Genomic DNA, 58,552 nt, shown 5'->3' with positions numbered 1-58,552 from the left:
AAAAGCGTCAGCACATGAGGAAGTGTAAAAATGAAAAAAATGCTCAGTATACAAAGGCAGAGCCAGGGCAAAGCGAGACAGAAAATAGAACAGGAGTATTCAGGTAAGGCTGAACCTTGTGGTCTCCCAATGCATTCTGGGAGTTAGAGTTCCTCTCCTCAGAGTGTGCACAAGACAATTGCTATTGCAAAAATGTATTTGAGGCATAATAGGGAGTGTCTGTTTCATCAGATTCGATTTCCTTGTCCCAAGACCAGGTAGTTATAAAGCTCTGCATTGGCAAGGCCACAGGAGTGGATGAGATTCGCCCAGAATTGCTGAAGGCCCTGATCCTGAGGGCGATCTTGGTTCAAGAACAGTGCCATTGGATTGGTAAACTGAGATAGTGGTGCTGATGTTTACAAAAGGGGACCAGAGTGTATGTGCCAATTAACTTCTCAGCCTCCTTGGGAAATCTATGCCAAGGCTCTGGAAAGAAAAATCCATTAAGTAGTCTAACCTCAGATTCATGAAGAACAATGTGGATTTTGTCCTGGAATCATAGCTCAACTCTTCATCCTCTTGCAGTTGCTTCAGGGAGTATGGGAATATGATAGGCCTATCCATGTGTGTTTTATGCATTTGCAGAAAGCAAATGACTGTGTTTCTCAATATATTTTGTGGGAGATGCTCTGGGAGTCTGGAGTGCCAGGGTTGTTGCTGTGAGCCATTCGTTCTTTGTACTCTCAGAGTTTGAGCTGTGTTCATTCTCAGCAATAAGTGTGGCTTGTTCAGTTTGGGCATTGGACTTTGTCAGAGTTGTAGCTTGTCTCTACTCCTCTTCCTGATTTTCATGGCCTGAGTGGCGAGGCGCAGTCTGGGGCTGGAGGGCTTCCACTGGGGGTTTGAGAGCTTTCAACTCTGCTTTTTTACTGAATGATGTCTTTTGGCTTCCTTGTATGGAGACCTCTAGCATGCACTTGAATGGTTTGCAGCCGAGGGTGAACGAGTCTATATGCGGACCAGCACATCCAAGTCTGAGGCATGCTGCTTTCAGATAGGGGGTGAAAACCTACCTCACAAGCACCTTGTTCACAAGCAATGGGAAGCGGGTTTGTGAGAGCCACCATAGTTTAGGTGCAGCAGCTGCAGTAATGTAGTTGCTGTACCCGAACAATGTGGTAAAAATGGAGCTGAGCCATGAAGCAAAACTCTCAATTTAATGCTAGGGCATAGTCCCTGGGATTGTGTGAGGAACTCAGCATTTCGAAGCACAACCAGCTTGGAGGTGGCCCTGAGATATGGCCTGCATATGAATCCCCCAGAAGAAGATGGTGAGAGTTGGATTGAGAGGTGGAAGTTGTGGGGGACAGATGCCTGGGCTTCTTTGCTTGCCCAGTTGTCATTGTGACCCTAAAATGGATTAATTGGAAAATATGATGATGATTACGATGATGCTGAAAAGACAATAATGCCATTATTATCATTTTAGAAAGACCTATTGTAATTTCCTTGAAGGGGATAGCACTGTAGCATTCATACTTTTATATGTGTAATACTGACCCACAAGAATGACCAAACATGATTAGACTGGTCATCACCAGATGGGCCTAAGGATGGCCACTGCTTAAGAATCTAAGTATACAGATATGCTATCAACAGTTCTGGGTTGCGGTGGGTCCGGAGACCAGCCGGAATCACTGGGTGCAAGGTGGGGACACACCCTGGAGACAGCGCCAGGCCTTTGCGGGGCGACACACACTCATAAATTCACTCACAATTATGTACACTTCTGAGTAGCCAATCCTACCAACGTTTGTTTTTGGACCGTGGGAGGAAATCGGTGCATCCGGAGGAAACCCACACAGACACGGGGAGAACACTGCTATCAACATAACTGACATAAACATTTTGGTGATAGCTAACACCTGAAAAAAAATGGTCATCATGTTAGGTCCACTTCTGGGAATTTTGTGGACTCTGCTTGCAAGTACACGTAGCAGCTAGCTGCAGTGTTGCATTCGTTCCCAAATTAAAACATATACTAATATCATTAATAAAAATAAATATGTGGCTTTATTTGCCACACTTTTTGCCACACTTAGGCTAGCCTCAGGAAATTTTCTGTTGAAGAACCATCTGTGTAATGCTCTGTAATGCATTTATGACTCTAAGAGGACTGTGTCTGATCTTTATCAGCTGAAAACCTTGTTGTTTCTAGCTTTAATAGCTAAGCATTTTCTTGTTTTTAGAAATGTGGCACTCAAATAAGATTTAAAAGGCAAGATAATTAAGTTTTATCAAAAATGTATTAATCAATATGTTTTATTGTCTTCAACACTAGTCTTAAAGATGAAAACTCTTAAAAACAAGCCACTTTTCAAACTCTGGTGTGTGTTGGCAGCATATGTTTGCTGTGTAAGATTAGTACTTGTTTTTCGAGTCATAATTGCAGGAAGCCGTAGCAAGTGTTAATGTATTCATTGCACAGAAGTCATGCAAAGGTAGGAGATATTTAAAAGTTACATGTAAAAGACTTTTTGTAAGGTTTTAAAACTGCCAACTTGATCAACACACCTTAATTTGATCTATTCATTCATTCATTCATTATCTGTAAGCGCTTATCCAATTCAGGGTCGCGGTGGGTCCAGAGCCTACCTGGAACCATTGGGCACAAGGCGGGAATACACCCTGGAGGGGGTGCCAGTCCTTCACAGGGCAACACAGACACACACACATGCACTCACACCTACGGACACTTTTGAGTCGCCAATCCACCTACCAACGTGTGTTTTTGGACTGTGGGAGGAAACCGGAGCACCCGGAGGAAACCCACGCAGACACAGGGAGAACACACCACACTCCTCACAGACAGTTACCCGGAGGAAACCCACGCAGACACAGGGAGAACACACCACACTCCTCACAGACAGTCACCCGGAGGAAACCCACGCAGACACAGGGAGAACACACCACACTCCTCACAGACAGTCACCCGAAGCGGGAATAGAACCTATTTTCAGTCAATTCACATCTACAAGTCTGGGGTATATTTGTGTTTGATTTTTCAAACTGTGATGATGTCTGATTTGCATGTCTGTAAATGAATGTCTGAATAGGAGTGTTTGCACACAAAAGAATAAATTATTGAAAATGTAACATTCAGTGCTTTATTACTTGCAAGAAGTGCAGTGATAAGACAGGGGTTACTCATCCACGTATTCGTAACAGTTTAAAGTCTGCTGGCAATAACATTCTTAGGCCCCTATATTATCTTAAACTCTATTAAATTGTCAAAATCATCAAGCTGTATATATCTGATATAAGAATAATGCAATTTACTAAAAACGTATTTACTCGTCCCCAAGCCACACATATTCAAAATGTCTTTGTGTATTAACCTGCTTTTGTTTTGGTTGAATATCACTAAACATTAAAAAATATTTCCAGCAATTCAAATAAAAAAGATTTGTCATTATTAGAAAGGTCACCATTAATGGTATCATCAAATATTATTGTTGCAATTAAAGTGCTGTCACCATAGTGCATGCTTGCAATACTATAGCTGTGTGGTCACTGAGTCGTCTTGCTCCACCTCACGGTGGGCATGGTCTAGTGTTTGTTCATCACAAGGTCCGACTAATCCCTGAAACACATCCTCATTTGAGTCTAGCAGACGAGAACTGGAGACAGAGAAACTGGAAGCACAGTGTGGGGAATTGGGCGGAGCTAGAGACCCTAAAGTCAACAGAATGTCCGCCCCATTGGTACTCTGTCTGTTTCTTGTGCTAGGAATGCCACAGTCGGGGGTGGTGGGAATATCTGCATGGTTGAGGCTGGTCTCGTTGCGGGTGACTGGACCATCGCCACGAGGGATACCCAGGTCATGCCAGGCTCCTGGTGGGTGGAGCAGTCCATCTGAGATAGTGTAAGTGGCAGAAGAAATACCGGCAGGCTGGGGGAGGTGACTGCCCATGCGGGAAAACAGCAGCCCCAGTCTTTTGAAGGAGTTCTTCTTAGAACCAGAAAAACTTGAATACCTACTCCATGTTCTTGAAAGTGCAGGCCCGACTGCACTCACTGAGGAAGTGGAAGAGCTGGGTGAGGGGTTTGTCCTCAGCCCATTGATCTTTGGTCTGTCTTCGCTGTTCAGTGTACTTATTGCTGTCGTTGATGTGGGAAACTCCATTCCAGAGAGGGAATGAAAGAGAGCAGAGACTCCAAAAGGAGAACTTGCAGACTGGCCCAATTTACATTTCTTGGCTCTGTTGCTATCACCGGCACCATGGCAGTGATTATTAGAAGCATCGCCATCATCGCTGGCCTCATCTCGAAGTGTAGCCTCACTACTCGAAGAATAAGTACGTCTTGGTGGTTTTCGGTTCCCTAGAAGGTCCAAAACTTCATAACGAAAACTAGAGATGTCCTGCTTCAGCTCCTGCATAAGACAACAGTGATTTCATTCAGCATATTACACAGTTTTAATTAAACACATTACAATCTCTTACGATGTGTTTTCTAGGTTCTGCAGTTTGTTCCTGTCCATGTTTTTGTTCTAGCCATTCTAGCCGTTATCCATTCTGTGCTTCAGGTTGGTGTCCTTTTCGTCCACATTCTAATTCCTGTTGCAGTTATTAATTTCCCACATAACAATCATAACACACACCTCATTCTGTTACGACTCAACTCTAGACTGGCTCATAACAAATCTAAGTAATTAAACAACTTTTAGGTACATTTAATAACAATTAGTTAGAAAATCATGCAATTAATCAGGATGTTCTGGACCAGCTGAAGACCATCATGCTCAATGCCAAGCACCATCTAGAGCAGAGGTCACGAATAGGTGGACACTAAGGTTGCTGTGGCTTGTTTATGATCTGATCAGCAACCGGCAATCTTTCACAATAATGGCTACTCATAGAGCCCAGCCCAGGAGTACCCAAACCATCCACTGTACCACTAGCTCTTCACAGGGGTCATCAGGTAGGCACCTCTTTTCATCTGTGTTTCTCTGAATTTAACCCCACAACACCTCCTTCAGAAGGCTCAACAGTGAAGTCTGGCATCCCAGACCCACCCCCTTCTAAGCCAGCTTTACAGTCCTATGTTACCCTTTACCATCAACCACCATAAATCCTCACTGGACTCCCTGGTGACTAAGGCTGTACCCATCCCCACTGGCACTGTTAATGCATGCTCAGTGCCACCAGTTCCATGTGATCTTTAAGCGCTACATCACCAACCACCACAACAGCACCGCTACAATTCATTTCCCCAACTAGTCTGTGCTCTCCTTATCCACAACCACTGACTACACCTTTCAGCTGTTTCTGAGAACTCCTTCACAGCTGCCCTTAGTTTCTGGCCCCTGATGCCGAACTGCACAAGCAGGGATATGGACGACTTGGCTATAAATCTCCTAACACCTATCTCCATCTGTCTTACATGTGCCTGCCACCTGCATTCCCTCACCTCAGCCGCCAAGTCTGCGTACATCAGCTTCTTCCTTATGAATCTCTATAATGAAGTGGGAATTGTTTACATTGGTTTAATCTTCCAACGTATTCAATATCTAAAAGTCACTGGGTACTACATATGTTAGTTACGAAAAAGTAATGTATTAAAATCAAGTATGAACATTCAGGAGGAGATAAAACACTGACTGAAGGCAAAAGAAAAAGTAAACTATATCTCATTCACACAGCATTTGGCTTTAACCACACACACTTGCTTGGGGCAGACAAACCTGCTTGTGTTTTTAAGAGACACACCCCAAAGCGGCCAGCAGATGGCAAAGGAAGTGCTTCGCTTGGCTGCAGAATCTCACAGACAAATCGCATGCATTTCTGCCTATCACACAAGAGGCTACTCAGCCAATCTGTGCATTATGATGAGCGCTGCGAGGGACACACACAGGGCAGGCCTCCCAACACCTCCGGCTGGTTCAGAGCTTTTAGCACAGGGGACGTGATAAAAGCTCTTTTGGGCCATTTTCGGGACAAGGTAAAAACAGAAACTTTAATAAGAAGAGAACGGTTACCGGTTGAAACATCCTCATAATGCTGAACATAGATACAGTTTATGGATAAAGTCCCGTCTTTCAACAGTAAGATCCAATCAGATTACTGGTTATGGAAAATCAGTAAAGTCAAATGCCACTACAAAGGTCATTTGGGACTTGAAATTTATTGTATTTAGAGTATTAGTTATTTATATTTATTTATACATTTTGTTGAAATATGTTGAAATGTAATTGAAAGTGTATTTTGATTTGACATTCAGTTGTTAACTACATAAGATTCTGCTATAACTCTAAGGCAGTTTTAATGTACAGGATATGGCACTGATCATAATCCAAGTTATACAGTATTTTCCGGACTTTGGCTTGGAAACATTTTCTGTAACTGGACCTTAATCAATTTTAATTAATTACCCCTTATCTAGAGTGTATCGTCCAAACCTAGAAGACTGAGGAGCTGTGAAACTGCACTCTCTGGAGTGATGTAGCAACATTCAATACTTCTGTGACTACCTGAACTGACATTTGTGATACCTAAACTAATTAACTATAGCAGAGTATAGCAATTGTTAATTTTAATATAGAGTTTCCTAATTCATTTAGTAAAATGTGACTTTAAGTTGTTAGATGTGGTGAATGTTCCTAAATTTCCAGAAGCTCCTACAAATTGTATAATTATGAATCGCTTTTTGAAAGTTTTTACCTTGAAATTTTCTTCTGTCAGTCCTTCGTTTGACTTTGCACTGCGGATCATAGCTGCTACATACCTCTTCACTAGATTACGAATCACCTCCTGAGAAAAAGAAAGATGAGATAAGAGTTCATTTATAGGCTTATTATTATCTGTAAATTGACTTGTTATTTTGGATTGCAAATTAAAATAGGGACAGTCTGTAGTAAACAAATTATTTCTAATGTTTGTTCTTGTAAATTCAACAATTTGTATCCTTAGTTCCCAAATGATTAGAAAGCAGAATGGAAATTTGATGTAACACCATCTGTGCCAAATTTTCTGAACTATGTTGTAAGCAAATTTAGGAAATGCAGCCAAGTTTTATCAAATTCTAATCACAATATATCATTTTTTAGACGCTCAAATTATTCGGGCCTGCCCTAGTGTAATGTGTCTTTAAACATTTTTTCTACATACCTGATAGTGTTTATTCTGAATAATCCTGTCAGCATGCTTTTCCTGAAAATAAAAAGAAAGAGAATTTGAATTACACAGGATACTCACTATAGAGACATTTATAATGGGTAAATTTTTTAATCAACATTTTTTGGGTTATTTATTAATGCCTATAAAATCTATTTTCTTTCACCTCTTGGGTACGCAATGGACCTCAATAAAGTCTCTCAGGGAAATTATTGCAGACTTTCATATCAGTGAACATAGAAAATCAAAGGCTTGTCCAGACAACTTCTATACCAGTCTCTGGAGAGTATGAAACAGCTGCATCTTTCTGAATTGTTGCATGCATAGCGACATCGGAGATTAATACAAAGTGCCAGACTGTATATTAGTTGGATGTCACCATATACTGGTTGATACTTATACTTGCTGTATGAAAAAGGGACCTATGAGAGACATGAAGAGTGGCAATATAAACCTTCAGAACTGGATCACAACTGAGCAAATGCTATCTGTGTAATGGTCATTCTCAGCACTTCAGTGACACTGGCACAGTTGTGACATGTTAATGTGTGATTGGGTGTGTGAGTTTTTAGCACAAAAAGCAATGGATTTTGTGTTTGGTAGATTATTTCTTTGTTGTAACAATGAAGCTCCAGGGACCTGGAGGTTGTGGGTTCAAGTCCTGCTCCGGGTGACTGTCTGTGAGGGTTTCCTCCCACAGTCCAAAAACACACATTGGTAGGTGGACTGGTGACTCAAAAAGTGCCCATACGTGTGAGTTTGTGTCACCCTGTGAAGGACTGGCGCCCCCTCTAGGGTGTGTTTCTGTCTTGTGCCCAGTGATTCCAGGTAGGCTCTGGACCCACTGTGACCCTAGACTGGACAAGAGGTTACAGATAATGAATGAAAGAATGTAACAATGCTTCTTGGCAATAAATCTGATGTCGTTGGAAGGCCTGTTAATATCCCTTTTAAATGGTGCCACATTTGTAAGGAACATTTGTGGGAGGAGCAGTAGAGCTGAGTATGTAGGTTGCGCCCATGAAAAATTTGCCAAATCCTCTCTGCCAGTGCCAAACAGCTAATTCTGCCATTGACTCGTTTGGTGTTTGGTGACTGAATGATTCATTTAACAAAAAGGAGCCTCAGTAGCGTGTGGAAGAACCATACACAGCCACAACAGCCTGGCACCTCCTCCTCACGCTGGTCACCAGCCTGGTGATACACGGCTGTGGGATGGCATCCCATTCTTCAACCAGCATTTGTATCAAGCCAGCCAAAGTGGTTGTGTTGGTCACTCTGGCACCAACAGCACGCCCAAACTGATCCCACAAGTGTTCAATGGGGTTGAAGTCAGGACTATTGGCAGGCCATTCCATCCTCTTCACTCCCAAGTTCTGGAGGAATTTTTGGTGGGCCAGCCTAGAAGAGGCATTTTCGCTTACCGACTGACCCCTAATGTTGAAACGAGCATGCGCGAGTTGGAACTGTTAGTTCAGCCGTATTTCCCGGAGAGAACTGAAGGTGGTGCAACTACACCGTCTGTTATTAGATCAGTCATTATTTTATAGTCCAGTTTGTGAACTAAATATGGAACCATTCGGTGGAGACAAAATTCCGTGGACAAATCCTCTTTTTGGGACAAGAAAAAATGCGTCCAGCCAAAAACGCCAGAGGTTTTGCTGTCTGCAGGCTTTCCCCTGTCCCATTTCTTGCCATAAGCCCTGTATTCTTTATTGTAGTGTTCACTTTTATGATGTTGTTGACAGCTGAGCAGAAGGCGCTAGGGTTGAAGTGTTCAAGGGGTCTGAGAGTTAAGAGCAGAATTGGGACATGCTCACGCCGCTTCAGTGCTGTAGATCCTCCGTCCACGTCCAATTTGTAAACAACATAGGGTTGACCAGACGTCCTCTTTTACCCGGACATGTCCTCTATTTTACACTTAAAAAAATGTCCGGGCGGAATTTCACAAACGTCCGGGATTTTGTTTTTCTAGAGCTTAGATGGAATTTCGAGAAGTGAGTGAGAAGGGGGCGTGGTGAAGTAGCCTAAAATCTTCTGATTGGACGGTCTGACTGTAGAGCTACCGTTATTGGTCGATAACCTTCTCTGTAAACATTTAATTGGTCAGTCTGCACGTCAGTAGTCCTTGTTTACGTCAGGCAAAGCTCATGTACCCACCCTCATCTCGAGCAGCTATGCTGAAACGTAAATGTAAGTTCTCGGATGAATTAAAAAAGAAATTCCCATGTTTTGTGTAGCAAGTAAAGGTGTAAAGGACCTAAAAGCACACATAGGTTCAGCTTAGACGTGTCCTCTTTTTCACCATCTCAGATCTGGTCACCCTAAAATTACATATGTACAGCTTTTTGTTTAACTTTACATGAAAACAGGCACAATTTCCAAGATTAATAAAGCCAGAACACACAAATATCCAGTTCCCAGCGATGCCCTGTTCCTTTATCAAGTATAAATTACTTGGTTGGTAAAATGTTAAGGTACTTGGTTTTAGAAATGTTATAAAATGTTTAAAAAAATGTTAAAATGTTATTTTGTTGGTTTCTTGTAAACGAGTTGCTTCAAAGTCATCTCAACACAGTGCTTCAGTTTTGTAGCTAGCTTTGAATGAACAGAAAATAACAGGCTTTCCGTGATCATACACACACTGTCAGCAACTGACAAACTAAACTCTTTTTATAGCATGTTATTATTTTTTTATTGTAAATAAAGGCATTGACATGAAGCACCAAAGCTTCTCCAGACCTTCCAATGTCAAGGGGATGTATTTTGGGCATTTCCTGTTTTTGAAATGCCAGAAACACCTCTGTGAAATTGACTATGTAGTTAATGTCTGTCCAGCTAAACTAGGCTTGTCTAGCTTCTCTTTGCTCTTGTTTTCAAAATCATTGTTTTATTTGTAAATTATACTTTTTTAATTTTATGAGAAAGGGATATTGCTATATCGATAAAATCAAGGATGGCGCAGCAGGTAGTGTCGCTCTCACACAGCTCCAGGGGCCTGGAGGTTGTGGGTTCAATTCCCGCTCCGGGTGACTGTCTGTGAGGAGTTGGTGTGTTCTCCCCGTGTCCGCGTGGGTTTCCTCCGGGTGCTCCGGTTTCCTCCCACAGTCCAAAAACACACGTTGCAGGTGGATTGGCGACTCGAAAGTGTCCGTAGGTGTGAGTGTGTGAGTGAATGTGTGTGTGTCTGTGTTGCCCTGTGAAGGACTGGCGTCCCCTCCAGGGTGTATTCCCGCCTTGCGCCCAATGATTCCAGGTAGGCTCTGGACCCCCCGCGACCCTAAATTGGATAAGCGCTTACAGATAATGGATGGATGGATATTGATATAGCCTATAATTCTAAGGCAGTTTTAATGTACAGGATTATGGCATTGACCACAATGCAAGTTATACATTATGTTCTGGACCTTGGATCGGGAAAAGTTCTCTAACTGGACCGTAACGAATTTTAATTACTTACCCCTGACCTAGACCCTCGTAGCTTTTTTAAAAAGTAAACCAAGTAATATTCTAGCCCTTTGTGAAATTCACAGGTAGCAGCCCCACTCCCAACACATGGTGAAATACTAGGCCCATTTGCCCCTTTACTAAGGTCTCAAAATTCTAAATAATAAATACAAAAGGTTATTATTTTTTAACATGGTATCATCCCAGCAATCCAGTACATTTTTCTCTCTTCTTTTTCACAGTGCCCCCCTCCCCACCTCTCTCACTCACACCCATGCACATATACACACACCCACACGCATGCAGTCAGCACAATGCTGAGATCATATCTCTAGAGTTATATAAAGCTGCCTACATGTAAACCTAAAAGCAGAACGGCTATCTAACGGTCTCAGCCAGGATCTGATAAAAGCTGTGAAAAAAAAGAAAGAACGCTCTCAGCTGAAATTGATATGCAACAGAGTCTTGCTGATATCCAGCACAGGATTTTGGACACTGCATAAGTGGTCACCTTTCAAATATAAGATGTAAAAATGAATGAATGCTTAATTTAGTCATTAGAAACTATGTTTTGAAATGGGTCTACATGTTATTTATGGATTTAATGCAACACGGGAAAATGGTAACAATAAATATTCCACATCAATATCCCTGAGAGCAAGGAGACGGCGGACCACTGTTGTTCCACTGAGGGCTAAGTTGGACGTCCACTAGTGTTTTACACAGCGTTTTCTGGGCGGACCGCTGCTGATTAAACAGAATTTTACACAAAATGCCACATTTTAGCACTTTTCCATTCACAGTCCAATTTACATTTTTTTTTCTTCATTAGGTTCTTTTCTTATTAAATATTAAATTGTTAGTAAATAATTTAAATCCAACACAGTGTCAACATTTTTAGGATAATCACTTTATATCAGGCTTATGCTCATTATTATATCACTCATAGTTATCATAGGTAATATTTGTATTAGTTTGTTTTCCAGAATAAAAGTCTCTGTGAATGTAAAACCTGTTTGAGGAGATTATAAATGAGTTATATCCTGTACAGGACAGTGATCTGAGGGGTCCGATGGTGGACCAGCGGTGGTCTACAGTCAGTGTTGTGCCAGCCTTTTTTCTGCCATATATGGACCGATATATGCTCGCTGTCTGGGATGGTGCACATTTAAACCAAAAAAGTTCTAAGTGTGCATGAGGATAATCCAACAAAACATCTTAATCTCATTATTAAATACTGACATTTGATTAAAAATTCAGGGTGCTATGGAAGCACACTGCTATCAGCTAAAGCAAAAAAGTCACCTGTTTTTTCTTCTCCATATTTATAGTACACAAGGATATTTACTTGGTAATTGCCTTGAAATGTTGATTAATATTGTCAATAAAAACATATAAGCCATTTTCATTAACAGAATTCAATATTTTGAGAAAGCCAGTATTTAAAATAAAAAAAAAATTGCAGTACACCATGAGATACTAAGCCACCATTGATTCAACAGAATAAGTCAATATCTTGAGAAAATTATTAATTATTTTAAGGAAATTTATCCACTGCTGCCAGAAGAAGAGAAGGAAAAGAAAAAAAGATAGCTGCTACTTGGCAGGACTAGGCTTCCGTATGTGTCCAATGGGAACATGGCTCATTGTTTTCTTAAGAACCACTTGGCTCATGGCAAAACAGTATAACCAACTCTGGAGCCTGAAGCCTCGTAATTCTGAAACGTATGTTTGCTTACTGTTAAATCCTTAAGGTTCTCATGCTTCTCGTCATGTGGAGCTTCGCCTCTCCTGCAGAGCCATCTGTGCATCCAGAGGCAGAGGTACCAGGCTGACTTTGGGCTTGGGACGATGTTGAATGGTGGAGGAAGTGTGCCACCCTCATCAAAATAACTCATCCACAGCTTGGTCCTGGCAAACTTCCATTCTATGTCTGCATGGTCCTAAAGCACACACACAATACAATTGATATTAGACCAAAATTAGGAAAACATACGCCCCAAGAACAGCAATGTGTATTATCTGGACTTGCTCCAAGAACAGTTAGATAACACCCTGCTTTGGCCAAAACCAACAACAATGACCAACATGAACAAAAACAAATCCCAATATAATGTGAACCGGATCTAACACTCAATAATTCAAAATACTGATAATTGAGTCATTTGCATAGCCTTGAATATAATTATCTAACACAGTTTTCAAACATTTACATTATTTTCATTATTATTCATTATAGCAGACTTTCTTACACAGAGACACCTTCAGTAGCAGCTAAAAGCTTTTTATTAATGGTGTATTCAAATCTATATGGAGTCAGGTTTGTATTCGTGTTGTGTGCAGTATTCCGTTTTCTATCCTTTTCTGTAATTCCTCTATAAGAGTTTTTATAATTAAATCCTCTACTTTATCAGCAGATAACATATTGGGTGCCAAAACCATATATAATGTCAAACAATTCCATTTTAAGTAGCACCTAATATGCTGCTGTTGGAGGGAGTGATGCTCTGTACAATATTTTCCTGGGATATCAGAGCATGCGTTATGTACATATCAAAGGCATATCAAAGGTAACTTTTTGAAACAGGTCAGCAATACTCACAGCTATAAGCTGGTAAGAGTTGTTCATCATGGCAATGAGCATATTGAGGAGCACTACCAGTGAAATGACGTTGTAGGTGCCGAACATGGTGGCTCCAACAAACTCTGTGAACTCATGCCTTGCCTTCACATTGGTGACATAAAGATTCAGCAGGCCAAATACGGACCAAAACAGGGACTGAAGGGTCTCAAACAACCTGAGAAACAGATATAGAGAGTGAAGAGATTAACCCCTGGGTATACACAGCGGACATTTGAGCTCAGCAGAAATGCCTTATGCCTGAGAATCTAACTATTACCGTTTTTTTTTTCTTGTTACAGAAATTGCTTTCCAAAGGCCCTTCAAATTTAGACCAGATGGACATTTAATTAACAAATTAAGCCTATTTGCACATCTTATAACAAGTGAATAATAACTAGAAAGCAGTCACTTTCAACACATCATTTTAAAAAAATATATAAGTCTTTGTTGTAACATTCATTAAAAAAATACTCCAATTATATTCAATAAAGACACCCATTCTTTCTTGTTTGAAAAATGCAATTGCTGAAAGCTTCTTAAGTAAAGTGAGTACATCCCATACATTTCTACAGAGAACAGAACACATTGGCAAAACTGGTTTTTAAGAAAAACAGACTCCCAGTGAAGTGATGCAATATTCTCTCACACTTATGGTAAGACTTAATAAAAAACCTGCAATCTTTGGAATTCTAAATGGGAACCATTTTACTGATCCACATTTATATGATACATAGCAAATCGCTGCTCTCCATGTTTCATCATGTTTCCATCGCAGAATTCCAGACATTTTCCTTTCGTAATCTGGACGATAATCAAAATAATCATGGTGTGTCCTTCAAATATAAGTTCATTAATATTTTTGAGATGTTCTTATCTTATGTAACATACAGTAACAAGTACTTACTATAATAAACATGGCTTAATATACTATAACTTACAGTATAACTTACTATAATAAACAGGGCTCTGAATGAACATTCACCAGCACTCAGCCTGCTATAGAAGAGGTGTGTGTTTGTGTGTGTGTGTGTGTATGCTTAGAATAGGTTATGAATCACAAGTAGTAAAAGAGGTAATAGAAACAAGAAGTTGGTCAGAAATAGAAAACAAGTAGTTTAATATCTGTCTTCAGAAGAATACTCCAGCATTTTCCAACCTAATCTCTGTCTACTGCACTTGTATCCGAGGGTCTATCACTGCTACCTGAACACCTGCTCACCAGCTCCCATTATAAATGTGTTTCAAACACAGGCTGGAGAGGATGATGAGGGCCATTATGTTACATTATAGACTACGGTAATCTCATTATTACCCCAAATGTCATCATTTTGTCTGTTCTTTGTCCTGTCTTGCTCCACTGTATTACAGAGAAGGATGGATGGGTCCTCCTTTTGAGTACTTTGGTCCTCTCAGGGTTCCTTCTTTCTCTACTTTGCTTTGCAACTTTAGCCTCAGCTTGCTTATTGGGACAGGACTTGGAATTCTGTGAAGCTGCTTTGCAACAAACTTAAAAATATATTTAAAAATCTTGGTGTGTATGTGTAGCAGTCAGTTATTGATACAACACATACAGTGGGGCAATTTTCCAGTGTGATTTCCTGGATTTTTTTTTTCATTTTGTCTCTCATAATTGAAGTGTATCTATGATGAAAATTACAGACTTCTTTTATCTTAAGAAGGAGAACTTGCACAATCAGTGGCTGACTAAATACCCTTTTGCCCCACTGTACATGCACATATACAGGTGCATCTCAGTAAATTAGCTCATCATCAAAAAGTTAATTTATTTCAGTAATTAAAAAATTAAAGTCATATTATATAGATTTATTACAAACAGTGATCTATTTGAAGCATATATTTATTTTTCTTTTTAATGATTATGGCTTACAGTCAATAAAAACCCAAATGTACTTATCTCCGAAAATTAGAATTTAATACAAAAATCTGGGCCTACTGAAAAATATGTACAGTATATGCACTCAAAACTTGGTCGGGGCTCCTTTTGCATTAATTACTGTATCAGTGTGGCGTGACATGGAGGCGATCAACCTGTGGCACTGCTGAGGTGTTATGGAAGCCCAGGTTGCTTTGATAGTGGCCTTCAGCTTGTCTACATTGTTAGGTCTGGTGTCTCTCATCTTCCTCTTGACAATACCCCACAGATTCTCTATGGGGTTCAGGTCAGGTGAGTTTGCTGGCCAATCAAACACAGTGAGACTGTGGTTATTAAACCAGGTATTGGTATTTTGGGCATGAAATGCCCTAAACATTCCTGGTAGACGGCTGCACTGACTTTGGACTTGATATAACACAGTGGACCAACACCAGTAGATGACATGGCTCCACAAACCATCACTGACTGTGGAAACTTCACACTAGACCTTGAGCAGCTTGGACTGTGAGCCTTTACACACTTCCTCCAGACTCTGGGACCTTGATCCCCAAATAAAATGAAAATTTACTTTCATCTGAAAACAAGACTTTGGACACTGAGCAACAGTCCAGTCCTTTTTCTCCTCGACCCAGGTGAGACGCTTTTAGCATTGTCTCTGGGTCATAAGAAGCATGACTCAACTTTCCATTAATATGCTTGGACACAGGCAGGAAGGTGTAAATGTCTGCCTTCTGGACGTCTGTGAAGTCAAGGTGTTTTGTGTTGATTATTCAAATTTTCTGAGATAATGACATTTGGGTTTTCGTTGGCTGTGAGCCATAATCATCAACATTAAAAGAAATAAACGCTTGAAATAGATCACTCTGTTTGTCATGAATCTATATGAGTTAAATTAAATTGCTGAAATTAAATTCTAATTTATTGAGATGCACCTATATATGCCCCTGACTCAACCTCATGATTATACTGGTAATTAATAAATTACCTACAACTGTGGGGAACTGCAGTTCTTTCAGGTTTGCTTACATTCAGAAGCTCTGTTTTTTTAGGTGGAATGATATGTTTGAGGAGAAAAACGTGGCTGAACTTATACATCTCTGTAAGTTTTTATTAAATGTTTGAATTACCACAGAAACTCTTTTATAACTCAAGTTGTTTAGTTTTGCAGCATTGCCTTTAAATTAAAAACTATTATCTATTACATCTTTAGATTTAGGCTATATTTAGGCTATTTCAGTGCCAACTGGTGGAAAATCACCAGGCTATACCATTTAACCTCATGTTAACACATGTACACTCACGTGGAGAAGGCATTGTTCTGTTTCTCACAGCGAATCCCCTTGCAGTGGTTAGGCTCATCGACAGCCTGTGTCTCGTAATAGAAGTATAGCTGATTGAGGCCATTGGCAAAGGCCAGCAGTACCAGGCAGTAAATGAAGAGGAACTTGAGGATGTCCAGCAGCATGCGCCCCAGTGAGATCTGCAGTGGGCCAAGGTGAGAGTTGGCGGTGAAGAGGGAAATGAGGCGCAGGGAACTGAAGATGTTGGCAATGGCAAATAGAGCCTCGGCCATCAACGTTGGGTGCCACATCTCCCATTCCTCACGTGGACGTGAACTGTTATACTTTTAAGGAGATGCAGAAACCAATGTAAAAATCAGGTACCAAAATCATTTTCACAAATGTTACTTTCTAGTCACAAGAAAACATTAATAAGCCCATTCACTAAGGGCCACTAGGGTTTCCAAAGATTGACACCTATATTTATAAATCGTATAAATCTCACCATTGACCAGAATGTGTCTTTGGCAGAATAGTAATGAATTTCTTACAATTTTTCACACATTCACAGTAATGAAAATTCACACTATCTTTGCTTGCTTCTTTTGCCCTTCTTTTCATTATTCAGTGAAAAGGGAGTGAAATGGTTGTTCTGTGTGAAGCCTGAGTTATTTTATCATTCTTTTCATGTGTTTTAATGTGGCTAATAGAAGTAGTGATTAATTTAGCAGTGTACATTTCCCAAAATTCATGATTACATTTTTTATTCATCCAGGATGAATATGATAAACAATACAGACATTTATAGACACTTATTACAGCACAGGCTTATTCCAACAGTTGTTATAACATTTAATGGGATACTGTTGGAATAAGCCTTATGAAGGTTTATGTGGGTTTATGCCAATTGTCATGAAGTATTACCCCTAGCACTATTGTTCACTAATATGTGTGTTCACTACAACAGATGAGTTAAACACAGAGGCTCAGTTTCCCCAACTGGATTAACAAAGTAACAGTTCTTGTTCTTCATAATCTCATAATTTCTCCTAATCATAGTGTATTTTTATGTGTCACCCAAACAGGTTGCAGCATGCAAGAGACTTGTGTGGGCTGGAAACCTTGTCATGTATGCTGACTCACACAGCTGCAGATGGTCATGTAATCATTATGTGTGTGTGTGAATTTGTATTCATATTGAGAACATACTACTAAATGACAAATCAATGTTTTAACACTTACCTTGACATAAGCAACAATCTTAAGAGAAATAGTAGCTAAGTAAAGAGAGTTCATCGCAAAGTCCATTAGATTCCACCAGTCATGAATATATTCAGTGAAACCTCCGTCCCACATCTCTTTAATTTCAGCCCAAATAAACCCTGCAAATATAACACATAGATACACATGCGTTTATGCAACAAGAACAAAACAAATAATTATCCTATATGTATTTTACTATACATTATTTGTATAAGCTTTTTAAAAGGTGGTATATTTCCACTGATCGATGGAGTTTTAATAAACCACTTCTATAACAGATTGTCTCAGGAATTTAGACAGATGACCTACAAAACATGCCTACAGTACAGTACAAAAGACAGAGGTAGCATTTCGTTTATTACATTTTCCATCGAAATGCCCATTATTCATTTCCTGAAGATGGAAAACCTACCTGTATAAGGATGGGAAAAGTCAAAGGAAAATAGATGAGGAAAAACATGACCTCGAAAATCTAAATAATATTAAAAGTCTGTGGGGATTTAATTGGCATACATTCTGGAAAATAACAATGATACAATGATATAACAAATATCTAATCAAAATTAAAAACAAAAAACAAAGGATCAGAACCTGTAATATAGAAAAAGACTGTATATTAAAGGAACACTATGTAAGATATGGGTTTTTGGCTCCTGGGGCGCCCCCCTAGTGTAAATAATGTTTACAGCACTGTTATAAATGCAATGGGGAAGCATTGGTTTCCTGCCCTCTTCCAAAAGCTACATAGTGCAGTTTCTACAGTGCTGAGCCTAGAATAGCAAAAACAGCTGCTTTTTTCTCTATTTCATGTCAATGAAGCATCACAGTAACTTTGAAGATGTAATTTAAAGGTAAACATATTATGTAGTGTTCCTTTAAATAATGAAAATCCTGAGATTTTATAATTCTCTATTTAAAAAATCCTTTTTTCTAAAAAGTGAAATCAGTGAATATATATATATATACAGAGAGAGAGAGAGAGAGAGAGAAAGAGAGAGGGACAGAGAGAGAGAGAGAGAGAGAGAGATGCTTTGAAATGTCATTTTTTTAAACATTATATTTGCAAATACTGTTAAATTCAATTCATCTAATAAAAGAAAAGCCATAGCATGCTGGAACATGATAAAAAAGGACAAAAACACACATTTACCTAGCACCCAGGGCAGTATCATCCACTCCACTACTGTAGGTGGTGGACCCTGCATGTGGAGGTTGGTGCGCGCAATGTGCTGGGAAGCTAGGAGTAGGAAGAAGAGGAAGGTGAGGTAAGAGGCAGTGTGGCAGATGAATTTGATGAAGGGCTTCTTAATGAAGAACCCCAGTGAGCTTCTGGGAGCCAGCAGGTAGATGATCGAAAACACAGGGAAGAGAAGGCCGATGATGATGCACATAACAAGTTTGACCGCCCAGTGCCGACGCCGCCATCCTGGAAAGCCATCATACCAGAGAGTTGCCAAAAGCTGCTGACAGTTTGGCTGAGCCACAAACTGCAACAGGAGAGAAAGAGAGAAAGATACAGATAGTTCAATGTTTCATTTGTTTGTGTTCCTTAACTGAAGAGTGTAGGAGGCTATTTAAGGATTGTACAGAATGTACAAGATGCATCTAAAATGGTTGGAAATAGATACATTTGAACTAGTCTTCATTTGTTGACATTCAATCCTATCTTTTAAGATTTCACAAACAAGAGCCTATTGAATTATAGTGAGTTTAATATGGCAGCACAATTTAAAAATGACTAAATCAAACACATTTTTTTAAATCCTAAGTTAAACATTAATTGTATTTGGTGTGTTGACAAAGTAGAACAGCCAGTGACTTAAAAGCCTTTTGTAAACTAGGAAGCACGCAACGTCATGGCTCAATGTGAGGGTAAATTTACCCACTGCTAGAAAGACTACAAAAGATAAATCTGACCTAAATACTTATATCAATGTATAAATAATAACAGTGCTGAGGAATCTGACAATAGGCTTCTGGCTGGCTAGGAACTCATGCTGTAAATCCTGAAATGCTATGAGCTTATTGTGAAGAAATAATCTCTCACCAGTGACTCAGGGATATTTTATTCTACAAGAATTGGGAACAAAAGATTTGACAGCGTAATCACGTTCAAATGCTAAAACAGGAGAAACCTGTGACAGCATGTTTTGATTTTACTAGAGATGACCCAAATATATGTAGTTCCATATCTAAGCTGCTAAAAAAATAATAAAATGAAGCTATGGAATAAAGATAAACGCTTTAAAAAGTTTCTAAATCCACTGGCATGTCTAGAAAGCACTGTTCTATCAAATATACATATAAATCGTGTTTTGTTATCAACCTCTTTCCAGAGGAAATCAAATACTGTGTGTTCATGTGCTAATATAAATATTAGCACAAATTTTAAAGTGTGTGCAGATGATACAGGTCTACGGCAGTTTTCAAGCATAGACACCCCCCAATCCCTTCTCTTTCCATCTCACTATACTGTGTTCCTCATTCTCCGTTTTCCATGCAAGAACTCTGCTAGCTCAATCTCATTTTGCACAGTTCAGGTTGGATGTGATTTAAATGCTAATTCATTTAGTCTTTGCTGCTTTTTTGGCTGCTCTCGTTACAGCAAGGCAATCCTGTAGTACTCTGAAACCGCTCCAAATAACAGATCACAACTACTACAGGTTGTATATGTCTCAAGAAATGATCCACTGACTCCATTATCCTCTGGTTCCAGCTTGATTGAGTCTACAAAACATAGGAGTGGGCTATTTGTTTTAGCCCAAATGGTATAGGGTGGTTTCCCCAGACAGGGATTAAGCCTAGTTCTGGATTACACCGCATTTTGAATTGGGAATTTTCATTGAAAGGAAGACATAGTCTAGGTCTAGGCTTAATCCCTGTCTGGGATACCACCCCTATTTCAACATTATTGTAGAATGATTACTTAAGCATCAAGCAATAAATACAAAACCATATTATGCTATAACTTTCTATGGGGTTTCACTAGCGTGGCATATTTCATGTTTAAACCTATTATTGTAAAGAAAATTGGGGTTAAAAAGGTATAAAATAAGAACAACTGGAACCCAAATCTCTTGAAATATTAAACACAAGTAGCTGTATTTTTATTTCTCTAATTACTTTATTTATTGATTGTTTTTAAAAACAATTACCAGTGTGCACCATGTTGAATAGCAACCTGAAATTTAAGTGAGGGTTTAACCTATTTTTAAAATTCTGTATAGTTGTAAAGGTGTAAGAAATGCAACAGATTGTGACACACAAACTGACACAAAAAAAATGCAGCTTTCACATTTCATAAACATCTCAAAATCACTGATCTTTCTAAACTGAACCTACAGAAATCACAGAAACATTGCACACCAGTACCTAGTACCTGGCATCAGATTGGACTCTGAAGAACTCAGAAAGTGCTATCCATCACACTTCTTATGATGCTGCTACTTTAGTTCTCCATCTGTTATCTTCTGCTTTTGTATTATTATTATTATTATACCTAGAAATCTTCACACACATATCTACAGCTCGTGTTCTAATTGCTCTTCATACTTCAAACTTCACTGATGTTTTTTAATATCTGCTCATAGAATGAAATCTTGTTTTTATGTTTATTTTAATGTACAAGCAGTGCGGGGTTACATGACTCATTCAGCTCGGCTTTACAGTGATAAACCAACTCTGTTGGTTCTACAAACATAACCATTACAGTCTTAAGTGATTTTAAAAATAGGGAACATCTCACACACAGCATCTACTTTGACAGAAATGTTAAAGAGCGTTGTCTGCCTGCGGTTCAGTGAATGCATACTGGGCCTACGCATCACTTCCTTATTTTCATTATTATCACTGGCTAGATTTGTCACTGGCTGTTACCTGAATCACTTGTTTTTCTCTGAATATCTGAACATTCTGAGTCATAAAAATCAAACATTTGTAAAAACATTTACTTTTTGTACCGTAATATGTTATTTTTAAAGAACTTTCAATGTAAATATCCAAATGAGGCTTGTTATCTGCCATTCTTACCAACACAGAGAGCCCATTTTTACAACTACTGCTCAGTGCTATTGCTGGCTGCTATAACCAGTGCTACTCTGTGAGCTAAAGGAGGCTACTTTCAACACCACACATTGGCCACAGAGGTTGGCAAATTCCCTGCTGTAATTCCTGCCATCTCCTGTGACTGCTGACTAATGGAGCCTGTTTTCATCGTTGCTCCTTGCTGGCTAGCTGCCCGCTCTCACTGCTGCTATCTCTGATCTTCCAACTGAGATCTCATTTTCACTGCCACTCTTCGGTGGACAGCTGCCTGATATTACTGCTGCTAACTGCAGTTCTTGTTGATTGAAGGAGCCCATTTTGACTGCCGTTGCTCAGTGGCTAGCTACCTGCTATAACCACTGATATCTGCTGCCAAGCGTGCTGAAGGAGTCTGAGTCACCAGGCATTTTTAGCACTGTTTATGGGTGCTTACTTGCTCGATACCTGGTACCCCCTGTTTTTTGTGCTTTTTTGTTTTGTTTTGTTTTTGTGTGTGTGTGTGAGGGGTGTGGTAGTGAAGGGGTATTTGGGCTGTTAGCCAAATGTATTATGGTTAGATCTGATGGCTAAATACTGGCCCATTTCTTTTCTCACACTACCAGAACACCAATAGCATCAGTTGTGCGTGCACACACACACAATACCATACTACTGCAGTGTGCACACAAAAACACACACAGATTGGCAGGCAGCCATCCCAACACCTCAAGGGCAATTCAGCCATAGATGCTGAGGAAGAAGACAGTGCTGTTCCTTCCCATCCCATGGCCCCAATATTCCTGCTAGTCATGGGAAAGGAACCATCAACTTTGCAGACCAAAGGGCTATCTGTTTGGTAAAATACACATACACCGTGTGATGTTATACACTCCTTTTATATTGGATCATTTTTATGTCCAGTAGACAGTCTGCTCTATTTTTCAGTCTTGTTTGTGGGTGCCGTTTGGTGATGGAGCATACAATTCAGCTTAAGTATTGTTTAATTTAAATGACCCTTGCTATTCTTGCCAAGTCAGATGAATAAATGACGAGGAAAGAAAATGCTGTAAAAGCATACAGCAATACAGTGAATACAGCTCCCACGCAGTAGTTCATGAGCAGCTAGGGATAAGAGGCATCCAGTTGTGGTCAGAATTCATTTCCTTCCTATTTTACAATATAGAATTACTGTGTTTTTGTCCCAAATTTTGTCTGATCTTTGGTGTCATAAATGTCAACTTCCTATGCTCTTTATTCGAATGTCCTTTAATTGTATTTTCTTCTCGGAATGCATCCTTTCTTCTTTGCTTCCACATCTACTGCTTTACCCAAAATAACAGAACATGTTAATATTGTATGAGGAAATTACATGCGCGTGTACCACCTAACTCCATGTGACAAGTTAAGTGGGGCAGGGGCAGTGTTCAGAGGAAGCTATTACATTTGAATGATGAACACACACATTGTATTTTAATCTGGGTGGAAAGAGCATCTCTATGTACACAAAGTCAGAGGAGGACAATAGATAACACCACAACTAACCTTTTAGAAATGCCGTTTCATGTGTTTGACAAAACATGTTTTAGCTGCCTCAAACGTATTATTGAGTCCAGAGGGATTCCTGCCAAGGTTTTATAGACTATTTTATATTCTTTATATAGTCCATAACATCTATATGATTCCTTCATGGCAACTGACAAACATTAGAGAAACAAAGCCTTAGGGCCCACTTACAGATTAAACAAATATAATATAATGATATCTCATTGCAATACCTGTTAATGTCAGGGATATATAAGATATTAAGTGAAAAGTCTGTTCTTAGAACAAATCATTGTTAGTTCAGATGTAATGAATACCAAAAACTTTAAGCACTTTTAAATACCTTGCCAGGATTCATATTGTAAAACATTTGTGTCAGGTAATGCTTATAATTGTTTCTGACATTAAGATCTCTCACTAAATATTTTCCAAAGTGGCAAATAGAGGTTAGAACATATTTGTTGCTGCTGCCTGATGCCTGTAACTTATAGCTAACCACTGATTTTTAAATGTTGGCTTGCCACATGAACTACCAACAAGTAGCAAAGGGAAAGTTAATATAAGGCGTACCAGCATGTCAGACCAAAACAAATGTTTTGTAATCAGCCACGCTTCCCCTGTCCTCTTCAGCAGATGAACATACTCGAGTTCATAATATTGACAACAAATGATGCCAACTCCAGCCAGTCACTCATGAAAACAGACATGGGATTTTATTTAGTCATTTAGTTACTTACACAACAAGGAGAAGAAATGCCAATTCAGAATCACGTTGGAGGCCTTTGGCAGCTCTCTGGTGCTTAGAGACCTACTTAGTTTGGACTAAATGACCAAAATTTGGTCTCTGTCCTGACAGAACTGAACCATGGTTTGTTTTGTGCACAGTGTGAAAACACTTTTTGTGAACGTTTGGAAGTTAGGCATTTTAAATGACTGAGATTGATGTGATCAGGTGTCTAACTCACTGCTTTAACTCTTAATAGTTAACATGTTAAAAAAACCTTTCAATGATAAATTTGTTATGATTGTAACAAAAAACCATAACTTTATTTCAGAATCTGGTCAAAAAACTCTTGGTTTTGTCCATCTCTGAAAAGCCAATCCAGTGACGATACTTGTTTTGTTTTTTTCTGTGTAAGGCATTTTTAGCTAAAGAAAGTGTTTCGTTGCAGTAATATTTGGAACGGCCATTTTATCCTGAATCTTTTATATTGCACTCTGCCATCGGCAGATACAATGCTATATGGGTAGGTACTGTCCTGTCTCTTAGGGAGGGTAAACCTAATGTGGTGCAGTCCAAAGTTTCCACGGTGTGGGACAAACATACACTTGTTGCCTACCTGTCTATGTAAACAAGATGCAGAGAACAACACATACAGAGGGTGTGTGACTTCTTTCTCTGCCTTTACTCCATTACATAGTTCCACTGAAATTAGCTTCTGCTATATTCATGTTTAAAATATAGAATATTGCACCTTTAATAAATGACTGTTTTAAATGCTTCTTAAATATTTTCAAAGATATTGCAAAATTACACTTTATCCCATACGACCAGTACTGAGAACCACTGCTAAGCAATGCAGTTTTCACACTGAGAAATGATTCATAAATATTGGTGAAATGGTTCGTTAATATTTTCCCTAATGGTTTTCATTTAAACAGGGAATAAGCTGATCCTTGACTACATTTTCAAGCCCTGCTTTAAATTACAACTTTTCCAAATTGTCAATACACTCTTTTCATTGTGGTCAATCTGCAACGCTTTTCTGGTTCAGCTCTGATGACATGCCAGTGTCACATTCTGCATATCAGTTAACCCTTGTTACAGTACCCTGATGACCTACACCTGTGCCTCACTCATAAATATGAGAAGCATAAGGTAGTATTTTGGCCTTGCAATGTCTACATTTTGTCCCTCCCTCCTTTAAGCATTTTTCAATGTTGAACTAGGAGTGGAGTTACCTGAAACCAGTGGGGTGCAGTTACTCCCTAATGCATTTATGTCTATGGAGGTGGGAGTCCTGCAATTATAATCACTGAATTGGTTTTGTTTGTTACAAATGCCAGTCATGTATCTGTAAAACAGGATACAAGGCCCTCATTCCTAAATACCTTTATCTTTTGTAGATGGTAACAGGAATAGTTGATCAAGGAATGACCCATTTTTTTGTTTTGTTTTGTTTTCCCAAATCTTGCTTCATACAAGATGCTCAACAGTGTGTGGCCACTTGTGTATGATTTATCTCTTCATAATGTGCTATTGGAGACAGGTCTGAACTGCAGGCAAGCCACACTATTGTAGCATGTGCAGAATCAGGCCTAGCAGTGTCTTGCTGGAATGAAACATAGATTGCCCTGGAAAAGATGTCACCGCAATGACAGAATACATCTAACAGCCATAAGATTATGACCACCTCCTTGTTTCCAATCTCACTGACACACTGACCACTCCACTGACCTCTGCGTCTGATCTTCTCATACTAGCACAACACACACTAACACACCACCGCCATGTCAGTGTCACTGCAGCATTGAAAACAATCCACCACCTTGGTGATCCTGTGGGGGTCCTGACCATTGAAGAGCAGGTTGAAATACATAGTTCAGTGTAAATAATATGTAATCACCCTTCTGGACTCAACAGTATGACTCTGTGTTTAAATCGCTAATTAGAACCTGCAATACGTCACTAGACTCTGAAAAGATTGGATTATGGGAGGGTTCGGGTCAGCGTACATTTTTAAAATATGATAAATTAGCATAAAAAAAACCCACATTCAATACCTGTCTGCATTAACGCATTCATTTTGACAGCACAAATATATTCATATATTCTTAAAACTTACTATTGTAATTCTGCACATGATGACATGATAAAAAGTAGTGTGTAGTTATCTAATATGTTACAGTTTTGTTTTGTTCTAATGCATTGATATTACTAATAGATTTTTACCTTAACAGCTAAAATAATTGAAATATTATGAAACAGACATCTGACTACACTAGATTAGAGTATGCTCTGTAATATAATGTAAGTTACATAAAGGGGAGGATTAAATGACAGAATTAATGTATCTGTACAATTGCTTGTACAGCTTGGCTCACCTCTTTCTGGTGGTACTTGATGGCTAGTTTAAGCTTGGCCAGGTCTCTGCACTCTCGCGGGTCTAGCTCTTCACTCTGGTCATCACGGTGGTTGAGAATGGTCTCTAGTTCACGGGAGCTTCGTGCCTGGTCTAGAAGGTCTTTGGCAAAGCGTTTACACTGCTGTGAAAGTTCCTCATACTCTTGACGGAATTCATTCTCCACTTTGCTAAGCTCCTTCAATTCCCAGCCAAGTCTGAATGCGGTGAGGATGGGGTCCTCGCTGGAGAGGGCAATGAGGGAAGGACTGGCCAGGGCTTTGTAGATGTTAAGGCGGGATCGGGAGTGTCGCAAGCTGTCCACCTCAGAGCTGGATACACATTCCACACAGTCACACCTTATCTGGTGTGGTCTGGGAATGGTGACTTTGTGCTGGACCAACAGCTTAATGATCTCATAGTTGTTAGTGTGGGCAGCAAGCATGATGGGAGTAATGTCGGGTGTAAACTCTGAAAACTGTGCATCCATCATTAGAGAGGGTATCTGAGGAAGAACAGAATAAAAAAATCAAGAATGGAGGGCACTTTTAGACTAATACCAATACTGAGGTAAAAACACATTCACATTAGAACAAAACTGTATTTACCAAAAAAAGCCAAGCAATTCTAGCCATTGATTAAATTAGTAGATTTTCAGGTCAGCTGAGGAAGGAGCTTGCGTGATGAAAACTAACACTAGAAATGAGCTAATCAGCTAATAACAGTTGCGCAAATATAGCTAACACTCTAGGTATTACTAGAAATAATACTATAGCTAGTGCATTCAGGTACAAACATGGTAGTTAAAGGGAACATCTACGATTGTGGAGAAACAGTTCTCTTTGGTTGTTTATATTTAGAAGCTCCGCACCTTCTGAGGTGGAACGGTGTGTTTGAGGGGAAAAATTGACCTTTGTTTGTATGAAGCTAGGGTTGAACTTGTCTGTATGATTTTATGCACTGTTTGAATTGCCACAAAAACTCATTTGTTACTCATGTTATGTAGTTTTGTAGCACTTTTGGTAATGTAGTTAGACGTCTCCTGAGTTGGCTAACTGTACTTAAGGGATCCAAAACTGCAAAAATTTGTAAGAAGGAATGATCCCATTGTGAGTCCTGGTTCCTCTCAAGGTTTCTTGCTCTAAATTCAAGGGAGATTTTCCTGGCCTCTAATGCCTTTGGCTTGCACACATGGGAATATTCATGCTATATTTGTTTTAGTTTTGAATTGTAAAAATGCTTTGTGACACCATTAGGTTTCAAAAAGTGTTATACAAATAAATAAATGAATAAATAAATAAGGGTGAATATCTGTGGAGTTTAGTGTGCTCTCCCTGTGTCTGCGTGGGTTTCCTCTGGGTGCTCCGGTTTCCTCCCATGGTCCAAAAACACACGTTGGTTTGTGGATTGGTGACTCAAAAGTGTCCGTAGGTGTGAGTGAATGTATGTGTGTGTGTGTTGCCCTGTGAAGGACTAGCGCCCCCTCCAGGGTGTGTTCCCATCTTGTAATGATTCCCGGTAGGCTTCGGACCCACCGCGACCCTGAACTGGATAAGCGGTTACAGATAATGAATAAATGAATGTATGAATGAATTAATTAAATGGGCACTTCCACTAGAGTGTGGAAGAAATGAGAGGAAAGTCAATCTCTTTAAAGGGTTGTATACGTACAACTATTATAAATGCTCTTAATTTTTCATAAATATCCCTGTTATGTTTTTCTTTCTACCAGAATATGTCAGAAGAAGTAAACAGAGCAGCAGTTATGGGCAAACCAATAGAGAAAAGAGCAAGGCAGAGAGAGTGTAGAAAAAGAGGTAGATAATGAAAGACAATTACCGATTCCTCTGTGGGCTTATCCTGCATGGTACTATAAAAATGTTTATATTGTGTATTTGAGAGTCCTTCCATTTAACTGGTTAATATATCAATATCCAATCTGAGAATCCCATCTCATACCCACATAACATTCTCTAACAGTAGAGAATAATCAAAGAAAAAATGTCTCAAGCCATGTTTTTTGTAATCATAAAGTAACTGCATAGCGTATTTGAATTAATGTTTTCTTTGGTCAAAAACTGCTTTTTAGTAATATATCAAATCGCCTCCCCATTTATCTGTAGTAAATATCGTTTCATTAACTTAACAGATACATTGATATTAAAATTATTCAGACTGCACTTCCCTAAAAGCCAACCTCTAACAAGCAAAGGTACGGTAAGTAGTTTGAATACATTGGAGATCTACAAGATCAAGAAGTAGTTCAGAGAATCAGGTAAAATTAGGCGAATCATGAAGCCTGCTATACTTCATAAGGATTAGGATTTATGAGGGTAGACGGTTTATTCTCTATTCTCAGAGAATGTTTGAGATTTTGATATTAAATGCTAAACAAGATTTAATAGTACACGCCCTATGTTGTATACTTAGAATTGATTTACTTTATATATAAATTATATAAATATGAGAAGTGCATACAGCAATATTCTGAAGGCAATTCTGTTTGGACCAAGACCAATTGGACCAATTCTGCAGTCCATCTATTATCGAAATGCAAATGTATCAATCAATCTAACTTTCAAGGTGGCTAGCATGTAGCTAGAGGTTAATGAACAATGGTTGCAATTTCTCTCCTCATGGAATACAGGGAATGTATTGGCCAGTATCCACAGCGCTATAACAAAAAGAGTCCTTGGACCAGACTCAGCACCTCATTCATCTCCAACAATAGGGCTTTAAGCAAATCAAAATTCTCTGATATCTTTGTCCCAATAGTCTTGAAGGACACGGAATGTGTTCATGTTGTCTTTTTTCAGTTTCTTAAATTTAAATGAATAAAATAGGTTCAAAATATGTGAGCAAGAGCATTACATGTTGATATTTATTAGCAATCCATTAGAACAACAGTCCTCTCCTCAGAGCTCCCATGTGGCTGCAACAGTTGCTATAGTGATGATAATAATGAAAGTACAAGACTGCGAGAGCTTACATGAGCCAAATATTTTAGGGCTCACAGATTTTTTTTACTGACTAAATCCATTTTTTAATCAGTTGTCAAGAAAACACAAACTGGGAAACATCTATAAACACATTGTCTCATATCAAGTGTTAGGGTGTAGAGCAGGGGTCTTATCCAACAAGGACCAACTGATCATGTGACCTCCTGGTTAGTTGGAACAAAAAACAGCAGCTACACCGGCCCTATGCGGATACAATTGCCCACCCCTGGTGTAGAGTGTGAATTAACACTGGCTTTAAACATTAAAGACTCATGACCATTTCTAATGTAACACCTGTAATAATGCTAACTTAAGATATTTGTTTCATAATGATCAGTAATGTTTCTGTGCTTTAATAGTACATAATAGTTTTACATATTTGGACTTTGGCCCCGGAAAATTAACTAAAAACAGACTTAAACCACTGTTTGAAATATCTTTCCTCTTTTAACCTACAGATTTACTGTTTGAGACTGTTTTGAGGCCCTGTTCATACCTGTTATTAACGTCTGGCTCAGATTAGTTGATCATAATTGGATAGTGAGATTTTCATTTTACACTTGTGTATTTAGTATTTGTGTGGATCTTGTATGCATTTCCAAAATTAAGATTTAATGAGGTTGGTTGTTTAAAAGTCTTTTAAACTATAAATTTTTATTTTATTCTTTTTTCATAATGCAGTTGATACATTTTTTAATTACAAATATATTAATTCATTATCTGTAAACGTTATCCAGTTCAGGGTTGCGATGTGTCCGGAGCCTACCTGGAATCATTGGACACAAAGCAAAGAACACACCCTGGAGGGGGCACCAGCCCTTCACAGGGCAACACACACACTCACACCTAGGGACACTTTTGAGTCGCCAATCCACCTACCAACGTGTGTTTTTGGACCGTGGGAGGAAGCCGGAGCACCTGGAGGAAACCCACATGGACACAGGGAGAACACACCAAACGTCTCACAGTCGTTCACCTGGAGTGGGACTTGAACCCACAACCTCCAGGTCCCTGGAGCTGTGTGACAGCGACACCACCTGCTGCACCACCGTCCCGCCTACAAATATATTAAAATGTTTAAAACTAAAAAAAAGGATGGGTGGCACAGTGGTGTCGCACAGCAGGTAGTGTCGCAGTCACACAGCTCCAGGGACTGACTGTGAGGAGCTTGGTGTGGTCTCCCCTGTACCTGTGTTTTCCCCATGGTCCGGGAACACACGTTGGTGGGTGGACTGGCGAATCGGGAGTGTCCGTGGGTAAGCATATGGGTAAATGTATGAGCATGTGTCGCCCTGTGGGGAACTGGTGCACCCTTTGGGACGTGTACCTGCCTTGCACCCGGTTGTTCCGGGCAGGCTCCGGACCCACCGCCACTCTGAACTGGATGGGCGGTTGCAGACAATGAATGAATAAATAAGGGACTGTTCATGCAGACCCCCTTCATTTCAGAAAGGTATTTATTCATTAGGCTGATGTTGAGGGTCTAATGCTATGATAATCTTTTAAGACACAGAGTCACCATTAAATATAGCACTTATCAATTCAATTTCAGTTCTGGAATGTAAAGTGCTTTGCAGTGTGAATGGGATAGACATTTGTTAATCTGGCCACTGGATGAAAGAGAAAGATTGGTAGCTAGCATAATCCAGTGCAATCCAATCAAGTAGAGATTTGCCAGATTATGTAAGAATTAAAGGACAAAATTTGACAACAAAATCTCACTCATTTTCTCACTCCCTCTGGGTCCATTTTTAAATTCAGGCACAGTATATACCCACCTGTTTTTCTCCACTTGGTCTTCTGTGAGATAACAGCAACTCCACTGCTCCTACCACTTCTTTACGGATGGCATAGAGCAAAGCATCTCCAGTGTTTACTCCATGGTCCAGCAACAACTCCATCACTTCAAGGTTCTCATTCTCTATAGCAATAAGCAGGGCACTGCGGCCTAGTGGGTCCACACAGTTCACATCTATGTTGTAGTAGACCTCTGCTTCTTGCAGTGCATGCTTGACCCCTGCATAGTCCCCCTTCTCCACAGCCAAGAGGAACGCCCGCTCTTCCTGAGAGAGCTCCAACTCTGCCCGGACGATGTGCAGAGGGATCCGGTCTCGATATGGAGAGTAACTGGACTTTTTATAATAAAGATGGGACATGGGATTCATGGTGGATGCTAAGAAAGAAAGAAAGAAAGAAAGAAAGAAAGACAAGATAAACGTATGAGTCTATTGTTCAGATAATAGTTCAGAGTTTCCAAAAACCAAAACTGTATTCCTTAATTCTATTGAAACATTATTTAACTGACAAAAGTGAAAAGTTGATGCATGTAACACAATCAAATACATTGAGATTGGTAGTTATCTGATAACTATTCACAATGTGCCATAGGCGACAGGTCTAAATTGCAACTGACATTGCCATTGAAACAAGACACTACCAGGCTTCATTCTGCATATGATACAGTCGTGTGGCAGCATGTGCAGAAAGAGGCCTGGCAATGTCAATATATGTGATGGCAGCGTATGTCGATCTCAAATCCCAATATACAGCTCCACATGTATGCAAGTCACCTATAACACAGGCACGAATGCATCCCCAACCCAAGACAGTGTTGACTTTTGCACTTTTCACTGATAAGAGTCTGGATGGTCCCTTTTGTCTCTGTCACTGAGAACTTGATGTTTCTGGAAAATGGACTCAATCTGAACATGCTTTCAATTTGGTAGTCTTCTGTTGATATTTTCATTCATTCATTGTCTGTAACTGCATATCCAGTTCAGAGTCGCATGGACACAGGGAGTCAATTTGACTTAAAATGTAGGTAGTGCAGCAGGTAGTGTCGCAGTCACACATCTCCAGGGACCTGGAGGTTGTGGGTTCAAGTCCCGCTCCGGGTGACTGTCTGTGAGGAGTGTGGTGTGTTCTCCCTGTGTCTACGTGGGTTTCCTCCGGGTGCTCCAGTTTCCTCCAAAAAACACACGTTGGTAGGTGGATTGGCGACTCAAAAGTGTCCAAAGGTGTGAGTGAGTGTGTGTGTGTTGCCCGGTGAATGACTGGCGCCTCTTCCAGGGTGTGTTCCTGCCTTGCTCCCAGTGATTCCGGGAGGGCTCCGGACCCACTGCGACCCTGAACTGGATAAGCGCTTACAGATAATGAATGAATGAATGTTCTATTTGATCATTCAACAGCAGGGTCAAAACAGCACCTCTCTGCTTCGCAATAACATTCAACCCCTACTGCTCTCAGTCTGTGTCAAAATGCAGTGTGCATATTTAAAAGCATTTTGAATCAGACTGATGGCAATAGAGGTAATTATTGTTATTGCAAATTGGAGAGGCACTGTGAATTTTGCCATCTTTTTAGCATGCTGGTGAGTTTGAAAATTACAACTTTGAATTGCTGAATTCACTGAAAAAAAATGATTATATTGTAATTTTAATTTTGGGCTCACACTTAATTTAGCATTTAAATTCAAAATAATGACACAGTATCTCAAAATATTGAGATAGTATCTAAAATAATGAGATAGTATCTAAAATAATGACATAGTATGTATCTGTTGTGCCCTAATCGCTGTTTGCTAAGCAAACATTACAAGTACTAAATACTAGTACTAAATGCTTTAGATGTCTAGTTACACACACTGATAAATCCTAACTCTTTCTAGAATAGAGCATTTTATATCTAATTTATCTGTTTTTTTACATATTAGCAATTATAGAAAAAATATGCAAGAACAGAGGAAAGCAGAAGAGAAGGGATCTTTTTAATGGTTCTGTAATTTCAACAGCAGTGTTTTATTGCACTGATGAAGAATTGCACTGTAAACTTAGAACAAGTTTCTAGATTTGTTACTAAATGCTGTAGATTTTAGAACTTTTCCTAGACAATGAAAAATCTGACAACATCATACATGAGTGCATTCAAATCATTGGTGAAATCCAGCAAATTTATAATTTATGAATGGAATATATAACATTATAAACATTGATTCACTTTTTTTTTCAAGTTGGGATCCTACTGAAAAGATAAAGGCCAAACAAGAGTAAAAGAATAGAAATAAGCTTTATGTCAAAACACAGCAGTGGGACGAAGAAAAAGAATAAAGATAAAGGTGTTAAAATAGATTGTATAAACCATAGACATAAAAAAAAGAGAATGAGCGTTACAGAATTTGCTAAGATAACTATTTTCAGCAAAATTCCACAGATTAAAATTATCAACTACATATGGAAGAAGGAAGTATATACTGTCTGGCACCCCATGGGGTGGATACTGGAGCACTGGAGTTGTTGGACATGCCGGAATATGCCTGAGATCCCGCAGGAACAGATCCAAATGTTCTCATATTAGGTCAACCGAGAGTACCGGAGACTGTGCAGGCCTCAACTCAAATTATTCTAACAGCCAAATGGGTAAATCTGCATGGCTTGGCTGATGCATGGGGTGCAGACGCACACAGGGTTGGTGCTCTTGGCACTGTCGTGGGTAGAGCAGAGTCTCAGAATACAATTACAACTCAACTTTGTACTGGTGTAGCAGTTCTCAGGACATTGGTACTGGAGATGCAGAAACTTGGGAGACTGGCACTGAAGAGGCAGGTGAACTGGGACTCTGGACTGAGCAAAATGTGTGTCAATGGACGGGGCTCAGAGCCAGGTTCTGGATGTGACTCAAAACTGGGCTCTGGACAAAGCTCGGAGCTGGACTTTGGACAGAAAACAAAGCCTGACTCTGAGTTTGATTCAGGACAGAGCTCAAAACTGGACCCTTCTTAGGCCTGCCTCTCTTTTTTGGACCTCTGCTTCAGGCCAGAACAAGTACTGTGAAGAAGTTGACTCAAGAATGTTCTGGGACTTAACTGCTGAATCGAGTTACTTTCTACCCTGAAGTTCTGGGAAAGATGTGAGCCCTTTAGTTCTGTAAAAAAACATTAACCCAGGCCCCATGGTGGGGTGAGTGAGGGGATCTTAAGGAGCTGAGAGGCTCCTTGACGGCCATGGTTTTGTCAGACCGCACACTTGCCACACGGTACATGCTGACTGCAACACCCAGAGTCACCCTGGCTGGATCCCCAGGAAACTAATGTAGAGATAAGTCTTCCCCTTAGATCCTTGGTTTGCTTCAAAGCCAAAAATCCTGTGCTTTTTGGGAGTACTCTGTCTCCTTCAACCAAGTTTCTGTCAGCGTGGCTTTCCGGAACCCGGTTATTCTACCTTGTCGTTTCCAGATAACAGTCAATCAGATCATGTGACGCTGCTGAAAAGACAAACTGCTGAAACCATTTGTTGAAGTATAGTTTTTATTTATAAGGACAGCATAACTACTAAAGATATAAATACTAAAGTACAAAACAAAATGAGAGCATTTAAATCAAGTGTTTTCAATTAACAAGTGTTACATCAAAACACTGAACTAGGAATGGAATGAGACAAGAGTAAGAGAGAGAACACAAAGCGTGATATGAGGATCCTTTTATCCAAAGTAATCCTTCTCAGAAAGTCACATCAGTTCACGAAAAACAATTATGGAAAGTGGTTACTGACAGAATATAATCATGACCTACAGTTAGTGCTTCCAAATCACATCCTAGTGTATTCCATTTAATTTACTAATATGTGAGGACCAGGTATGCACATAGTCATAGTTTACTCACACATTGAAAAATAATGCACTGATAATCTGGGATGCCTGTGCGTTCATCCCACTACTTTGACGCATTCACTCAGGTATGTTGATGTCTGTGCTACCTTTCTGGTTCTCCGTTTTAGATGAGGCCTAATGGACCTACAACTCAAACTGTATTTTTCTTATTATGTGTTATGCCCAGTCATTTGGAAACAAATAGCAGAACTAACTACCTCTATATTTTACTGCCATGCTGAACAACTTCCCATCATATGTACCTTGATCTTGGTGAAAGATTGTCCAGACAGTCAGGCAGGGGGTGACCTTGCCGCATTGACACCCAACCAGCTTAACCAACAAAGCAGTGCCTAAATGCTAACAATCCCAAGATTTGAGGGGTCCTGCTCTCCTCCCAGAACACTACCTGCAAGTGTCACAATCTGTCTTTGTCTTTTTATTCAATATATTTTTAAAAATGCACATTTTTCCAGTGTTGTCAAAGTGAAACAAGTAAATAGCATACGTTATTTTTATACTCTGACAACACGGAAGGTTGCTGCCTCCAGCCACATACTTGGATATAACCAACCATCTTGTTTGACCAGAGAAGCGTAGCCCCACTTGTGAGCCTTGGTTCCTGCCAAGGTTTCTTCCTCAGCCCTGAGGGAGTTTTTCCTTGCCACTTTCACCCCTGGATTGCTCACCTGGGGGATTTTTACATTCTTTACATTTTTGTATTTTATGTCAAAACTTTGTCTTTACCGGAATTCTGTGAAGCTGCTTTGTGACAACATCAATTGTAAAAAGCACTATACAAATAAATTTGATTTGATTTGATTGATTGATTTAGGGATAAGTGCATTCATCTGTGAAGAGTTCCGAAACTATAAATCTGATTGAAGTCCATGGCTGGGTGCAGGATTTTAAATGTACCTTTATCTTATGCCCTATGTGCTGGTACAATACAGTCCTGACAGCAAAGGTAAGCTGGCTGAAATCAGGCAAAAAATATATTCAGGGGCAGGGGCATAGCACCAAATTCTGGGCCCTATGCACAACCAGTGTTCATGAGCCCCCCTCAAACTTTCCTTTGTGTTCCTCAAATTTCATACAATCATTTGCATCATAAAAACTATGTGGTATTTTATTTTTCTTATGGATGTGAAAAGAAAGTCAACATTGGTTGGAATTGCATGACTTTAGTGTTGCTAAACATATTAGCTACAGTATAAGTGTATGCAAACTAAAACATTTTTTAGAGTTACCTCAGATTACAGATAAGGCATCATGCCATTTCTAATTCTATGTTATGCAGTTTTTAGCACTTACAATCGCAGTGGTATTGAAGCATTTTATTACCACAGGAGTTAAATTAAATGTAGGCTATTTGCTTTCACATTTGGGCTCACAATTCTTGGGAAATAAGCAGTTGCTTTCCCTCGTTTTCTTTTCTGAAAACCAGATTTAGATTTCTTGGGCATCATCTTCCACAGCACAGATACAACGCGCACTGCCGCTTCAGCAGAATGAACGCTAAGTTAAATGCGCCTAGTTGAAAAAGCCCGGTGAAGGCGGACTAAACCATTTGCTTAAAGGGGAGAGGGGGCCTGTCCTCAGACACTATATGTAGGGTAGGACACACAATCCATCAGTCAACCGATTTATTTACCAAAAACCTTACATTTACCGTTTATTGTGATATTTAAATGATGTTAATATTTAAAGGAAAAAAAATACTCCAGACTCCTCAAGGGCCGTCCCCCCACTTGGGGCCATGGTAACCCGCTTTTCACCCCACTTTGACAGACCGTTAATGGATAATGTCCCGCCCTTCAACAGTAAGAGCCAATCAGATTGCTGGTTATGAAAAAGCAGTAAAGTCAACTGCCACTACAAAGGTCATTAAGGACTTCATTTAAAATATGCTTTTTTTCTAGAATCATTGTTTTATTTGTAAATTTTACTTATTTAGAGTATTCTTTTTATAATGTATAAATCTTGAACTGAAATATGTTGAAATGTAATTGAAAACGTAATCTGATTTGACATTCAGTTATTAACTACATAGAATGCTATAATTATAAGGCAATTTTGACATACAGGATATGACACTGCTCATGCAAGTTATACTTTATGTTTACGTTTCTCTAACTGGACCTTAATGAATTTTAATTATTTACCCCAATATATATGATCAGGGTTTGAAGCACTCCTAAAAAAGCATTGTATAAAACAAATAATGCAATAGTGTGCAATCTTAAAGAAACAACCTGAACCCTCTTTTTTAACAGTATTGTTATTATATTTTATTATAATATTATTATCATCATCTTCACAGGCTTGGAAGAAGCAGAAATTAGCAAATGATTTAACAGGCTTTAAAATACTGCCCTATGTTTTACTTTTTAACTTTTTCCATCAAGGGCTTTATTACTGCAGTATGTCACATGACAAATCGTACCATTTCAGTAGTGAAAAAAAAGACCCCCCCCAAAAAAGAAAATACTCTGCACTAGCTAGATCCTTGGCCACAGAATACCAGAAAAATGGTTGTGAATTCTTGTCCATTCTATATTATCTTCCCCTTATGCCATTTAACTGACTTGACTTCAGTTGACTAAAATGTGCAAATAATTTTTTCAATGTGTGTCAATGTGCATATACATGGCTATCTTCATCGTAACAATTCTGCATCACAGAGCAACTATAGATACCTTTAAGCATTTTTGTTTTCATTTTTTTTACCGTCATATGTCATTGGCTACTTTTTATTCTTCTTATAATGCATAGTTGAGATGTGATTTTGATCATTAAATGGAGATGTTTTCATTCAGTACAATTAGTTCCAATTCATTTTAATTACCTTTTATAAAAAAAGAAAAGAAAAAAGAAAACAATTGAATTTAATTATATACATACAGTGGATATAAAAGTGTACACACTCCTGTTAAAATGCCAGGTTTAGTGTTATAAAAAATGAGACCATGACAAATCATTTCAGAACTTTTTCCACCTTTATGTGGTTGCATAAGTGTTCACACCCTCTTATAAATGGGGGTGTGGCTGTGTTTAGAATGAACCAATAATTTTCAAACTCATGTTAAATAGGAATCAATAGACACCTGCAATCATTTAAAGAGCTTCTGATTAACCCCAAATAAGTTCAGTTGTTCTAGGAGGCTTTTTCCTGACATTTTCTTAGTTGCAGTCTTACAGAAAAAGCCATGGTCTGCATAGAGCTCCCAAAGCATCAGAGGGATCTCATTGTCAAAATACATCAGTCTGGAGAAGGGTAATAATTTCCAAGGCATTAGATATACCATGGAACACAGTGAAGACAGCCATCATCAAGTGGAGAAAATGTAGGACAACAATGACATTGCAAAGAACAGGACGTCCCTTCAAACTTGATGAAAAGACAAGAAGAAATTTGGTCAGGGAAGCTATCAGGAGGCCTACAGCAACATTAAAGGAGTTGCAGGAATTTCTGGCACATACTGGCTGTGTACTACCTGTGACAACAATACCGTGTATTCTTCATATGTCTGGGCTATGGGGTTGGGTGGCAGGACGGAAGCCTCTTCTTACAAAGAAAAACATCCAAGCCTGGCTACATTTTGCAAAAATGCATTTGAACTCTCCTAAAAGCATGTGGGAAAATGTGTTATGGTTTGATGATATCAAGGTTGAACTTCTCGGCCATAATTCCAAAAGGTATGTTTGGCGCAAAAAATAACACTGCATATCACCAATAGAACACCATACCCACAGTGAAGCATGGTGGTGGCAGCATCATGCTGTGGGGCTGTTTGTCTTTAGCAGGTACTGGGGCCAGCCAGATCCCAGATCTGAATCCTTTTGAAAATCTGTGGGGTGATCTGAAGAGGGCTGTACACTGAAGATGCCCTTGCAATCTGACAAATTTGGAGCGTTCTTGCTAAGAAGAGTGGGCAAATATTGCTAAGTCATCTGCTAGGCTCTTACCCAAAAAGACTGAGTGCTAATAACATGTAATAACATCAAAAGGTGCTTCAACATAGTATTAGGTTAAGGGTGTGCACACTTATAGGACCACATTATTATTATTATAATTATTTTACTTCTTCCCCCTAAAGATTTCAGTTTGTTTGAGATGTACAGGTTATAGGTCTCATTAAAGGTGGAAAAAGTTCTGAAATAATTTATCTTATTTATCTTATTTTTTATATATAACTAAACCTGGCATTTTAGCAGGGATGTGTACACTTTTTATATCCACTGTATTATATGCATATACATACATATTAAATGTGAATATGTTTACATCAAACAAGTGTGTAGGGTGAATTCTCTCTAATATAAATAAGAAGAGAAATTTCAGGTTATAATACATTTAACAAAATTAACATTCACCTCACTGAGTACACACAGAGAGAACAAGAGAGAGCTCATAATTAGAGAGAGTTATTAGGGGTTGGTGAGGTGTCTTGCTTTGATCTCTTTTTCTCTAATCTAAAAGAGAAGATGAACACACACACACACACACACACACCAGGTGTTGTCCTCCATATGCTCCCTCTTCATCTCACTACTCTTTTTCAATAATAGAATCAACACATACTTGTCTTTCAACGCCAAAGGGTGGCCACCATTTTTTGCTGCTTACCTTAAGCCAGGTATACACTGGGCGATTTTGGCCTGTTTTAAACACGTTTGGGAGTAGCCAACTGAATTTCAGCTTGGTCCGGATTTTAGCTTGATCAGCTGATGTTTGACGTGCAGTTTGAAAAGGGTGATTAAATAACTGCTCATACAAGCCCTTAGTGAATAGTTGTCATCCTGATGGATTTCTGACATGTCTCAACATGTTTGTAATACAGGCTGCCCCAAACAGTGTTAGTATGTAGAAAAAAAGTCAAGCTAGATGCTGCAGTTCACCTGTGTGCAAACACCCATGTCTGTTGGACTGACTACCTTTATACAATGTAAGTATATCAATCCCAGGTTTTGTCCGTGCATGACTTGTTTGCTGCTCACAGATGTTTCCATCAGATCACTGTGAATTATGATTTTGATTCCCTTTGAAATCTTATAAAAGTTATATTTAAAACATTAAATCAAAGATTCTGTAATAGCAGTATAGTTATTAGCATATAGCAATATATTATATAGTTATTTAAAACTAACACTATACAATTCAATGTGCATCAACTTAAGTTATTTTGAAGCAAGCAATGCTGTGCTCACTCTCACGTCCCTCTTGCTCTCTCAAGTGAAATTACCAGGCAGGGTAAGCAATCAATGCCACTGTCACAACTGAGAAAAGTTATTGCCTTATTTACAGGATTAGCACTAATCCAATCATGACTGTCTGAAAAATAGCTCTATTGTAAATAAAGATATAAACTTTATGATGTAAAGCTCTAAAGAAAAACATGAAATAAACTGGCTGCACATGAGCTTACAATCATGCCAAGTGTTTGTTAGAAAAATATTTTAAAAAGCGTCCTTGGGTATCTAGAACGGCGCGATATAAGTGTAAAGATAATAAAATACTCCCAGTCCAGAAACGAGGATATGAAACAGTAGAACTGTGTTCCTTTGAGTTACAGCCAATACTTTTAGGATGATTTGAAATTCTGTCTGTGATCCAGAACAAATCGTCCCACATCATCACCTGAGCTTATTAACATTTTTGAGAAATCCTCACAGAGTTGTGAAAAACACCCAATTAATACCCATAATTTCAAAAGAAATATATAAATAAAGTGTGTTTTTTATATCATCAAACGCATATGAAAGAAAACAGGTCAGGAAATTGTTTTAAACATGTTTTTGCTAAAAGTCATTGTTGACATGGTTACAATTTAAATAATGGAAAACCAGCCATTACTGTTAAAGAATGTAAAGGAATGTAGTTCTCTCTGATAACGTTGTTTTGACTGATAGATAGAATTCACTGATCATAGTGTCTTCTGCCATCACCCTATTATTCACTATTTATCATGGTTTAAAAACGGCCATTAGAGAAATAATTCATGTAAAAATATATCTAGTAACAGAAAAACATGAACAAATTTAAACACAAACAGTTTGTCACACTTTTTAATCTTATGCTTAACAGGTTTTATTTAAAACATTATCCCTGTAGTGTAATTACAGATGGCATTGTGTAATGGATATGTTTATTAGTTGTTTGATGCCCACTTCTCTCTGAGAGACAGCATTAGATTAGAAGTAGGCTGGAGCAGCAGCTGTTAAATTCAAATTGTTGGAAGGTTTGGTAAGACTTGCCTGCATTTAGGACAAAAGTTTCTTGCAGTCAGGGCTGAAAGAGCTGAAAATCCATAAGGAACGCTGAACAACACACATACATTTACAAACCTACAATACAGTACCTTTATAAAACAAAAACTTTAGATTTCAAAACACTAATAAGGCCAAGGGGGTAAGAAATTAGTAGCATTTTAGATGCACATTTATTGTCTGTAACTGCTCATCCAATTCAGGGTGGCGATGTGTCTGGATCCTACCCGGAATCATTGGGTGCAAGATGGAGGAGGTGCCAGTCCACATTTACAATGTCTGTGCATTAGGGTAAGTGCTGTTTACTGCCTGAATATAATAGAGATTCTGTACTAAACCTTTTAAACATGGTCGTATCACACACCCTGGTTGGGTCCCAGTTGGATATTAACACGTATACTATACAGTTTATACTCTGTACTAACCTTATAAATGTGAGTTTGGCAGGCCAGTACTAAACAAATATCACTACACAGTTTCTTACTAACTGGACCTGACAAACCTTTGCTATTTCAGCACACGCCGTACCAAGTTGCAGCTGCAAAGACCTCCCCTTTTTAATAAGTACGTTTTATAATAAAACCATTTATAAGTATAGGTTTCACATTTCTCTGTCTCACATTTAGTACACTGTATATTTGTTGTATATTAGTTTTATAATTGATGAAATGCACTCTGCAGGAAGTAGGGTACTGTTTGGGACAGAGCCAACGTGACAAGTTCCTCCCTTTCTACTTCCCATTGGAATGTGGGAGGAGTGTCTATGCTCAAATAGTGTCCATTAACATATTCAACAATTGACTGGTTCTAATTATGCACTATGGATTTTTGTTTTTTTATTATCTCAATTTTGACACTCGTGACTATATTACATACTCAAACATTAGACAGAATTAGTATTAATTGCGCAATTGGAAAGCAGCTTCAAGCTAAAGTGGCATTGTATTAGAACATTGTTGGTATTGATGGATTACCATCATTATTATATTATACATTGGATTACACTATACTAACAGTTAGCAGCAAGTTAACAAAACCAGAAGCAAACTGGACAGTTAAAGATACCCTTAACAGCCTCTGTACATTCAGTTACTGCTGATATTTCTGCACACTAGTATTATTTTTTCTTTCTCCTAAGTTCTAGCACACAATGTATTTTCATTATTATTATTATTATTAATTAATTAGAGCTATATAGATAAATACAATTAATTAATTCTTTCATTCATTTTCTGTAACTGCTTCATCCTGTTCAGGGTCTGGAGCCTACACGGAATCATTGGTACAAGGCACTCACTCACACAAATGGACACTTTTGAATTGCCAATCCACCTACCATCATGTGTTTCTGTGGGAGAAAATCAGATCCCCTTGAGGAAACCCACGCAGACCCAGGGAGAACACACCAAACTCCTCACAGTGTTCTGAGGCAGGGTTTGTATCCAAAATTCAAGGATCCTGGAATTGTGTGACAGCACCACCATGCCAGCCACAAAGATAATTTGTGTGATTATTTTAATTGTATGACAGCTCTAGCATAACAAGTAAACGGGTTTTGGAAATTATCCAATCTTGTGCCATCCCATTTAAATGCATCAGCATGTGTGTACATAGTTGCATATCTCAATCATTCTAAGTGTGACTGTAGATCATAACAAAGAGGTACAAGCACACACACACACCCACCCACACACACAATAAAAACTATATCATTAATCTCTGTCGATCCTCCACTGAGTCACTTAACATAATGAGAATGCTTGTGCACAAACACATTTGTCATCACCTCCTTGCTACAAGTTTCCATCAATATGTTTTACATTTTTTTTAAATTTACAAAATCAATAATGTTTTTCTCCCTTATGGTTTTTCAAAAATCTGTACCTTTGTTCTTGGGTCAGTGCCTGTAGGTGTCATTCTCTTTCTGCCAAGTTTAAAACATCAAAAGTTTCTTAAGTATGTAAAGGATCGCACTTCCTGTTGGGGAACAGATAGTGGTCTTATATCATCATCAGGTGAGTATCACCTTGTAGGCAGTGAATGCAAACAAAGCAGCGGGCCGAGACGGAGTTTCCGGGACTCAGGCTGCACTGCCTCAGAGAGGAAGGCTCTGCATTGAGTGGCCAGGGCAGCAGAAAAGATAATCAGCTGTGACCTCCCCAATGTGGACAGTGTCTACGCCAGTCGACTTAAGTAGAAGGCTGGCTGCATCAGCGAGAATGCAGCTCACCTCTTCAATGTGCTGGCAGTACACCTTAGAAATAGCTTCATGCCACCAGCTGTAGTCTCCCCCCCCCCCCCCCCCCCCCGCCGGCCACTCCCCCTGACGACAACATCCCCACATACACTAGCACCTTGCACTTTCAGTGCTGTTCATTCTGTCATTACAGTCAGTAAACACTCACTCTGCACAAAGCACAAATCTATGTCCTTTCTATTCTATAAGGCCTATTGTGTGGCAAGTGCACCGTCACTTTAAAACAAGTGTTATTTATTACTCAGGCTGTAATTCTTTAGTTTTCTCTTGCTTCTAGAACTGTACAATGTACACAGAGATCTTATTTATATAGTCTCCCAACTGCTGTTAAAGCAAAACATTAACATAACATACTGTAATCTTGGAGTCATTACTACTCACACTGCCACTTGTAAAACTGTAATTTATACATATATTTAACACAAAAACAAACATTTAAAAATTCTATACTCATATATAGATTTTATGCTTCAATCATACATCCAAGCCAATAAACATTAAGGGTTTTTTAAAACAAGTTTGTATTACGGTGAACTATCAAAATGCCAAAATGTTGGTGGATTGACTACTCAAACCCCAGGTGCCCCCTCCAGGGTGTGTTCTCTCCTTACGCCCAGTGATTACTGGTAGGCTCTGGGCCCCCTGTGTCCATGAACTGGATAGGCTGTTATGGGCAATGAATGACTGAATGAATGGTTAAATGTTTCAAATGCTCATCTGTTAATTCACTCAATTATACATCTATAGGGTGTCAGTACATCATAGCACATGACACACCCACACACTCACATACTTACACTGGTGGACAATTTCACATAGACACTTGACCTACCAACACATGCTTTTTTGGAGGAAATTGGAGCACCTGGAGGAAACCCATGCGTGCATGGGGAGAACGCCCCATAGACCTGTCTATTCTAAAAAAATCAAAAGTTTGGCAACCACTAATTCATACAGGCCCTGTGAAGGACTAGCGCCCCCTCCAGGGTGTATTACCGCCTTGCGCCCAATGATTCCAGGTAGGCTCTGGACCCACTGTGACCCTGAATTGGATAATTGGCTTGTGCAGGTGCTACCTTAAAGAGGACGCAAGCCACATGACCAATGATATGCATGAGGCAGGCAGAGAAGAGAGGTATGGTTCAGTGTAGGGGTGTTTGAAATTGTATTTGAAGATTCTTCAAGGCATGGATACTGTAAATGTATTGTAATATTTAACATTATAGGTAAGAAAGATATATACATTTTTCAACACCCCACAACCCCAAACCATTGCTTTTACTCTGGGATTCAAGCCTCAATAATAATTCGAATTCTGCCCATTAAACTGCCTCAGAATATGAGGAAGAAAATGTGAAAGGGAACAAGACTCAAAAGTGAAATCCATCATGCTCTGGCACAAACCTATGAACAGAAGTGTAAATAAACTATGAAGTTACACTGAAGTTACAATAGTATATTATAGTACAACAGGTGATGTTATGAGTATGTTAAGAGCTTCATTAAGAAAAACAGTGTGAGGCAGGTACACTATGAGTGATTCTAGTTAAAGCAAAGGCCCAGTCTCATCAGTCAGTCGGGGACACATGTACATGGCTTTCTGTGAGGTGAGTAGGTTGAGGATAAGTGGTCAATTCTGAAAGTGATTTTTGTGAAGTTTCAATTCAGGTTACATACAGTTACAATATGTCAAGTGAAAAAGATGTTTTTGCAAAAATGCCAACTGCAATTAAAAGATAATATATTACCACACAGTTTTACAATCATAATAGGCTAATACTTTTTAATAATTTTCACAGTACATACACTCATTGAGCACCCACTGAGCAATCATTTTTATCTTAGTGATTCTGACTGTGGCAGGATTGGGGCCAGGTGGGCTTTCTAAAGCTGGATTTCTAAAACTGCTGATGTCCAGGAATTTTCACATACAGCAGTCTCTGGAGTATACGCATAATGGTGCAATAAAGAAAGAAAGAAATTCCAGTGCATTGCAGTTCTGCAGAAGGAATCATCTGTTAATAAACGAGATCCATGAAAAATGTCAAGATTTCTTGAGGCTGACAGAAAGGCTTTGGAATCTCATATACCCAGGTTGTACAACTGTCCATACATCCACCCATTGTCTACCACTTATCTGGGTCCGGGTCACAAGGGCAGCAGTCTAAGTAAAGAAACCCAGACCTCCTTTTCCCTAGCCACCTCTTCTAGCTCTCCTGGAGGGATACCCAGGCCAGTCGAGACATGCAGTATCTCCAGTGTGTTCTGGGTCTTCTTCTGGGTCTTCTCCCTGTTGGACATGCCCGAGTCTCTCCCAGATGTCCAAACTGTGGAGTTAGGCCTGGGGGACTGGCTCCTATGTGAGTGTCTGGTGGCCGGACCTTCACCCATGGGGCCAAGCCAGGCTCAACCTGAAAGAGTAACATGGATTCACTCTCCCATGGGTTCACCCCTGTGGAATAGGTAGTAATCGGGTTCCGGTGCAATGTGGATAGGGTAGCAGCCGAGGCAGGGGTCCCAGGCGTTCTGATCCTCAGTTACTGAAACTGGGTCTTGGAACATGGAATGTAACCTCTCTGATGGAAAAAAAGCCTGAGCAGGTGTGCAAGGTTGAGAGGTACCAGCTAGATATAGTCGGACATACATCATGGGCTCTGGAACAAATCTCCTCGAGAATACCTGGCTTTCTTAGAGATCCTAGAGGGGGTGCTGGAAAGTGCTGATTCTGGGGACTCTATTGTTGTGCTAGGGGACTTGCTGGGTTTTTGCCAATGCTTTTACTGCATCCCAGGGAGGCTGGTGACATGGACTCTGAATGGGCCATGTTCCATGCCTCCATCAATAGACGGCTGAATGGAGCTGTGGCCACAACGTGGTCTGTGCCTGTCGTGGGGGCAATCCCCGTACCCGGTGGTGGACACCCCGAGTGAGGGAGGCTGTCAAACTGAAGAACGAGTCCTGGCAAACCATCAGGCGATTCAGGTGGGGAAAGCAGTTTTCCACCAACACTGTATATGGTTGGGGTGGGGAGTTATTGCCCTCGACTGGGAACGTCATTAGGCAGTGGAAGGAATACTTTGAAGATCTTCTCAATCTCAGGAGCTCATCTTCGATGAGCTCGGGTTCTGGAGAAGAGAGCCTGTTGACTTCATTGAGCTTGGACCTCCGGCACATGCTGAACCAGTTTGCAACCGAGTATGAAACGGCAGGGATGAGAATCAGCACCTCCAAAACTGAGTCCATGGTACTCAGTCAGAAAAGGGTGGTGTGCTCTCTCCAGGTTGGGAGTAAGCTCCTGCCTCAAGTGGAGTGAAGTATCTCGGGGTCTTGTTCACGAGTGGGAGGTTGAAAGGCGGATCGGTGCGGCGTCTGCAGTAATGAGGACTCTGTACTGGTTCGTTGTGATGAAGAGAAAGCTCAGCCGAAAAACAAAGCTCTCAATTAACTGTTTAATCTTCGTCCCAACCCTCACATATAGTTATGAGCTTTGGGTAATGACTGAAAAAATGAGATTGCAATTACAAGTGGCTCCACGGGGTGTCTAGACTCTCCATTAGAGATAGGGCTATTGCCCCGGACAACATAGCTCCTAGACTCAAGCAGACATGCAAACTCCACTACGTCATGGTGGTGATCCATGTACAATTGTACTGTGCAGAAAAACATTTCAGACAGCACATCGTCAGAGCTTGAGGTGGATAAACTGACAGTAGATCACTTTGGGTTCCATTTCTGTCAACCAAGCTGTGACTGGTGTAGCCACAGGCTCACCAAAACTGGACAGCTGAATACTGGGAAATGTTGACTGGTGTGATTAATCTTGATTTCCTCTAAGGCCCACAGATGGTAGGGTCAAAATTTGGCACCAACTCCATTAATCGATGCACCCAGCCTGCTTTGTGTCAACAGCCTTGGCTGGTGGAGTTGGTGTAATGGTGTGAGAAATATTTTCTTGGCACATTTTTGGCCTGTTAATTTCAATCAGTACTTATCTGGATGCCAAAGGCTATTTATTATTTAATATTTAAATGCTGACCATGTGCATCCCTTCATGGCTACAATCAGTGCTTGAAGCATAAAAAGTGCCAGTAATACCCTTATTCCCACTTGTATATCAGCTGGCATCAGCATATTATTAAATATTACATCCTGAATTCTATATTCCGCAGTTAACAAAAGATACTAAGAGATACTGCTGATATTCATGATGCAAAACGTATTCGCTCAGTTGCCTTTGTACCCATATGAAATTGAGTGACATCCCATACTGAATATGATGTCGCCCCACCGTTTGCAGCTAAAACAGCTAAAAATCTTCTGGGAATGCTGGGAATGTGTGTTAATGGAAATTTTGACTATTCTTCCAGAAGCGCCCTTGTGAGATCAGTCACTGGCTCACAGTCTCTGTTCTGAATTATCCCAAAGGTGTTCAATTGGATGGTGGTCAGGACTCTGCAGGCCAGTCAAGTTCTCCCACACCAAACTGGCTCATCCATGACTTTATATACCTTGCTTTGCGCACTGGAGTGCAGTCATGTTGAAATAGGAAAGAGCCATTCACAAAGTGTTCCCACAAAGTTTGGGGCATTAAATTGTCCACCATCTCTTTTCTATGCTGAAGTATTAAGAGTTGCTTTCACTGGAATTTAGGGGCTGAACCTAACTCCTGAAAAACATCCCCACACCCCTTCCATTAAACTTTATATTTGGCACAATGCAGTCAGAAAAGTACTGTTCTCCTGGCAACCGCCAAACCCAGACTCATCCATAGGATAGCTAGATGGAGAATCGTGATTCGTGACTCCAATGAACACTTCACTCCACTGCTGTAGAGTCCAGTGGCAACATGCATTACAGCACTACATCCGTTGCTTTACATTGAACTTCAATGATTTGGATGGATGAGTAATAATTATGTCCATATCGTGTAGTTTCAAAATATATATTTATAATATATGATTTTATAATATAATATCTGTTAGATTGCAGCTTTGTTGTGTCATTGTCTGACTCACAGGTTCTCTTTAGGTCCTTTTCAGAACCAGGAAACATCATGTAACATTTGTTAAGGGTGCGTTCACACCTGCACTTTTTAATCCGGTTAAATCTATGGTTTGTTTTCACTCTTGGTGCGGTTCGCTTGGGCAGGTGTGAAAGAAGTAATTGCAGTCAGATGCGAACCAAAACAACCACACTTTCAGATTGTGGTGTGGTTCGTTTCTGGTGAGAACACAGTCTGACCAAACAATAACGCCACAGGTCAGTGCTAGCATTCGTAGCCAGGGTGGGCTTTGCCTGTTGGACGCAGTAGGCAGGTAAACAGGAAACAATACATTTGTATATATTTTTTCAATATATTTTTCACTTGTATTATTATTTATTTATTTACTTATTTATTGGCTATTGTGATTATTATATTCATTCAGAAGTTTGGGGTTTATAAAAGGTTTTCTCTTAAGAAAATACACTAACAGTACCACAGACTTTAGCAAAATTGCACTTTCATATTTATTGATATTTAATTTGTATAGTTTGTAAAATTAATACATTTAAACACACCTTTCAAATTCAGAAGCTTAGTCTGTAAAGCATTTGGTAAAATAACTGTGGTCTATTCCGAAACGCAGCTATTGAGTTTTTCATTTTTGTAAAATAAATAAAATTAAATAGAAATTGAACTCCATATTCTGTTTGCTGTTGAATCTAACAGTAATGTTATCGTCAATGAGGATTTGTGTTTCATAATCATAAGCTGTACAGTAGTGAACCTTTTTGGTACAGAGCCCTTGTAAAGCCATAAAATATATATAATGATTCATTCTTTTATGTAATTTAATCAGCATATAATATGGATATTAAGGTAAATATACTTGAAAATAAAAGGAAAATTTTCCTATATGCTGGGGAGGAATATATGATTGAAAACCACATCACACTCACATCACATTTCCTGCCACTGGATTATTGAAAGCGTGTCTTTACTGTGGAGTGATATACCTGCACAAGAAGAATGGCAGGATTTGCACAGGTGCTTAAATATTTCTCTAGAGCATAAACAAACTTATTTTAACTATTCTTTACAACTTCTACGTATTTCTGTCTTTGTTTCTTAAATCCAATTTTATAATAAATTCCTCAATTCCATCCATGCTCTCCGCATCAAAAGTTCACAGAGCCCCATACCAACAGTATATGAAATGTAGAAGTGCCAGTATCATAGGTACTGGCCTAAGCTCAAGCACTGTCTACAATTCATCTTTTAATGTTCTAATTCCATCATGATAATACACCATGTCACAAAGCAAATGTGTAAAACTGTTTTCATGGACATGACAATGAGCTCAGTGTTTTTCTAGTCACCAGTTCTGACTGTCGTACATTTAAGCATGTGGAAGAGCAGGAGATTTGCAGCATGAAAATGCATCTGAATAATCAGCAGGATTTGCATGATGTAATCATGTCACCATGGGCCAGAATGTCAAAATAATGTCTCCAACATCTTGTGAAATCAATTCTGTGTATTGAGGTTGTTTTGAGAGCGAAGTGAGGCCCTGCTCAGGGTTCCTGATACCGTACAGAGTGAGTGTATTTTTCCTTATAGATTTTTAACAATAACTGTAAATACTGGGCATGTGACAAAGTGACTGGACAAACATAATATTACATGTAAAACCGCTATACCAACTTATCTAACAAGCTAAACTTTTGCTAACGGCTAACAATATTTTTCTTAAACCAGGTCAGGGCTAAAGTCTCCTAACAAAATGATAACAACAATAGCTGTCTGTCAGGTAGCCTGCTCAGTTTACCTTGATTTTATATGTTGTCCAACATTACAAAAGTGGAGCTAGCTCAGTAAAAATATCATAAATCATATTGCTAGCGATGTTTTGTGCAACTATGTTATGTAAACTAATCAGCCATAACATTATGACCTCCTTGTCTCTACATTCACTGTCCATTCACTCAGCTGCACTGAGTCTACATGAGCATTTTGTAGTTCATCTGTTGTTCTGCATACCCCCCCCCCCCCTGTTAGATACATACCTTTATTGTCATTGCAGTCCCAATGGTGTTTCGCACATAGTAGCAATGATATACAACTTAAATTTAAAATAGAAATGTTACAGTTGACTGCATCTTTAATGTGCATCTAGCTATCATTGCTAATTCTGTAACTCCTTCTCCGTTAAAGCAAAAAATTAAGTGTGTTTGTACTCTAGAATACAACTATGATATGATCCTCTAAAGAGAAAACAACAACAACAACAACAATGACTTCATAATCACTTCAAATACAAGTCAGTCGCAGCCAACAGTTCCACAAAGCTATGTAATGCAGGGGTGTTTAGCTCTTGGAAGACCGCATGGTCAGTTGTTCCCAATTCATTCTGCAGTGTTTGTGGCCCTACAGGAATGAGTCCAATACAGTTTTCCTCCCAATCACTGAACTGTAATCAGCTGACTCAGCTGCAGGCCACTCATGTCTCAAAGACATTTTCATTACTGGGATGAAGCATTAGGGGACATTATTAAATCAATGCAGCCAAAGAAGCCCTTGTTTACTTGTAGATGGTCTGTGGTCCCATACAGCTAATAGACAAACGTTCATGGGAAAAAATAAACTAAAATAAAATTCACACTGTGGAATTATTTATGATTGAATATACGTAAGTCTCTTAGCACATTCGAATAGATTGGCTCACACAAATCCTCACCATATTACCTTCCCTTACTTGCAAATGTGAAAACTTCACAGCTGCAGGCTATGCCAGGATATCAATATATTAATCAGGATGTAGGGAAGAAAGCCTCATGTAAGCCCTACCTAAGCTTGGCAATTCTCTGAGACACACGTCATTGAATAAAAAGATGGAAGTGTTTTGTTTACATAACCAGTGTCATGTGGGGAACGCATATCACCGTTGCAACAATGCCAAGCCAACTCCAACTCCAAATACGAATGTAACTAAAAAGTTTCATTTCAAAACGTATGACATCTGTTTGAAGAGATCCCACATACAATGGGGAAACACATCATTTATTTATGGAATTAAGGGGCATTGATAATTATAACACTGGAATATGGTCTATAACACTTTTGTACTTATAAAGCTCCCTCTCAACAATGTATAATATGAACATTTATTCGGGAACAAAAACCTTCACATATAATGTATTTATTAATACAATTAGTATAGTGTAGTGACTTGTGTGATAGGACTATAGTTTTGTAACTGACTGGAAAGGAAATATTTAGCTTTACTACATATAAAAGATTTGTAAGAGCTGAAGCCATCCATGTAACCATAAGAACCATAACCATAATAATAAACCCTTTACCTCTCAGGTATCCTATTCATTTCCATCTGCATTAATATATTGTGTATTCCACATTGTAATGGTCTGAGCAAATTTGTACCCGCATGTAAACTTTGGAATGGCTTTTCAAATCGTCTGTTAGAAAATCAGAGATTAAGCTATAAAAATATGATCACAGGTCCAATAGCAGGTCACTTACCTGTTATTCTTGATTCGCTTCAGAGCCAAACACGGCTCCTAACGACACAGTATTCCTAGCAGGGTGTGGAGTTGGCTCTATTTCGCATTAGAGATGCTGGTATTGACAGCTTGGAAGAGAGAACCTCCTCGTTCTGCCGCAGAGATCCGCGCCATGAGATGCAGCTAGAGCGTCTTGCACGCTTTCCCCCTCATCTAGGCTCTAGCGCGCTCGTCTATGCACACGTTACCCTACGCTTGGCGCGCGCACACACGCGCGCTCGTTTGTTTTCATGCGTTGTTGGGACATTAAGTAGACATATTTTCATATTGTGGAGTATTTTATTTTTTTCAGTAATGACTACTAGCCAAAACCGAATACTTAGATAATAACTCTAAATTACCCCTAATTTACCCCCCTTACATGTCTTCCTCCCGTCTTATAATTTAATGATTTATGGTTTGGGAACCCCACAAGGAAGAACCCCCACAATTCGAGTGTGTAAACAGGTTGTGGTCCCCACAACGTGATAAACACACACACGCACGCATCAGGCACAAGGGTATTAATGTGAGCACCCCTCATATTCATTTCCCCCACCCCTGCTGATGTGCTCGTCGCATGAAATATATGGCTAAAAATGAATATCCATGGTGGCGAGCACGAAGATGAAGTAGGCAATGAGTTCGCCAGCTTCTTTTTCGAATTTTCTGTTCCTTCTCAAGCGGTGCAGCAGTTTGCTTAGGCGCTTTATTGAGGCAACCTTAAAAGGGGGAACGGAAAATTCGGATACATAGCGAACTCGCATAACGTAAGATAGTCATGGTCCTATTTAATGTACCGACGAGATACTGAAAGATTATAGGCTCAAATATATAAAAAAAATGACCGCTTGCGCTGTTAAACTGACGACCGCAAAATAATTTCCGCACGTTTGATGAGGCGGTTGGTTTTGAGGATTCCAGAAGGAGCGTGCTGCGGTTGTCATGGTGCTGAAAAAATGTCAACCGAACGGACGTTACAGTCGTCCCTACGACGCTGTTTTAGAGCCACTGGTAACAACAACAAAAATATTAGGCTTACAAACTAGAATATACTATTACATTTAAGCTAGAATAAATGAGTAACATTTCAAGAATACATATATGTATGTATGTGTAGCAACCTTGAGTTAAAATAAAGGACATTGTTACTATACTTTCCGAGAGGTTTCATGAATAAGATCTCTGGGAACATCATCACCATATTGTTATTAGCATACTGTGGCAGATGCTGCCATACTGATACACAGGCATGCACTGCAGCACATATTTATTTATTTATTATTATTATTTTATATTATTTATTTATTTTAAAAAAAAATTGGGGGGGGGGGGTGGTATATTGATTCAGGGGTACCACATGTCAGTGGATACCCTTCCTGCTAATGGTAAGCCCCTAAAACAATAACACACCTCTCTAGACACCAAGCCCAAACACACATAAAGAACCTCAAACTACAACTTAAAAACCCCAAATAACCCCTAAAACTATGAAAAAGAGGAGGCTGTGGCACATGCTGGGATCTCCCCAATAAGCCCCCAGTCAGGGGTGTATCAAGTTTTTCAAAAGTGGGGCTATATTTTATGTACATCTAGGCCTACAGTATTGAAATAAAAATCATGTTAACAACCAAAAATGGAACAACTTATTCATACCTCTTGGCCTAAATTTTCAACACTACTGTTACTGCTGAGGTGGTGCATCTGAATCTTACTCCTGTTTGACATCAACATAGTGTAAATACCAGGCAGCACTGACAGTGTCTGTGACACCATTACATGCATTGTAAATCAGTGTAGCATAAAAATTTGTTTGACCACATTTTAAGTTAAAAGATCTATATTATGTTGCTTTAGTACTGACATCAGACATGCAAACAAACCATGATGTAAAACAAGACTTTTAAAATTTTTAATTATTCTACAACTTTCAAAACTAATTTGCAAAACTCCTTTGCTCTCATTCCAACAAAACCCTGACCAACCACCTGACTTTACCTGGCCGTGTTTACTTGAAACAACCAATGGTGCTTTTTTCATTCTTCATACATTAAACAAATTGTTGAGTGATGTTGAGTGATTTTTCTGTACAATTTGTCCTAATTGTTATTTAAAACATAGGTAAACAGACTTTAAATGACTTTTAAAACTCATTTGCTTTCAAAAAGTGATAATCAGTTATAATGCATAAAAAGTGAAGTTGGCACAATGCAAACACACAAAATGATGCAATAAAGTGATCAAACTGGCCTTGCAGATCAAGTGATTTTACAACTAGTGAAGTCCCTTGCCTTTTCCTTTTATGCATCCTAATATTGAATGGCAAATGCCATCGGTTCACAGATTAATGTAGTCATATATGTTCATATTAGGCTATCTAGAAAATGCTGACATTGTGACAGACAGTGAATTCTGTGTGTGTGTGTGTGTGTGTGTGTGTGCGTGCGTACCTAGGGTTGCAGACCCCTGCTTAGCATCTTTTAGTATCATTTTAATTTGACAAAAGTGGGGCGATGGAATCATGTTTCAGCAAAAGTGGGGGTGTTGAATTACCCACACCCTCCGTTTCCTACGTCTCTGTGGTCAGTACTGCCCAGTGTCCATAGTCGCTACACAGCTCCCCCACCCCCCAACCCATCTAGGGTCAAATGTCCCATAGGCCCCAAATACTGATTTAAACAGTCCTGTCAGTCCAAAGAGTCCCAAGAGTCCATCAGTCAGCCAGGTGCATGCAACATATGCAAATGACTATGGTGGGTGAATCAAGCCTCCCCACAACAGGAACAGAGCTAGGAAAAAGGACAGCCTGGTTAAAACCGTCCTAGGTGCTCGGGACTGTATGGGTGAGATAGTCCCATGGACATGACAGTCCATCATGCTCTCCATTCCCAATTCACCACCTCTATGTTGGCCTGGGGCTTTAAAACTAGGTCTGTGGGAGCCCTGAGCCCTCAGCTGAACCCATCAGTATTAACTGCATCTTACCATGTTTTCAGGGCCAATGCAGCAGCACACTTCTCTCCCAGCCCTTCTTTTCTTCAGGAAGTTCACAATGCTTGCATTCTGCTGCAGCACAGGAACATCAGGTCAGGGCATCAGTATTGTGTAGACCTCCAGCAAGGTGCTGGATAATGAAAAGGTACTCCTGCAGTGCTGTAATCCAACATGCCACCTGCCCCACTGGTCCTTTGAAGCACATGACCCGCATGGGTGTGATCAGTATGTAGTGTGAACAAGATACTTTAGAGAAAGGACAGAAATGGTGCAACCATGCTACCACAGTTAACATTTCTCTCTATATCACACAGTATTTCTGCTTGGATTTGTTCAAGTGGTGACTAAAATACACAGCAATCCTCTCAGTTCCATCTTGAATCAGCAAGTGAATGTCCTGATACCCCAGTTGCTAGTGTACATGAATTTGCAGTCCATTTTGGGATATGTTAATACCGGCACATTACATAAACAAATGCATAGTGAATGTGCACTCAGCATCTTCAGTCCAAAGAAATGAAGCCTTTAGCAGGGGACTTGTGAGTATGCCCACACCCAACTGGCACCTCTCATTCTATTCAATTCCTGAATTGGAGAGAGCTCAACCCTTATCTAGGAGACTGGTTACAGACCTTACACTGTACATAGAGGTGGGTATGTGTAGATAGTATGTCACAACTTCCTTCACCATCTCTAGCTCCTTCCCCACAGTGAGTTTACATTCCACATGCAGAAAGCCTACCACGGTTCTGCTACCAAATTCCATTCCACAGTTGCCCCCTATGCCCCTGCCCTGTATCCTTATTCTAGATCACATGGGCTCACATCTTCCAACATTGTCTTTTTTGAATAGGTCAGATCACTGTTGAACACAAACCCCAGGCCTGGCTCCAGGAATAGGTCTTGGTAACTTCGGGACACAGTACACATCCCTAAGGGTGTTTCTTTAATTTTGTTTTTCTGGATCTTCACTCCAGACCTGTTCACCTGATGGTCATTAGCCCACACAAGCCATTCCATAATGACAAAGCCCCATCCCTGGGAGTGTGTAGAAATGTATGTGTTGGAAACATTAGACAACAATATATTATTCATTCACTTGTTTTTTCTAACTGCTTCATCCTGTTTAGCAGTGGTGGATAAAAGTACAGATACCCAAGATAAAATATTACTCCAGTAAAAGTAGAAATCCTCTTTGTAGATCGCCACTTGAGTAAAAGTACAAAAGTATTTACCTTCAAATGTACTGAAGTGTTGAAAGTAAAAGTGCCATGACGTATTGTGGCTCTAATGTCTTATTATACCTTTTTGTAACAAGGCTCATGCCTAACCCATTGTAGGTGAAATACAGCAGAAATGGCCAAAGATTAAATACAATAAATTATGTTATATGAACTATTACATACACCCAAGGTGCTGCCCCTCCAAACCAACAGAGGTCACTCTCTCCAGAGTATTAAGCCCAATTTATGCTTCTGTGTTGAACCTATGCTGTAGGCAGCGTGGCCTGACATGCACCTCTCCAGAAATAAAACTCGTGGCGTACACACAGACCACAACAATTGTAACTGGTCTGCAGTCAGGTTCAAGATGTTCAAGTTAAGAAGTCCAGAAATATAGACAAGAGTTGTTTTTTTTTGCTCCTGGGGCTTCCCCTAGTGCAATTAACTTTTAAAGCACTGTACTGAAATAGGTTGGGAGGGGAAGGAAAGGAAACGTTACATAGTGCAGTTTCTGCAGTGCTGAGCCCAGAGTAGCAATGGCAGAGGCTATATTTTCACTATTATAGGTCAGTGAAGCATCACAATTATTTCGAAGCTGTACAATTTAACAGTTTTCTTTTACACTTTTTGTCTATATAGTGACAGAGTATTGTTTGAGCTATTTCTGCAATTCTGAGACACCCGTTCCGAACATGATTATTTTCTGTCTCAAATTTGCACAACACTTGATAAAAACAAAGCCTGCCTTTTGTATTATTGATTTTAGGCAGAGAAACGTTTTCACTTGTTTTAGCGCAGCGACTGTGTTCGTTCGTCTCCTAGCAACGGAGCCGCTGTGTGTCACGTGGATGGCTGTGTAGAACAAGGAGATTTATTCAGACACGTTACGGTTTTATCCACACATAAACTAAAAAGTAATGGCATATTTTTATAATGTAGTGGATTAAAAAGTAAAATATTTGACTTTGAAATGTAGTGGAGTAAAAGCAGAAGTGGAAATACTTAAGTAAAGTACAAATACATGAAATAAGTACTTACAGTAACTAATTACATTTACTTTGTTATTGTCCACCAGTGCATATATGCAACTGAAAATATTTAAGTATGTAATATAGGTCAAATTTTGGTGTTTTGGTAATAAGGAGTAAAAATGTAATAGGTTAATGACAACACAGGGCATTATACAATACATAAAATATTTTAAGCCATAGTGTGCTTGACTGAAATAAATGAGAAAATAATCTAGCATAATATCTCAGCAATTAAATGTTTTGCTCCCAGAGAAAAGTAGGTTGGGTTGTGGAGCCTCTCAGAAAGATTAATTTCAAAAGCCTAAGAACTGAGCCTTCCAAGAGCTTCTGCTCAGGGCTCTCTGAACATTTATGATTTAAACCTTTAATGCTTTCAAGGGCATTAACTGAGGCAGAAAAATAAGAAGAGAAGACACTGGCCTCTACCTGTAGAAAAGAAATGGCTTATGTTCTGTGTTCACCCTACAAACAGACCTCAGGTCTTTACTAACATTAGTATGTTAGTTGGCATGTGTTGAATTGTCATTCTGCCAAATCTGGGACTACCTCTTTAAACACTATGTCTTTTTGCATGATAAAACCTTTGTACCAGGGAACCAGGTTGTATCATCTATCATCATATATGTTTTTGCAAAACCTGTCTTGTACCATCTCACCACAGTTGAGATATGAAGAAAGATGTTCAGATCTTTGTAAACTTTCTCCTTATACCAGAGATCACATGCTCTGGAATATTGCTGCAGATCAGAAAGAAGATCTGCCAAAGTTCATTTAATTCTTTTAGGCAATCTGACTTGGTAAGAAACATCTCCCACACATATTGGTGCCCTACTGTTTGAAGCGAGAGAGAGAGAGAGACTGCTGGTGTCAGGGGACTGTCATGCAGTCTTCTGTGAGAAAAGCAAAGCTAGAAATTTTTTAGTAAGAGGCACAAGGATATGCAGAATGTGCAATGTGTCCTAAAAAAGCAATTAATTAAACATTTAAAAAAATTGTTTTCACCAAAAATAGTACACAGTAGCACCTATAATATTACAGAAGGCCACCATATATCTCCAAGATGTGCAATAATATAAAGGCATAATAATGCACCTGGCCAAATCAGTTTACATGTCCGACCATGTAAACACTTTATTCACATACAGCATCAGTTCAGCAGCACATAGTCATGTGGTTTTGGATTTCCTGTTTTGAAGGCCAGAGGTATATGAAACTGTAAAAGGAATGTGTGATATAAGCAGTA

At 39.4% G+C, this 58,552-nt stretch overlaps 1 protein-coding gene across 2 annotated transcripts; it reads right to left on the bottom strand.

The window, feature by feature from the left end:
- Positions 1-3,185: 3,185 nt before the first annotated feature.
- trpc5a (transient receptor potential cation channel, subfamily C, member 5a) lies at positions 3,186-52,225 on the bottom strand. 2 transcript variants are annotated; one of them, XM_066658514.1, is made up of 12 exons: positions 52,042-52,225; positions 31,129-31,523; positions 26,335-26,856; positions 18,815-19,151; positions 17,644-17,783; positions 16,423-16,745; positions 13,207-13,402; positions 12,344-12,547; positions 7,152-7,193; positions 6,705-6,794; positions 5,455-5,499; positions 3,186-4,417 (listed from the first exon to the last, which is right to left on the bottom strand). In XM_066658514.1, the coding sequence occupies exons 2-12, from the start codon at positions 31,513-31,515 to the stop codon at positions 3,539-3,541; spliced, it is 3,165 nt and encodes a 1,054-aa protein (XP_066514611.1). In that variant the 5' UTR covers positions 31,516-31,523; positions 52,042-52,225; the 3' UTR covers positions 3,186-3,538. The 2 variants fall into 2 exon arrangements, with proteins under 2 accessions (XP_066514611.1, XP_066514612.1); XM_066658515.1 differs by lacking the exon at positions 5,455-5,499.
- Between the last annotated feature and the right edge of the window lie 6,327 nt (positions 52,226-58,552).

Source organism: Hoplias malabaricus, chromosome 2 (assembly GCF_029633855.1).
Source record: "Hoplias malabaricus isolate fHopMal1 chromosome 2, fHopMal1.hap1, whole genome shotgun sequence".
Lineage (NCBI taxonomy): Eukaryota > Metazoa > Chordata > Actinopteri > Characiformes > Erythrinidae > Hoplias > Hoplias malabaricus.
The sequence above is the reverse complement of the archived record's forward strand: the minus strand, read 5'-3'. Positions and strand labels throughout refer to the sequence as shown.

Excerpts from the sequence above, each read along its gene's own strand:
- trpc5a (XM_066658514.1), bottom strand. The coding sequence starts at position 31,515 with ATGAATCCCATGTCCCATCTTTATTATAAAAAGTCCAGTTACTCTCCA. Across the intron at positions 12,548-13,206 it reads ACTCTTACCAGCTTATAGCT|GACCATGCAGACATAGAATG; the intron begins GTGAGTATTGCT and ends TGTGTGCTTTAG. Across the intron at positions 5,500-6,704 it reads TGACAGAAGAAAATTTCAAG|AGATTCATAAGGAAGAAGCT; the intron begins GTAAAAACTTTC and ends ACTTCATTATAG.